Source organism: Notolepis coatsorum (genome assembly GCF_963971535.1).
Source record: "Notolepis coatsorum genome assembly, chromosome: 19".
Taxonomy (NCBI): Eukaryota; Metazoa; Chordata; class Actinopteri; order Aulopiformes; family Paralepididae; genus Notolepis; species Notolepis coatsorum.
In genome coordinates this window covers 71,084,580-71,156,668 of record NC_140183.1, presented here as the reverse complement: position 1 = coordinate 71,156,668, position 72,089 = coordinate 71,084,580, and the positions used below count along the sequence as shown (strand labels likewise).

Here is a 72,089-nt window from a genome sequence, read left to right as displayed (position 1 = left end):
TGAGCGCGAACAATCTGCAGACCAAAGAGAACGCTTCCACGCGCAACTCCAAGCGCAAGCCCTTAGTGAGCGCGAACACTCTGCGATCAAGCGAGAGCGCTTCCAGGCGCAGCAACGGAGTGACGACGACCGCATACGCCTAGAGACTAGACGTCTCCAGACGGAAGAGAATATGGAAAGAGACCGCGCCGAAGCCCAGCGCGCCGCCGCCGATGCACAGCGCGGAGCCGCCAATGCACAGCGCGACGCAGCCCAAGCACAGCGCGAAGCAGAGCGCGACCTCGCTCACATCAAGCGCGAAGCCGAGCGTGACCGATTACAAGCGCAGATAATGGAGCAACTGATTGCCAGGGTAACCCCCCCTCCCTCCGCACGGAGCTCCAGGGCCTCGTCAAGACAAGGGTCTAGGGCACCCTCCCCTACCCGATCAAGTGACCCTGAGCCCGGCCAACAGAGAGAGCCTATACCCCTCTCCGAACCCCTTCCCCGACCGGTCCATGCGAGACCCAGCAACAGGGAAGAACCGGCCTACGCCGCTGAGAGACTAAATAGAAGATTACAGGATCTAGATGACCTGGCAGAGGAAGAAGAAGAGGGAGAGGAGGAAAGTCAAGCCCAACAGCAGCATCGTACTCCACAGGACCAGGAGGTCCAGTACAGCCCAGACTTTACCTACAGACCCCCGACTCAATTCACGGGTGAGCTTGACGCACGACCAGCCCCGAGGAACAGCACCTGGGTACACGGGCCTTGGTACCCGACAGGTACCAGCCCACCACGACACGTAAGAGGAGACTTGCCTAGGAGGCCTCTCCGCCAACGCTCACCGATGTGCCAGCCATCCATGGCATCGTACCTTGGCACACCGACGTTCCCGGACTTCACACACGAGAACAGAGCACAGTACACAGAGCTACGAATGTGCTTAGAGACAATGATGTCCGATGTACCAGATGAACCGTACAAGTATGCTATCCTACTCAAGCACCTGAAGGTGCCCAGAGCGCACAATATAGCGCTGGCATATTCCACCTCTACTACCCCATACGCCGCGGCTCTAGCAGCCCTCGACCAACGTTATGGACGCATATGGGACTACGTAATACAAGAGATAAGGAATATTGACCGTCTACCCCCAGCCACAGACAATCGCTCATTAGATGACCTCTCTATCAAGGTACAATCCCTGGTAGGGATGCTGGGGGCACAAAAGGAAAAGGGTATGCACGAACTGTACGCGAACTCTAATGTTGAGAGGATATTAGAGAAGCTTCCGCCCGCCCGACAAGAGCGCTTCAGGCGGCAAAGAGACCACCGTGATCCTAACGGTCCCGAGCCATCCCTCCTAGACCAAGCCGACTTCCTGGCGAGAGAAGTCAACAGCCTACGATTGGATACGTTCGTGCGGAGCGCGCCAAGCTCCAGAGAGGGACCTAGGAGAGCAAACGATGGCCGCAGGCTGGTGACCGTCATGCACCAAGCCGAATCAGTACCGAGCAACAAGAACCACAGTACCCCCTCGATGAAAGAGAAGTGGAAGATTGTATGCCCGTACTGCGAAAAGGAACACTGGCTGTCACACTGTGACACGTTCAAGAAGATGACCGCCGACGAGGTGAGTCAATGGATAAAGTCCAACCGCCGCTGTTACCGATGTGAGCGCAGTCACATGGCAGCCGAGTGCCGCTTAAAGAAGAGGTGTAGTCGGTGTAACGGAGCCCACTTGGACGTTTTACATGACAGTAACAGAAGAAAGCCTGCACCCTCAAGCAGCACAAAGGCAAGTGTTATGTACATTGACCCCGCCAGCAGCGGGGGCGCCCGGGTGCTCTTGAAGGTGGTCCGCGTAACATTGAGTTACGAAGACAAGGTCATGGACACCTACGCCGTCCTTGACGACGGGTCAGAGAAGACCCTTCTCCTCGCGTCCGCTGCGGCCCAGCTGGGGCTGCGGGGGAGCGAAGAAACGATGACGATTCGGACAATAAGAAGAGACCTGAAGACGATCAAGGGCGAGAACGTCTCCTTCACTATCGCAGCAAGCGGGCAGCCAGAGAGACGGTATAGGATCACTAACGCTTTCACCAGCCAAGACATAGGCCTGTCGCAGTACACCTACCCCATCGCCAAGCTGATGGATAAATATGTGCACCTGCGTCAACTACCTATACCGCTCATAGACGATGCCACCCCGACCCTGCTGATAGGATCCGACCATGCACACCTCATCGTCCCGATGGACCGGGTCCACACTGGGCCCAGAGGCTGTCCAGCAGCAGTCGAGACCCGCCTAGGATGGACACTACAAGGCCCCCTCTCTAGGTCTCCCAACCGAACAGCAGCCACTCGCTGCCTCCACTCCAGAGTGACAGAAGAAGACACCACCCTCCTACAGCACGTCGAGAGGCTATGGACACTAGAGACAATGCCCTTTAAGAACGAAAAGAAACACATTCGTTCCAAGGAAGACATTTATGCCATAGCCCTCCTCGAGCAGGGGACAAAGAGAGTCAAAGTCAACGGAGTGATGAGATACGCAACTCCACTCCTGAGGCGAGAGGGTATGCCTACCTTCCACGCCCCCAAAAGAAGCGACGGAGCGGTATCTATCGAACACAGAGCGGCGCCTAGCCAGAGACCCCGCTCAAGCTACTGTGTACCGCGCTGAGATTGACAAGCTAATCACAGCGGGACACATAAAGAAAATTGACATTAAAGAGGCCGATCAGACGACCGAATCATGGTACGTGCCGCACCACAAAGTCCACCACAACGGCAAGGATCGTATTGTGTTTAACTGCAGCTACCAGATCGGATCACAAAATCTGAATAAAGAGCTCTTGCCCGGCCCAACACTCGGCCCCTCTCTACTAGGCGTGTTGCTACGTTTCCGCCAGGACAAGGTGGCCATCAGCGGCGACATCAAAGGGATGTTCCTGCAGGTGCGACTAGTGGAAGAGGACAAGCCCCTGCTGCGGTTCTTATGGAGAGAGAGGATCGAGGATGAGCAACCATCCATCTATCAATGGGAAGTCCTCCCTTTCGGAACCACATGCAGCCCATGCTGTGCTACGTTCACACTGCAAAAACACGTCGCAGAGGACCCAGCAGCTGATGAAGAGGTCCGACAAAGTGTAGGAAATAGTTTCTACGTGGACAACTGTCTGCAAAGCGTCTCGACGCCAGAAGAAGCCGAGGCCCTCCTACTCAAGCTCCGCGCCTCCCTGATCAAAGGCGGCTTTGATCTCCGGCAGTGGGACAGCAGCGACCCTCAAGTATTGCGCAGCCTCTCCCCAGAGGACAAGGCAGCAAGCAGCGAGACCTGGATGGCGACCATCCCAGGAGAAGCCCAAGAAATGACATTAGGACTAGTCTGGCGCTTCAAAACAGACTCGCTCCATTATAAACACACACCCCTGACCAAGGAGCAGGGAAGGTCGACTTCACTACCGACCACAAGACGGAGTGTATACAGAACACTCGCCAGACAATATGACCCGTTGGGATGTATTCTACCTTACACCACCAGGGCAAAGATGATTGTGCGAGCGCTATGGGACAAGGACCAGGGCTGGGACGACCCCCTCCACAGCATTTTTTTTTTAATTTAATGAACCTGTATGTGCAATTTCCTGCAATATAGAGCCTTCAATCTTGACCAATAAAGCTGATCTTTTCACTATAAAACTCAGTTAACCATAACATAGTTATGGTTAGATTTATATATTGGGGGCGGATATATCATATTTTTCATATGATCAAAAAGTGGTGGAGCAAGAGCATACCTTTGCTCCCCCAAGTTCAATAGTGGGAGAGCAGAGATCAAGTTCAAGTTCAAGTTCAAGTTCAAGTTCTTTAATAGTTGTCATACAGAAGTACAGAATACTTTCATACAAAATGCTTCTTACTGTTACGCTCCAGAGACTGTGCTAGACAAGATAGTATCAAATAACATAATAACATAATATAGCATGAATTTAGAAGAAGAAAATGAGGTCACAGTGTTCGGTATAGACATATGTACAATGTTCTGAGTTACCATATAATATACAATACACAATACTATGCAGTGTACTAATGTACAGTACTATCTAGTGCAAAGCAGAAATGGGATGAGGTACAATTTTAGGTACAATTTACAGTAAGGTGTACGAGTTGTAGTGCAATCCTTCATCCATAAATATAAAGTGTGGGGAGTGGGTGCTACAGTGTGTTTGTTTAAAGTGGGTGTGTGCTATAAAGTGTGTGGAGTGGGTGCTACAGTGTGTTTGTTTAAAGTGGGTGTGTGCGTGTGGATGTGTGTGCTATGTGCGTTTGGTGGTTGTTGTTGTGTAGTGTTCATTCATTGTTCGTTTAGCAGCCTGATGGCCTGGGGATAGAAGCTACTTCTGAGTCTTTCTGTGCTCGCCTTGAGACTCCTGTATCGCTTGCCTGACCGCAGCAGTTCGAAGAGGCAGTTGTTCGGGTGACTGGAGTCTTTAATGATTCTCTTAGCCTTGCCCTTGCAACGCTTGTAGTAAATGTTCTGGAGGGTGGGGAGCCCCCCTCCAATTGTGCGTTCGGCTGAACGTGTCACTCTTTGTAGTCTGCTTTGGTCTTTTGCAGTGCTATTCCCAAACCAGGAGGTGATGTTGCCGGTCAAGATGCTCTCTATTGTACATGAGTAGAAGTTCTTAAGGATCTTCTGGCTGACTTGGAACTTCCTTAGGCGCCTGAGGAAGTAGAGGCGTTGTCGTGCCTTCTTCACCACACTGTTAATGTGTGTGGTCCATGTCAAGTCCTCGGATATGTAGGCTCCGAGGTACTTGAAGCTGTTGACTCTCTCAACCGGTGCCCCGTCGATGCTGAGGGGGCTGTAGTCCTTGACCCCCGACCTCCTGAAGTCCACAATCATCTCCTTTGTTTTGCTGACGTTCAGGGAGAGGCTGTTTTCCTGGCACCATCTCGCCAGGACCTTGACCTCTTCCAGGTAGGCCCTCTCGTCGTTGGCAGAGATCAGGCCCACCACCACTGTGTCGTCAGCAAATTTGACGATTGTATTGCTACTCCGCTGAGCCACACAGTCGTGTGTGTACAGGGAGTAGAGGAGGGGACTCAGAACACAGCCCTGGGGGGCCCCTATGTTGAGGGTGATGGATGAGGAGGTGCAGTTGCCTGCTCTCACCACCTGGGGTCTGCCAGTCAGGAAGTCCAAGACCCACTGGCAGAGGTCATAGCCCAAGCCCAGGTCCCTGAGCTTGGCTATGAGTATGGAGGGGACTATGGTATTGAATGCCGAGCTGTAGTCGATGAATAGCATTCTCACATAGTTCCCCTGCCTCTTGTCCAGAGATGCTCCGAATGCTCTTATGGCCAGGCGTCTATGATTCACTGATACAAAGTAAAATAGTGCAGCCACCCCTTGCCTGCGAAAAAAAAAAAAAAAAAAAAAAGGGGGGGGGGGGCACCTATCTGGGCTAAGCCCCGGATCTCCTACTATCCTAAATCCGCCCCTGATGTCAACGCTACAGGCCTCCTTGGAATTAATTACTTAATTTAATCATAATTAAAATAAATATGACAATATTTGTACGATAAGAAATTACGCATTTGATGTCGGAAAAATAAATAATATGGATTCATCTGATCACAGGGCAGCTGGATTAACCATATCTGAACCAGCTATTTTGGACAAATGTATAATTACTTTAATTACTCAGATATTCAAACACAATTATGCAATTATTGTGAAATGATTGAAAATAATTATTATTTAATGCCTTCTGTGGAATTTGTATTTCTTATTTGTTACATATCTGTTTTAATGGTATACAATGGGCCAGACCTTTGTTTGATATAAACCTGCATTCCTTCGAATATATCATTAATCAATTAAACTTATATTGAAATACACTATATAGCCTATACACCAACACTGAAATGACAGTGGATAAATAAATAAATAAGAACTAAAGCTAATCGGTGGAAATAGACTGCATTAATATTCCATAACAACAAGTCTTGTGTGCGCCAGTATGGCCTACGTGTCTGATGAGTGAAAGGTATAGGCTTGATATATTCAGGTTACTTGTTTCATTGGGATTTGGTGGATGCTGTTGTATATGTGTGCTCTGCCCTACGTGCAGTGTAGGTACAGTCTGTATGTATGCGGACTGTGCCTGTGCTGTGCGTGGGGCAGAGCATGTGTGTGGTGTCTACTAGATCCTAATGAAACAAGTCATTAATGGAATAGTGAGCCTATACTGCGTTCATTCATTACGCCATAGGCTATATATATATAATATATATATTATGTAAACAAGACAAACGTCTTTCTCTGGTCTGCATCCCCTTAACAATTGTGTGTATTGAGCCATACTGTATTGTACCCATTCTGCAATCTGTTAAATAAAGTTTTCATTCATTCATTCATATACAGTACTGCGCGCGCGTGTGTGTGTGTGTGTGCGCGCGCTGCGGCAGGTGTACCACGAGCTGTACTATATTTGATGCCAATACATTAATCTAATCTAATTTTGATGCGTCGCAAGACTCGCAAAGCGCTTCCGCCATTCCATTTTCACGCGGCTGCGTCATTAAGTTGCCTTATAAGGAGCTCTGGAGGCGTTGTTTTGAATGCAAATGACCTAGACAGGAACGCGCTTTCGTGTTTACCCTTAGGAGTCTAACCTCAAGAGCTCCTCCTCCTGAGAATTTTACCTTTTTTTTTTTTACATAATATAAAATTACAGATTAATACCTTCAAAGTAAGCCATCAATTGTAAAATTCGAGCCGATAGTTTTCAATCAATGTCCTATCAAACATTCTGGTACAGTCACATGCAATGTGATGTCAATGTCAATGTCACTAGACCAATTCACACCATGAAACAAAGGCCCAGCAGGGAACAATTATGGCTGAATGGGGGTATTGTTATGGTTTGTAACAGACCCCAATCGCACAACACAAGACAGGTATGAGAGTAAGCCAAAACAGGGCATTTATTTCTTACATAACAAAAAGCGGCACAGTCCCTTTAAGGGAAAACACAAAAACACTAGAGTCAAGGAAATATGGAAAAGCAGCACTGTGCCTTTAAGAGGCGAACAGGCTAAGGGACTAAGGCTAAGGGCCAGGGCTAAGGACCAGGGCTAAGTGTCAGGGCCAGGACCAGGGGCACTGGAGAGGGGGACAGGGACAGAGGCCCGGAGAAGCGGGCTGGAGACAGGGACAGAGAACAGGGTTAAGGCCTTGGACAGGGCGAGGGCCAGAGCTGCTTACAGGGATGAGGACAGGGTTCCGACGGCGGAGGCCTGGCACGGGGACAGGGGCCCGACGGCGGAGGCCTGGCACGGGAACAGGGGCCCGACGGCGGAGGCCTGGCACGGGGACCAGGGGCCCGACGGCGGAGGCCTGGCACGGGGACAGGGGCCCGACGGCGGAGGCCTGGCACGGGGATCCTCCTCCTCCTCTTCGGATGCTGCAGACGGGCAGCGCAGAACAAAGGGGGTCCCAGGGGACCGGGATGGGAACACGCCGTCCTCCCGTGGAATACTAGGGAGCGACGACGAGCCTCACCCCAGGAACGAGGATCACGAAGAGACGCCTTCCTCCCGTGGAATCGGGAGCGATGGCGTGCCGCCTTGACGTCTGGAGTGGGAACACTGGAAAACCTCCCGTAGAGAATTAGAGAGCGAAGACGGTGTCCCACTCCAGGCAAACGGCGACAGGTGGTGATGGCTGGGCCGTCGTCTCACGCCGGAGACGCGGCAGGTGATGGTGACGTACAGAATGGTAACGTCCAGAACTCCATGAACACTGAACACAGATACAGATACAGAGTCCAGAACACAGAATCCAGAACACAGAACGACCCGACAAGGACTGGAGGGGAGTCTGCAACCTATGTACTCTCCCGAGGTGATTGCAAACTCCCAACAGGTGCGTGAAGGTAGAGGATCAAGGATGTCCAAGGGTGGGGGCTGGTGAAGAGTAGAGGAGAGTAAATCATCGCAAGGGTGGGGGCTGTTGAGGAGAGTAGACAGGGAAAACACAGGAAAAAGGTCCAGGGACAGGCGAATCCTCACAGGTATAGTGTGACTGATCAATACAGGCAGGCCTACAGCAACACACACTTTGATTTGATGCCATGCATACACACACTAGATAGACAGAGGTTTAGATATTAAGAAAGAAAGAAAGAAAGAAAGAAAGAAAGAAAGAAAGAAAGAAAGAAAGAAAGAAAGAAAGAAAGAAAGAAAGAAAGAAAGAAAGAAAGAAAGAAAGAAAGAAAGAAAGAAAGAAAGAAAGAAAGAAAGAAAGAAAGAAAGAAAGAAAGAAAGAAAGAAAGAAAGAAAGAGAAAGAGAAAGAAAGAAAGAAAGTATAAAAATGTATAAAAAAATAATAGGTGTCTTCTCATGGTTGTATCTGCCTGTTCTGTATCACACTAAGTGATATGCGAAAAAGCAGTTCCTGTCTGGAATGAGACAGAGGGCCACACCACATTCACAGCACTTCCAGGGGGTCTTCATCTTACAATGGACACAAAACAGGCGGCCAGCCATGGCCTTCTGGGATTTATCTGCCTGTTGCGTGATCGCCACAGGTGAATGGTTCCTTGGTAGGCGGTCCACTGGTGCCGTGGGTAGATTGTCCACTGGCACCTGTACAACTGTGAGGCCACACAGCTCAGCTACCAGCTCCTGCTGGAAGACCAGGTGGGTCATCGGCTGCACCTGCTGCTCCCTGCAGAGCTCCTTGTGAAGAAGGTAGGAGTTAGTGGCGGCAATGTCCAGATAGTGGTAGAGCAAAGTCCGGTACCAGCGCATGGTCTTGTGGTGTGCAGAGTAGTACTGGATGAGTTGGTCAGACAGATCAACGCCTCCCATGTACTTGTTGTACTCCAGGACAGGTGTTGGGCATGCAATGTTCTCAATGGACCAGGTCTCACTGCGCTTATCAGTTTTTCCAGAGAATGACTCATGGATTGTGGAGCAAACAGAGACTTCACGTGTGTCCATCCACTTCACAAAGACCAGTGGGCCATCACGTAGCCACCTGATGGTGCCCCTAGCATCCTTCTTTTTGAGAGCATTCAACTCTGTGCGGGGGCATTCTTTTCTGTCAACTCTGTACGTTCCACATGCTCCGACACCCAGGCTATGCAGATCCCTGAAAAGCTTTGGACTTGTATAAAAGTTATCGACATACAAATGATATCCCTTGCCCATGGGTACTTGCTTGAGGTGTGCTGGCTTTATCAGGGACATGACAGAGTCATATGCCAGTCCAATGCCTGATTTGAACTTTGACTTCCCGGCGTAAACAGAAAAGTCCAAAGTGTAGCCATTGCTACTGTCAGCCAAAACAAAAAGTTTGAAGCCCCACTTTGTTGGCTTGGCTTTCATGTACTGCTTCATAAAAGTATGGGCCTTATTTGCAACCATCCTCTCATCAATGGAAATGTTTTGCCTGGGGTGGTAGAGCGCTTTGCATGCAGACCTGATGGTCTCCATAAGGGGCTTCAGTCTGAACAGGCGGTCATAGTCTGCTGTCCCCTTCTTTCTGTCATTCACAACATCCTTGTTCGGATCACTCATGTGGACGTTCCAAGATATCGTTCGGAACCTGTCCCTTGCCATGACAGTGGGTGGAAATGGTATGCTGAAAATGGTGTTCTTTTTCCAGTACTCTTGTAAGGCAGTCAGTTTCAGCAGTGCCATGTAGAAAATCATTCCGAATTTTTTTTACAACTCATTGGTGTTGATGTCAGTCCATTTATATTTTTTGCCACTTGCCTTGCTCTTTGCAGCTTTTTTGTTTGTGTTCCTGACAAGTGTTTCCACTTGTCAGGATAGGTCCAGTGGTGTATACTTGCAGCTTGGGTTCAGTTTATGTCCAGGTTCTCTTGCTGGTGTGAACCGTATAGGCTGTGGAGCTGTGTCGTGGTCCTCAGAATGAAAAGTCCTGACACCATTGTTTATGAACAAGATAGTCAAATGGCTTTGTCATGTTTTCATTATGACAGATCACTCTGTAAGTGTTTTCCAATGCAAAAAAAGTCAGATATTGGTATGTAATTTCATCTTTCCTTGTGACAATATTGTCACTTACTGTAACTGAGAAGCCGTACAGAAGACTGTACAAGAAATTCCTTCTGTAATGTACTGATTTCTTTTGATTTCTCTGTTTGATTGTTTTGTTTGTCTTTGGCCATGTAAACGTATGTTTCCCATGTCAATAAAGCCCATTTGAATTGAGAGAGAGAGAGAGAGAGAGAGAGAGAGAGAGAGAGAGAGAGAGAGACGACATCATCTTGAATGAACTGCGAGAGATAATTCATAACTCGTATACACACACACGCACTCTGTCTCTGCCATACAGTAGTTAATGTTTTAGCGCGACGTGGGTATATACACGGGTGAGGATGAAAAGCATGTTAGACTACTTTTAATTCATAAGTTAACGTTCCGTCGGGTCCGCGTGTATTCTCGAGAATGATAATAATAATAATAATGCAGGACCTCTTCAGATTATATTATCAACGACAGACAGCGACAATGTGAGAAACACAATCCCTCCCCCTCTCGCTCTGAAGATTATGTATATTAGATCACTCAGTGATTTAACACCTATGCGCTGTTTGTGTGTGCGCGCGTGCATGTACGTGATGCGTTGTAGTTCCGTGAATACAGGGATAATTTAGAACTATACAATTTAGCAAGAATTAAACATATTTACAAGTCGTATTACATTTAGCAAGTAAGGAGACATACATATAGATTACATCTCAAAGCACTCAAAATTGTAATTTTTCTATTTTTATCGATTTCTAAAAAGATGTAAGTTTTGAGCATTTGGGAGACATTCTAAATTCTTTTGTTATCCGCAGACGGGTGCAAACAAGCCCCTCGACTCGAAATAGTTAAGACATGGTGTCATTCCCCAAGCAGATGTCACACTTGCAACCGTTTGAGCCACTTAAGACATAATTACCAGCACGTTGGGGACTCAGAGTGAACTTGTCATTGATTCTGTCTCAGTCGGTTCCAAGATAAGTCTTCCAAGAGAACTCTTTGGAACATTTTGGGGAATGAGACCCATTGTTGTGATCAAGGTAAATGGTCTAATAAGGCACACACTACAGAACATTAACATTCCATGGACTTTCTTTTCTGTGAAGAACCCAGATGGGGTTATTTGGTGTTATTTCATGTCTGACTGAGAGAGGCTGTTTAACAGGTAAAGTGCCAGACAGCACAGCAAAACACAGGGATTTAATTTGGTGTCCCCTTCTTCAGGCCACCTTTTGTCCCTTATTTGGTAGTGGAAAAGTTGGCAACCAGCTGTATATGGATTTGTAAAAGACAGTTCTTGGCATTTATAGCTATGGTGATTAACTGCACCGGGAAAGGAACAGAGAAGAGCCAGAAATAGAGGTGGTAGTGACCGCACTGCAACATGAAGGACTTTTCAACAGCTTTAGGAAATACTAATAGAGGATTTCTTGAGTAGGCTGTGGATGTTTTGGTTGTTTTATTTTCATTTGTTTTGTTAATTGGGAAGTATTTTTGTGGAAGAAGTACATTATGGGTTCCAGACTTCAAGCGGTCATCGACTGCAAAGCATTTGCAACCGAGTATTAAAAGTGACCATTTTATTTGTCCAATTACTTACAGTATGGTGCCTTAAAAAGGGGGGTGCACATTAACTGTTGTAATTCCAACACTGTTCACCTGATTTGGATGTAAATACCCTCAAATTAACGCTGAAAGTCTGCACTTAAAGCACATCTTGAAAGTCTTAAATTTCATTTGCATATAGTGACTATGGGACTCTCCCCCCCCCCCTATTTTCCCTGCCCTATTTTTTGTCCTGATTGTAAAGCGACCTTGGGTTCTATGAAAGGCGCTATATAAATTTGATCTATTATTATTTTTTTTTATGGGATGATATTTGGACAAATGTTACATTAGCCTCCCGCAACCCTAATCATCAGCAAATACATTTAAATTATATTCATAGGACTTATCTCACCTATAGGAAGCTGTTTGCTGTGGGACTGGTGACCGACCACCGACACTTATATGCATTTTTTTGGGATTGCCCACCAGTAGCTTGTTTTTGGAAATCCATAACGACTAAACTTTCAAACATATGTAACCTAACAATCCCACTTACGGCAGCAACACTACTTCTGAACGATATATCATTACTACCACCATCCATACAACAAAAGAGAATCATTCTGGCAGGCGTTACTGCAGCCAAGAAGCTCAAGTTTCTCAAGTTTCAAGTTTCTTTAATAGTTGTCATACAGAAGTACAGAATACTTTTGTACAAAATGCTTCTTACTGTTGCGCTCCAGAGACTGTGCAAGACAAGATAAGTATGAAATAAAAACATAGTAAAATTAGAAGTAAAAAAAAGAGGTCACAGTGTTCAGTTTAGACATATGTACAATGTTCGATGCAGAATAGACGTAGTTACCATACAATATACAATACTGTGCAGTGTACTAATATACAATACTATATAGTGCAAGGCAGAAATGGAGAAATGGGACAAGGTGCAATTTAGGTACAATTCACAGTAGGTGTACGAGTTGTAGTGCAAATCCTTTATCAATAAATATAAAGTGTAAGTGTGTTTGTGTGATCTAAAGTGTGGAGAGTGGGTGCTGCAGTGTGTTGTTTGTTTGAGTGAGTGTGTGCGTGTGGGTGTGTGTGCTGTGTGCATTTGATGGTTGTTGCATAGTGATTATTGTTCGTTTAGCGATTATTGTTCGTTTAGCAGCCTGATGGCCTGGGGATAGAAGCTTCTTCTGAGTCTTTCTGTGCTCGCCTTAAGACTCCGGTATCGCTTGCCTGACCGCAGCAGTTCAAAGAGGCAGTTGTTCGGGTGGCTCGAGTCCTTAATAATTCTCTTAGCCTTCCCCTTGCACCGCTTGATGTAAATGTTCTGGAGGGTGGGAAGCCCCCCTCCAATTGTGCGTTCGGCTGAACGTGTCACTCTTTGTAGTCTGCTACGGTCTTGTGCAGTGCTATTCCCTGATAGCCATGAGGTGGAAAGAACCTGATAAACTCACAATGATTAATTGGTCACTACTGGATGCCCAGGTGGCCAGCATATTCGGGCCGATTCCGGCTACGGGTCGGCACACTCGGCTTAGTCCCGGCTCTGGCCCGGTAATGGTTGCTGGGCAAGAGCCGACTCCGGCTCGCCAAAGGTGAGCCGGCTCTGGCCCGGTAATGGTTGATTATTATGATTATTATTGTTATTGTATACGCATGGAAAAAAGACATTTCCAGACTCTGACACTGCCAAAATGTTTAGTAGCCTTATATTTGGTTCATGGTGCCTCAAAATGTTTTTGGTTTGATTTATGTAATAAACATATACGTAGGTAATAAATATGTCATGTTCACTAATATGCAAATGTGCAAATCCAAAACTGCATAGTGCACTTTAAAAATAATTAGATTAGTATCTTTGTGGCGCTCCAGTAGCACACCACATAGCGCGCTGAGTGGCGAAGCGGTCGCCCCGGGTTTGTTTCCCAGTTTCTCCCTCTCTCCTCTGTCGGTCCTGCGTGGTCAAGAAAAGCTGTCGGTCCTGCGCGACCAGAAAAAAGCGAATAAAGATAATAAAAAAAAAAGGATTAGTATCTTTGTGAGGTTACTGATTTATTATTTACAATGAAAAGATACAGAGATAATTTGTTAAAGCTGGATTTTCTACAGAAGAGGTATTATTTAGAACATTATTTCATATTCTTTTGTTATTTATTGTTGTCCAGTAAGTCTTGAAAAGAGAGCTATTATTTTGTTAAAGGTAGTTTTTTAAGTTATTCTTGTGCCATTGAGATTTGTCAGAGATTGTAGGCATAAACAAAGCATGTTGATTGAGTAACTGTGTTATATAAAATAATATAAATAATAATTTTCTATCCATACAGAGGAGGCATACTTTAAATATAGTATAACAATAAGGCATATTTGAGTAAACTTTGAGTATGTATCTCGTGGCTGGGGCCAGCATGTCCTCTTTTTTGGAAATCAAAATATGGTCACCCTATAATACAGTAGGTCTAAAGAATACAATTTAATTCAACTGACTGATCCAAACAGGTGAACACTGTGTATATAGTTTCAGGTGAAATGCATCCTGCCATAGCTCATTATTAATAAAAAAAAAAACAGGCCAACATTATGGGAAATGCGCTCTCTTCTTGTCCGACTCTGGAGAAGACGGTAAGTGCATTTCCCATAATGCTGGTATGTTCCTTTAAAGGCAAAATATGAGAAAGCCTGACATTGATTTACAAATACACTTTCACTCCAAGTTATAAAATTATTTGTGTGATTAGAGAATGACCAAAAGCTAATAGTCATGCATTACCCATCATTTTGATTCTAGGGTTTATTGTAACCATATTTATTGTAATGCATAATACAAATGCACCTCCTCATCCATCACTCAACACAGGTGCCCTTCCAGGGTTGTGTTCTGAGCCCCCTCCTCTACTCGCTTTACACACACTGTGTGGCAAAGCACAACAGCAACTATAATCAAGTTTGCTGACGACACAGTTGTGGTGGGCCTGATCTCTGCAAACGACGAGAGGGCCTACCTGGGAGAGGTAGAGAAGCTGGCGCTGTGGTGCCGGGAGAACAGCCTCTCCCTGAATGTCAGCAAAACTAAAGAGATTGTGGATTTTAAGAGGTTGGGGGCTAGGGACTACAGCCCCCTCAGCATCGACGGGGAACAGTCGAGAACAGTTTTAAGTACTGTACCTCGGAGTCCACATATCAGCCGAACGCACAATTAGAGGTCTCCAGGACATTTATACCAAGCGTTGCAGGGCCAAGACTATAATAAAGATTCTATAGTCAAACTGCCTCTTTGCACTGCTGCGGTCAGGCAAGTGCTACCGCAGTCTCATGGCTAGTACAGAGAGACTCAGAAGGTGCTTCTATCCCCAGGCCATCAGGATGCTCAATGACTCTATGTATCATCAACCCATCCATCTATGTTACGACCAGAGCGGAGGAAAGTAGAACCCAATATGCGGATAGACCGGAGAGCACCGAAACTGCAGAATGATATGACTCAATACAAAGACAGCAAGGCAAGGGAGACGACAGGAGACACGACGGGCAGGGGAACACGGAGGTAACTGGAGGAAATGACGCCACGACGAGGAGAGGAAGACACACACTTAAATACCAGACTAATCATGATTGGCAACAGCTGGCCAGGCCAGTCTAAAAACAAACATTTAACCACTAGACATAAGCATAATTACCAAACACAACCAGACAGGGGAAACATCACACCAGGGAAGGGAACGTCAACACACATAATGAAATCACATTAAACAAACAATTGATTACATTATTTACATATATCAGAACAGGCAAGATGGCCGCCTGCACCATCTGATGGTACCCACTAGAGGGCGCCATGAGACTGGAGGGAGGTAGGACTCCAAAGTGTCTTCTCCCATCACAGCCCAACAGAGGGCTGAGTATGGGATCGTTACAGTACCCCCCCCCCGAACGGGCGGCTTCCAGACGCTCGATAATGTCCAGCAATGGGCGAGGCAGGAGGCCGAGACCCCGGACTGAGGCGAGGGCGAGGACCCGGAGAACTGGGGCCAGGAGCCCGAGAAGAGAACCCAGAAGGGGCATAGCAGCCAGGGGGGCTGAAAATGGGTGCAGAGGCCCGGAGGGGAGGGCTGGAGCTGTGAACAGAGGCCCGACAAGGGGGGGTGGGGATGGGTGCAGAGACCCGGAGAGGAGGGCTGGAGCTGGGAACAGAGGCCCGACGAGGGGGGGTGGGGACAGGGACAGAGGACCGGAGAGGGGAGGGGGGGAGAGAAACAGGGAGCCGGTCTGGGGACCTGGAGCCAAGGGGCAAGGGTAAGGACCCCGGAGCACTGGACGAGGGACCCTCCAACCGCCGGACCAGGGACCGGACCAGGAGAGCCGGCATGGACGTGCGACGGCGACGACCCCCGGAATAGGATCCAGCGCAGACCACGGCAAAGACCACAGCGAAGACCACGGCGAGGACCACGGCGTGGACCAGGGCGCCGATCACGGCGTAGGGCTGGACCAGAGGGGAAGCCAGGACCAGTCGAGGAGCCGGGACCAGACGGGGCGCCAAGACCAGTCGAGGAGGAGCTAGGATCAGTTGAGGTGTCGGAACCCGGCATTGCAGCCGGACCAGGTGTAGAGGCTGAGCTGGGCGTTGAAGCCAGACCAGCTGTGGAGGCCTTGTCAGCAATACTAGCCTCGCTAGACCTCCGAGCCTTGCTAGCTCTCGGACGTCTGCGAGCTGTGGGAGCTAGGCTAACTGTGGGGCCTGGACTCACTGTAGGGGCAATGCTAGCTGGGGAGACCTGGTTAGCTTCAGGAGCTAGGCTAACAGTGAGTCTTATGCTAGCTGGTTGAACCTGGCTAGCTGCAGATCCTAAGCTAGCAGTGGGGACTGTGCTAGCTGGGGAGGCCTGGCTAGCTGCAGGAACATGAGTAAGAGGCAGATCAGAGGGTGGAACACGATACCTGCGGCCTTGTCGGCCAACACCCTCATCTCTGCCTCCTGCTCCGGGTACTGGTCCACTACGGACTGAATTGTCTGAAACAAAAATACCCATTTAGCTGGGGAATACTTCGTCATATCCCCTTCCATTAATTTAAGAATAACCTTCATCGTCCCCCTCAATCTTTCCACTGGGTTCTGTGATGGTGGCATCATTCTGTTACGACCAGAGGGGAAGAAAGTAGAACCCAATATGCGGATAGACCGGAGAGCACCAAAACTGCAGAATGATATGACTCAATACAAAGACAACAAGGCCAGGGAGACGACAGGAGACACGACGGGCAGGGCAACACAGAGGTAACTGGAGGAAATGACGCCACGACGAGGAGAGGAAGACACACACTTAAATACCAGACTAATTATGATTGGCAACAGCTGGCCAGGCCAGTCTAAAAACAAACATGTAACCACTACATTTACATACGACATTGGTTGTGTGTGAATTGTCTTGTCGCTGGTATAGTTTCTCTCTACCTAGAAAATCTGCGTTGTTTTTTACGTGAGTAAAAATGAACTGGTTTGGTTGTGATGAGAAATTGTGTGTTCATGTAATGTTAGATAACGTGGTTGAGCTCACAACTAGTTGGGTTAATAACCCTGCAAAGCTATGCTTAGTGACATATGATCGAGGGGTGAGTCCTTCTCTCAGCCTGTGATGACAATAAACAGGTAGCGTGTTCACATATTAACAGGGCGGTACCTGTTCAACCTAGTCGTATCAAGGGTAAGGTGGGGAGGGGTGATCCCCCCGGTTTCCCTGGGGCTTCCCCTTCTCCTCTCAAACATGTTTTTGTTTACAATATATTGTTTCACTATGTTTGTGGGGATACGGTGTAATCCCTCAGCTTCTGCTGGGGTTGTGCTCCTGCTTGGGGGAAAAAATTCCTAGGGAAAAGATTTTTTGGTCACTATCATGTGGACTTAGTACTTTATCGAGGACTTGTGTCTTCTCTCGTTATGAAAAACGGCGTTCCTCTTACGGTAGTGAGAGTGTACTTTTGCCTTTTTTGTTGTGATGGAGGGTTGTGTCATTAAGATCCACAACTGGGTTAGGTGTTGGCCTACAGAAGTCACATGTGTAAGCTCTGGTACCGGGGCTCTTAAAGGGGCCCTCTCTGGGTCTGTGTTTTTCTTCATTTGTAAAATTCAGATGGCAGGTTCGCACATGAGTCTATGTGAAGCTGTTAAACGCTTAATGTAGCATGCTATGACTGGTGTCATGGCTCTGCTTTGTCATTACATCGTATCAGGGGTGAGGGGTCATAAAGGGGTGAACTGGTCAAACCTTCCTCCCCTTTTTCTGATTGGTCAGGGGTTAAAACTTAAAACCCCCTGTCCTTCTGGCTTCCTGTCACGTTGCTGGATCAGCGCGTTACAGGGTAGGGGGGGGGGGGGGTGGGTGGGGAAGGGAGTTTCCTGGTCCCACGCCATATTGGGCGGTGGACCACGGAAATTCCCCCGCCATAGAGTATGTCACTGGGCGCGTTTCTATTGGTAAGACTTCCGTGGGTTATTCAGGCTCCATGTTATGGACCTCTGTTACAGGGAGTTTCAGAGCCTCCTGTGAGTTCAGACCCTCCCTCCCAGTGAGGGAGCCTCCTCAGAGTTTCAGAGCCTCCTCCTCAGATTGTCAAGGTGAGTAGAACTTAAAAAGAAGTTCTGCTCTGTTGTATGTGTATTGAGCTTGGTGGGTGATGCAACGCAGTAGAGACGCTTTGTTCTTCTGCTCTGCTCCCTACTGGTAGTGTGTATATTGGGTCAGAGCCTCCTCCTCAGGGTGTTTCAGAGTCTTCTCCTCAGGGAGTTCAGAGCCTCCTCTGTGAGTTCAGAGTCTCCCTCTCAGTGAGGGAGCCTCCTCAGAGTTTCAGAGCCTCCTCCTCGGAGAGTCCTAGTCCAATTGTTACATAGCTCAATGTTGCAATATGTCTTTTCAATCTATTGCTCACGTGGGAAGTCTCTCTGGGGGTTCCCCGTCCCCTCCTTTATGGAGCAGGTTGACGGGGTAGTGTTTAGGGAGTTCCCTGACTCCTCGCCGGTAATGGTCTGTTGAGTCATGGTTTTCCCCTCGTCATAGGGTATGTCGCTCCCCGTCCCCTCTTTTATGGAGCATGGTTGACGGGGTGTTGTTTTCCCTCAGCCGCGTCGTATGGGACCCATGTCCGTATTTTTTTCTGTGAAAAAAGCGGCTTCTTGTCGTTCTCCCAGGCGGCTTGGAGGAACGGTATCTGGTGTCTTGTTAGACTATCCCAGGGGTCAGCAACCTTTAGTATCAAAAGAGCCACTTTTCCCCCGTCCCACAAAATAAAATGCTCAGGGAGCCGCACAACCTATTTACCCTTAAAATGAAGATAACAAAGTGTATAACGTTTTATATATCCCTAAGCATACCCCACATTTAGCATAAAATGCCTGACAATTGCATACCCAAAGTAATTTGCGATTTATTATACTTTATACTTATAGCACACAGTTTGTTGCATTAATGGGATTATAAAAGCAACAAAAAGAAAAAATTTGACTTTTGAATTGCTGTTTTTACCTGTTATAACAAAGGAAAACCTCAAACTCTTATGAAGAGGAGAAAAAATACTGGCTGTGTAGACCTATTTTTTAATAAAACACAGAAGAGGAGACAAAACACTGGTGTCTGTAGACCGACTTTGAAATAAAACCCTGAACTATTCAGGTATATTTGAGTCCTTCCCTTATTTGTGGAACATTTATCAAATAAAAAGTAGTCCACTTTGAAAAAAGACTTCCATGTGTAGACCTACTTTGAAATAAAACACAGAAAAGGAGAAAAAACACTGACATCTGTAGACCTACTTTGAAATAAAACCCTGAACTATGCAGCTCTATTAGAGTCCTTCCCTTATTTGTGGAAAATCTATCAAATTAAAAGTACATTTTTCGTTGTTCGCAAATTTTGCACCACATATCAGGCATACAGGCAAGCCTTTTGTTGACTAAATATCTTAGTTGATGAAATATTTTTTCATTTCAGTGTCACAGTATGACATCGATCTCCAAAATAAGAGAAAAAAAAAGTAAAAAAAAAAAAAAAAAAAAAAATTGGGCCAGGGAGCCGCAGCTGATTGGCTAAAGAGCCGCATGCGGCCTCGAGGCCGCAGGTTGCCGACCCCTGGACTATCCATTGATGTGTTTTGGGTCTCAACGTGTACATAGTGCTGGCCCTGGGTGCTTCTGATAGGAACCACGCATGGGCTTGCGCGCCTTGGTTGCTCATCATTGAAACGGCATTTTTATGGGGCAACTGGGATGGAGTTTGTCTATTCCGAGCGCCAGTTTACTAGGTTTGTCTCGACGAATTCTCGTTCATATCGGGGGATGTTAACGGAATAGATCAAAGCATAGGTAGAGGGGTCTCACGCCCTTGGGGTGGGCCACCGAGCGCGGTACGAAAGGGACCGTCTGGGTGGCGCCCTCTATAATGTTTTGGATCGACACGCATACCTACCCCCCTCCTAGGGTTGGGGATGTCGGCGTGATTAGGGCACGGGACTGATTCTGGTCGCGCCGGTCCAGGTCAGTTAACCCGTTGTCCGCCGGGGATGCAGATCTGCTGTTCTGGTACCCTGAGGGACTTTTTTCGGGGGGGGGGAAATGCCGGGTCGGCCCGGGTGTTGCAGGGTTTGACGTTATGGAGATGTTCGTGGTTGTGTTACTACGTATTACCCCTCACTGTTGCTTGGTCCATGTTGTGTTGTACCTTGCGCTGCGCTAAGGGGGCCTGGTCCTTCTCCATTCTTTTCGCCCCTCTCTTCTCCTGCTTAAGCATGACTGGGAGGGGGCTGTTGAGGTGATTCTTATGGAACTCCTCTGGCATCCCTGTGTACATCCCGGTCCGCCGGGCCTGGTCCGAAATTGTTTCGTCGACCCGTAGGCCTGGGATAACCCCTTTTTGAAAACTTAAACACTTGTACTGCGGTATAGCCAGTGTATACCCGCAGTTGTGTTTTGGAGTTTTTTCTTGAGGGGTTATAGGAACAACCACCTCATGTTTGAACCAAGGGGGTGGTTGGTTCCCTGGTGTGTTGGTAGTGGAGTCAACTCTCGGGGTAGGCCGCTTGAGTGTGCCCCCGCACGTTTCATGATGTCTGCCAATCGTGTCAGCCTTCTCTGCCTCGGCCCCTCTAGAGAGTTAGGGTTTTTTGTGGAGGCTGTGGAGGCATACGCCCCTTCCGCTGGGGTGCTGTTTTCAGCAGACCCCTTTGGCGCCTGTCTAGTCCGCAGTGCTCCAGGCTCAGGTCGAGTGCCTGTTGCCTGGATTGAGGGATCGACCTCTTTTGGGAGTCGTCTCCCCGGTGTGCTGCCTGCTCCCGCTGTGGGTGTAGCCTCTTGAGTGCTTCGAGCTTACAGCCATGCCAACCTGAACGCGCCCGATCTCGTTCGATTTCGGAGGCTGTATAGGTTCAGGCCTGGGTTGTACTTGGATGGATGACTGCCTGAGTATACCAGGTTCAGTGAGCTAGGCGGTGTGCTATAGGGGGGATGGGCCTGCTCTTGGATGGGCCCTGTCCGAATACGCTGGCGATGTGGGGGGCGGTGTCACTAGTGACCGCCTGGTGAGGTCTAGATGCTGTGGCGTCATTGGCCTCTCCAGGCCCCCTTTTTCCGGGGGGGGTCCCTTCTGGGTCTGGGTCCTCCTTCGCGCTGCGCTGCTACGGCCTTGCCACGGGGTTGGGCTTGATCTTGACCCCACGTGATATTAGGGGTGGTAACGGGGATTTGTTCCTTTCCGTTCGTTCCCTAGTGGCATGCGGGTTGTGCGTTTGTGTAGTTGTGGGTACGCCCCACGGTCTGCTCACCCTGTGCGTTGAGTTGCTGAGTCTTCACGCAGTTGGATCCGACTCCCTCCGTCCTCTGCTAGGAAGGTTCAGGGGGCTTGGGTCCTCCCCAGTTCTGATGGTTGTGGGGGGCCTCAGCGGTTACATTTGTCGAGCTCAGCTCTGCTCAGCTCCTGTGTTGCACTATGACGCTGAGCAGAGCTATGCGATATATAACGTACGGTTATGTATATAACCATAGTTATATGAGCATAGTGACGCTCAGCGTCAGGACTCACTGAGGACCCCGTGATCTTGCCTTGTGGTGAAAGAATGGGAAGGAGCTGATGGTATGGCCACACCCCTGCTTATGTAGGCAGCGGATGGGGGTGTGGCCAGACAGATGATGGTATGTAAAGGTACATGTGAGAATTTATTTCAGTTCAATACTGGATATGAAGAGTATTGCACTACGACGCTGACCGTCACTATGCTCATATAACTATGGTTATATACATAACCGTACGTTAAGGTTAGAGTTTGGAATCAGGGCAGGCGTTCTATCGCCATGCTCTAAGACAAACTCTAACCTTAACCAACTTCGAAAGAGCGCCTAAGCTTAACCAGTGTAGAAACTTGCGGTCCCACGATTGGCGCACATGTCACATGACCAGAAACGCGCGTGGCCAATCAGAGACACGGAAACAAACATTTGTTGTCGAAAGTATAGAGGCGTCCAGGTTGGCATGGCCGTAAGCCCCAAGAGGCCACCCCCCACAATACTGTGGGGCCAGATGGCGCACCGGGGAGACAACCCCCAAGGGGGTTGATCCCTCAATCCAGGCAACAGGCCAGAACTCGACCTGTGCCTGGAGCACTGCGGACTAGACAGGCGCCTAAAGGGTCTACTGTAAGAACAGTACCCGGCGGAAGGGGTGTTCGGCATGCTGTGCACCATGTCCCTCCAGCGGGGTCGAGGTTCAAAGGAGAGGCCGACACAATTGGCAGACGTCATGAAAAATGCGGGGGCACACTCTCGAGCAGACGGGGTCAAGCCCGGCCTCAACCCGAGAGTCGACTCTTCTACCAACACACACAGGAGGCGGTTGTTCCCTTAACCCACCAAGAAACACCTAGAAACATAGTGTTTCAGTTTTCAAAGGGTTAACCCAGTAGGGATGTGCATCTCCTCACTGAGGCCGATGCGATGTGCATCTCGATACGGTGCCAACGATACGATACATTAACGATACATTTGAAGCACCGGGCGATGCGATGCGATATGATTCACCCCCTGTTGAGATACGATACGATTCGATACGATTTGATTCAACACGATTCGGGGCGATACGATGCGATTCAACACGATGCAAAATAATAATAATAATAATAATAATAATAAATAATACAATTTTATGGTATGACAGAGGATTTGGTTGTATTCCATGCAGCTTATATTATTATTAAAAATAAAATAATCTACTGTAAGACAATTTATATAAAAACTCTTGGGTGCCTAAGAAGACTTTTGCATAAACTGTCTTTTCTATCCACTTTAGCTAAAAACACACGAGAGAGAGAGGAGAGAGAGAGAGAGAGAGAGAGAGAGAGAGAGAGAGAGAGAGAGAGAGAGAGTTATCTTTGAACCCCTGTTGTCAAGCGTCTTCAATATACCCCCCCCCCTCCTCACTAATGTTACTGGTGTTGCAGAGTCACTTTAGTTAGACACTAGTTTAGCGTTAGCTGAACGGCTAACTGGCGTTAGCCAGAGGCTACTAGCGTTAGCATGTTGGGCAATTCTATTCATGTCTCCTCGACTTCCACTGTTTGTTGATAACTGTGACGCGGCTCTTGCCTTATGTAGTAGCAAAGCAATAGTATCTGCTGTGTGTGTCCAGTCACAGTGCACTGCTGACAAGTGGATGAGAGGAAATTATATCAATGCATCGGTTTTGACCGGTGCAAAGACGCTACAACAAGATGCATCGCGAGTTCAGCCTGACATTTTGCCGACGCGGACTTATTCCACCGGTGCACTTGCATCGTGAACGTGTATGCCGGCGCACCGATGCAAATCGATGAATTGTCACATCACTATAACCCAGGCCAACAGGTCGACGGGAACGAGTCCGGACCTGGGCCTGGCGGACCGGGACCTACACAGGGATAGATAGATAGATAGATAGATAGATAGATAGATAGATAGATAGATAGATAGATAGATAGATAGATAGATGGATAGATGGATAGATGGATAGATGGATAGATGGATAGATGGATAGATGGATAGATGGATAGATGGATAGATAGATAGATAGATAGATAGATAGATAGATAGATAGATAGATAGATAGGTACTTTATTGATCCCATTGGGGAAATTCCAGTGACATACACATACAGCTCATCGTCTCATTAACAACATCATATCACAATCATAAAATGTTTACAGTAACAAAGGCACAACATAAATTCAAACAGGCATGTACATTTGTTGACACATGTCGACTACAGAATGCCTGAGACACCATATGCGATTGTCGGCTGCAGCAACACCGGGGTGTCGTTGCGCCAGGCGGGAGGGAGGGAGGATAGATTGTCCAGCAACGGGAGGGGCGGGGAGCTGGGGGATAGGACTTTGGTGATGAGACAGTCTTAGGTTCCCCCCCTCCAGCACGCGTACTAGTCGGCTGCCGTCATAGGCGCCAGGCGTACACGCGGGAGGGGGGATTGGGTAGGGATTGGGGTGGGGCAGCCACTTGCCACTCTTAGCTCCCAGAGGGCCTTCGACTCCAGCAGCTCCCTGGTTCGACCTTGGTCCAGGAATTAGTTTTGGCTGAACTGACTGGCAACAATTTCTCCCAGCCACGTCACTTTAAATTTGATTTGAGTAGAGTGAAATATAACTATTTTTTTTGTGTTTTATTTTTTTATTATTTTTTAAACATAACATAAAATTAGATATACAAGCATTAATTAACAGTACACCTCCAATGAAATCACCATTTAAATAAATGTAGTATACGAGATATACACCTATTACTTGCTATCTAATACCCTACATACATATGCTCTTGCTCGCTCCCCCCCCCCGGACCCCCACTTGGATAATCCATCCATTATCATTCGCTCCTAACCAGGCACTACAATTCATATGCTAGCTTTTATTCTCTCCACCACTTCTAACCACATTGCAATTTTGGTTTCACTGACACCTAAAATTCTTGCTGTAGATATTTCTAGATAAATCACATCGAGATATGTTAGAACCCAAACCTTCCGACACAAAATTTATTTCCAGGTGTGGTATATCCCTCCTCCAGACTAAGTCTAGGGGGAGGATTCCATACGAGGACGTTAGTAATTGATGATAAAAATCTGATACAAAACCTCTTGATGTCTCTCTTTCATAGAAGAATTTGTGATATCTGCATGTGGTGTTCAATTGGTATCCTTAATGGGACTCCATGAGCCTTCAAACATACCAATAACTGTGCGTAAAAATTATGTGTGGAACTGGTGAGATAAAAAATTGTATGTATGTCTTTATATCTACAAAAACCCTGTTTGTTGAAAACATCTCCTAATGTGTGTATGCCCTGCTTTTCCCATTTAGGGTATCTTATAGGTCGTTTTCCAATCAGGAGTGCATTGTTATTGAATAGGGGAGTATGACTATGCCATTTATGTGGGTTAGAATATTTTTTTTGTGTTTCACGCCATATCCGGATCGCATGAGTAATAATGGGGCCAAATTTCAATTTGCATTGCTTAATTGATAATTTGATGTATACTATGTCCTGCAGTCTATGTGGTGCTACTATATTTACTTCTAAGTTTCTCCAGGATACAGATGCTTGGGAATCAAACCAGTGGTCTTAAAGTGTACGCCTTAAAATAGTGGTAAAAATCTGGAAATGCCATACCTCCGTCGGCTTTGTTTCTCTGTGCGGTGGATCTTTTTATACGTGGAGGTTTGTTATTCCAAATAAATTTATATGCGGTAGAGTGTAATCTTTTCCAGTAACCATCTGGAGGGGGTAACGGTAGCATTGAGCTAATGAAGTTGATTCTAGGTAGGACATCCATCTTAACTATTGATACCCGTGCCTGTACTGAGTTTTTAAGTTTGGACCACCTGTCAAAGTCGTATTTGATCTTATCTTGGATTTTTATGTAGTTGTACTTCACCGTTTGGCTTATAGTAGGGAATACTTCAACTCCTAAACATCTGAAGTGTTTGACCATTGGTATTTCTTCTGGAAGGAGTATATTTTTTGCAGGGGCATTAAGTGGAAGGAAAGCCGACTTTGGCCAATTTATCCTAAATCCCGATAGATTGCCAAAGTCATCAATCAATTTGAGAAGATGAGGCATTGAGGTGTTAGGGTTTTGCATGAACAGTATTACGTTGTCCGCATATAAACTAATTTGATGTTGTGTGCCCCTGATTGCGATTGGTTCTATGGATTGGGATTAGGGATGGGTACCGAATTCGGTACTTTTGAGGTACCGAACCGAAACACGTCGGTACTACCGAGTATCGAATCAAGTGAGAAACCGAAAAAAAAATAAAAAAAAATAAAAAAAAATAAAAAAAATTAAGTTTTATTAATCTATTTTTTTTTTTTTACTTTTTTCTTTTCATGTCAATGTTCACACGCACAATAATGCTTACCTAGGATTTGACTTGATTCAACAACAAAGCAGTCGGAGCAATGACAAGCCGAAAACTGTCGAAATTATAGTTATTTGAAGTTTGGATTTTTTTTTTACGACTGAGGTAGGTAAATTAAATTACTTGAGACTAAAGTACCGAAAAAAGGTACCGTTGGGTACCGGTATCGATTCACAGGTACCGGTACCGGTACCGGTATCGGTTCAAATGTGAAAGGTACCCATCCCTAATTGGGATTGTCTTATATATTGTGCTAAAGGCTCTAATGATAAAGCGAATAGTCCGGGGCTAAGAGGGCAACCCTGTCTAGAAGAGTGTGATACCGGAAAGATTTCGGAGGTGATTATACCTGTTGTAATCATGGCCGATGGGTCTTTGTATAATACTTTAATCATATCAATGAATCCTTTTCCTAACCCCATCCTTTCTAATACTGCCCATAGATAAGACGATTCCAACCTATCAAAAGCTTTCATCGCATCCAGGGACAGCATCGCCTTAGGTGTGGTGTCATCCTTGCTGGCATCTAGCACATGTAATAACCGTCTTATATTATCCGTGATCAAGCGGCCTCTTATGAAATATAACTCTATTGATTTGAGTGGAGTGAGTTTTAACAACTCCGTCCAAATGACTGAATGCATTAGTCCAAGTGTCCAAGTGTTTTAATCAGTTCATTTTGGTAGGTCCTGTGCATGGTAAACAATTCCAAAATCTTCTTATTGCAGTCCAAAAGCTTCGATAATCCAAAAATGACCACGTCTTCAAGTTGGTAGCCCGATTATGATGTCCCAAGAGGCAGAGAGGGTTAGCCTTATTCTGCTTCTTGACGAAAATATGCAATCCACTGATTAGATCCATTTCGAGTTGATTTGAGTATAGTCCGGAAACCGGCACGAAGCAAAGAGCATAGCAGCGTCAGGCTTCATGGAGCAGTAGAGGCGGCGGTAGGAACGGCCTTGAGGAGCCTGGGGAGAGGAGAGAAATGCGACTGTCTCTGGGAAAGGCTGATATGGAAGGGTTGACAGCAACCACCTTGACAGCCCCCTCCCATCCCTGCCCAGCAGGGGGAGGGAGGAGTGAAACAATGGAGAAGGACCAGGCCCCCTAACACAGCGCAAGGTACAACTAAGCTCTGGTCAGTGTGACCAAACTATTCTTCCGACTATACGTTCGACGGTGCAGTCCGGCTGTCGAACGTCTTCTTCTTGGATCAACGTGCCTTAATCACTATACTGGGAAGCTAAACTTTCGCATACGACGTTACTTTCCCACCCCGTGGCAGGAGTCGTATTTCGCGTGTCCTTGGGATGATGAGCTCTTCGTCCACACGTCTGCTTGCTTCTCTGGAAATTGACAAAGAGAGCGTCCTGTGTATCTAGCTCCTCCTTCATACCAGCCTCTTCCTCACCTGTCTTGGCCAGCCCAACGTCGCACCAGCTCCCCCTGGCGACAGTCCAGCGCCATGTCCCACTACTGAATGTCAATATTAGAGTATCAAGAATCAAAACAGGTCATCCAGTTACATAGCGTTATCACAAAAACAGTTAGAGCACAATGAATACAGTTAGACACATTGAATTACGGTTGGACATATTCAGTGTCGATGTGTTTATTTAATCTTATATAATTGGCATTACATTTTGCTCTAAGTGGTATTTAAAAGATCTTAAAGTCTTAAATGTAACTTGTTGAACCCTGCACATACCCTGATAATACATGTAAGGTACTAAACTCCAACCCGCACATCAGACCAAAACAAAACATAAAAAAAATCAAATGTCAATGTCCAAATAAACATAAATAAATAAACATTTATTTATTATATATCTCACATACATACAAAAACTCTAAATAGTTTTGCACACATTCATTTAGTTTCAGTTATTGAAAGTAAACAAGTTTGTATATGGCCACCGTCATCAGGGACATTGAATCCTTGTGTTGTGTTAATTACAGCTCAATGAAATGATTCAGTGTTCCCGATGACATCACTGGTGGCCATATCCAAATAAATGTACTCTCAATAACTGTCAAACTAAATGAATGTGTGCAAAACCATTTAGAGTTTTTGCATGCGTGGGAGATTATGTGCAAAATAAATCAGCCTGTTTTATCAATCAGTCAACAAAGTTCAGGAACAAAGACGGTGATGCATCTGAGCCAAGTAGTCAAGACACTAGTCAGTTGAATCAGAAAGTGATTATTGTTCAATCAGTTTCTTATTCCTCCGCGTGGCTCTTTCCTCTGCCCCCATACCCCCTTGACCCCCCCCCCCCCCCCCCCCAGCACCTCCTGTCTCCGTCTTCCCCATAGAACCATATAGAAGGTATTTCCACATCCTCAGCGTCCTGCTCTTCCTTGGGTGCTGACGCCGGTGTGATGCCCCTGGCCCTGCAGTTTTCAGGTCAGCGCAATTTGCTGCGCGTATGCGAGTCTTCTAATGGTTTCTGTGCAGGTGTTGCAGGGGAAACGAACACACGATTTGACACACTGTATACGCCGAGGCTACACCGGGGCTGCCCAGAATACGTCTAATAGACAGAATGTAGCCTTCAGACTAGATCTGTTTTGGCACTCTAAAGGGTTCCAGGGAGAGAGAGTATTCTATTTGATGTATGTTCATTATATTTGAACTATGATTTTGAGATAACTTGCTTGTGACAAGAAGTATGGCAACAGACAGCATGGTGACAGCTTCCCCTTGTTATTCTAAGATGAAACATGAAGTTATTTCTGTATTTGTCATACAGTATACTTCAACCAAGTGAAAAACAATATTTAGAACATTGGGGTAATTTGGAATTTTCTGAATATGGGCTCATTTAGTGAGTGGGAACCCCTGAGCTAATGTATAGTAAAGCATTACATCACGCGCAGGAGTGGGTTATGAGAATTAGACCATGCCTAGGGGTGGTAGTTAGGCCCGAGGCGCAGCCGAGGGTTGTTAGACCCCCCTAGGCATGGTCTAATTCTCATAACCCACGACTGCGCGTGGTGTAATGGCTTTTATACAATGGCATGCAAATTTCTTGATTCTGATTGGCTGAAACAGTCAAGTTAGACGTGGTTATTTCTCATAACCCACACTCGTGATCCCAGAACCCGCCCACAACCGAATTACAATCACTCCGCCAGTTCGACTTTTTAGGAAAAACCAAGATGGTGGACAATAGGGGTGTAACGGTATGCGGATACGTACTGTACCGCCTCAATGTGGTCCTCCGGTACAGTACGCGCTGTGCACCGAACGATTGCAACGGTACGGAACCTTGTTTTGCGGAACTTAAATCCCCCCGGACCTAATATAACGTGCACAACTAACCGGGTGTTGTTTGTTCATCCCACGCAGTGCGCAGCTACACCGAACGAGAGCTGTAATTCAGCATAGCATATTAGCCTTAGTATGGCGAGTCAATACTAACTGACAAGCCAGAGCTATGTCATTGTTCAACTTTATTGCGAACTTTATCACGCATTTGAAACAGCATCACCCGAATGTGAATATCACTGGTACACGGAGGAAACAGATCCTAGTGCAAACCCAGCTCCCTGTGGCATTCAAGCCAGAGTCGGCGCCAGAACCCATTTAACGGGGGGGCATATGGTAATTTCGGAGGGGCATACATTCCCTAAATAAAATATAGGCTTCACGAATTTCCCAAGGCAGGTGTTCTATCGCCATGCTCTAAGACAAACTCTAACCTTAACCAACTTCAAAAGAGCGCCTAAGCTTAACCAGTGTAAAAACTTGCGGTCCCACAATTGGGCGTACATGTCACATGACCTGGCCAATCAGAGACGCGGAAACACGAACGCGTTGGAGAAAGGCTTCCCTGGAGAGGCCAACGACGCCGCAGCATCGAGACCCCACCAGGCGGTCACTAGTGACACCACCCCCCACATCGCCAGCATATTCTGACAGGGTCCATCCAAGAGCAGGCCCTTCCCCCCTACTGCACGCCGCCCCGAAGCACTCAAGAGGCTACACCCATAGCGGGAGCAGGCAGCGCACTGGGGAGACGACCCCCAAAAGAGGTCGATCCCTCAATCCAGGCAACAGGCCACTCGACCTGAGCCTGGAGCACTGCGGACTAGACAGGCGCCAAAGGGGTCTGCTGAAACAGCACCCCGGCGGAAGGGGCGTATGCTGGCATGTTGTGCACCATGTCGCAGCCTCCACAAAAACCCCTCGACTCTCTAGAGGGGCCGAGGCAGAGAAGGCTGACATGATTGGCAGACGTCATGAAAGGTGTGGGGGCACACTCACAGGTAGACAGGGCCAAACCCGGCCTACCCCGAGAGTTGACTCCGCTACCAACACACCAGGGAACCAACCACCCCCTTGGTTCTAACATGAGGCGGTTGTTCCTATAACCCCCCAAGAAAAAACTCCAAAACACAACTGCGGGTATACACTGAAAAAAAGGGGTTAACCCAGGCCAACGGGTAGACGAAAACAATTTCAAACCCGGGCCCGGCGGACCGGGATGTACACAGGGATGCCAGAGGAGTTCTACAAGAACCACCTCAACAACCCCCTCCCAGCCCTGCCTAAGCAGGAGAAGAGAGGGGCGAAAAAGAATGGAGAAGGACCAGGCACCCTCAGCACAGCGCAAGGTACAACACAACATGGACCAAGCAACAGTGAGGGGTAACACGTAGTAACATAACCACGAACATCTCCATAACGTCAAACCCTGCAACACCCGGGCCGACCCGGCATTTTTCCCCCTGAAAAAAGCACAAGTCCCTCAGGGTACCAGAACAGCAGATCTGCGCCCCGGCGACCAGAATCAGTCCCGTGCCCTAATCACGCCGCCATCTCCAGTCCCAGGAGGGGGGTAGGTACGCGTGTCGATCCAAAACATTATAGAGGGCGCCACCCAGACGGTCCCTTTCGTACCGCGCCCGGTGGCCCACCCCAAGGGCGTGAGACCCCTCTACCAATGCTTTGATCTATTCTGTTAACATCCCCCAGATATGAACGAGAATTCGTCGAGACAAGCCTAGTACACTGGCGCTCGGAAGAGACAAACTCCATCCCAGTTGCCCCATAAAAACGCTGTTTCAATGATGAGCAACCAAGGCGCGCAAGCCCATGCGTGGTTCCTATCAGAAGCAACCAGGGCCAGCACTATGTACACGTCGAGACCCAAAACATATCAATGGACATTCTAACAAGAACCCAGATACCGTTCCTCCAAGCCGCCTGGGAGAACGACAAGAAGCCGCTTTTTTCACCAGAAAAAATACGGACATGGGTCCCATACGACGCGGCTGAGGGAAAACAACACCCCGTCAACCATGCTCCATAAAAGAGGAAACGGGGAGCGACGTACTCTATGACAGGGGGAAACCCATGACTCAACAGACCATTACAGGTGAGGAGTCAGGGAACTCCCTAAACAATACCCCGTCAACCTGCTCCATAAAGGAGGGGACGGGGAACCCCCAGAGAGACTTCCCACGTGAGCAATAAATTGAAAAGACATATTGCAACATTGAGCTATGTAACAATTGGACTAGGACTCTCCGAGGAGGAGGCTCTGAAACTCTGAGGAGGCTCCCTCACTGAGAGGGAGGCTCTGAACTCACCAAGGAGGCTCTGAAACTCCCTGAGGAGGAGGCTCTGAAACTCCGTGAGGAGGAGGCTCTGACCCAATACACACACTACTAGTAGGGAGCAGAGCAGAAGAACAAATCGTCTCTACTGCGTTGCATCACCCACCAAGCTCAATACACATACAACAGAGCAGAACTTCTTTTTAAGTTCTACTCACCTTGACAATCTGAGGAGGAGGCTCTGAAACTCTGAGGAGGCTCCCTCGCTGAGAGGGAGGGTCTGAACTCACAGGAGGCTCTGAAACTCCCTGAGGAGGCTCTGAAACTCCCTGTAACAGAGGTCCATAACATGGAGCCTGAATAACTCACGGAAGTCTAACCAATAGAAACGCGCCCAGTGAAGTACTCTATGGCGGGGGGAATTCCGTGGCCCACCGCCCAATATGGCGTGGGACCAGGAAACTCCCCCCCCCCCCCTCCCTACCCTGTGACGCGCTGATCCAGCAACGTGACAGGAAGCCCGAAGGACAGGAGGTTTTGACCCCTGACCAATCAGAAAAAGGGGAGGAAGGTTTTACCAGTTCACCCCCTCATGACCCCTCACCCCTGATACAATGCAATGACAAATCAGAGCCATGACACCAGTCATAGCGTGCTACATGAAGCGTTAACAGCTTCACATTGACTCATGTGCGAACCTGCCATCTGAATTTTTCAAAGGAAGAAAAACACAGACCAAGAGAGGGCCCCTTTAAGGGCCCCGGTACAAGAGCTTACACATGTGACTTCTGTAGGCCAACACCTAACCCAGTTGTGGATCTTAATGACACACACACCCCTCCATCACAACAAAAAAGGCAAAAGTACACTCTCACTACCGTAAGAGGAACGCCGTTTTTCATAACGAGAGAAGACACAAGTCCTCGATTAAGTACTGGCCACAGGCCTTGCTAAGTCCACATGACAGCGACCAAACAATCTTTTCTAGAAAAAAATTGCTTCTCTAAGCAGGAGCACAACCCCAGCAGAAGCTGAGGGGTTACACCGTATCCCCACAAACATAGTGAAACAATATATTGTAAACAAAATCATGTTTGAGGGGAGGGGGGGGCCCAGGGGAAAACCGGGGGGACCACCCCTCACCACCTTACCCCTGATACGACTCGGTTGAACAGGTACAGCCCTGTTAATATGTGAACACGCCACCTGTTTATTGTCATCACAGGCTGAGAGAAGGACTCACCCCTCGATCACATGCCACTATGCATAGCTTTGCAGGGTTATTAACCCAGCCAGTTGTGAGCTCAACTACGTTGCCTAACGTTACATGAACACACAATTTCTCATCATACAACAAAACCAGTTCATTTTTACTCACGTAAAAAACAACACCGATTTTCTAGGTAGAGAGAAAGCTATACCAGCGATCAAGACAATTCACACACAACACATGTCGCATCCCCAAATGTAGTGAAGCAACATACGTTTTTGGAAAAAAACATTGTTATTACAAAACATTCAGAAGGGAAGGAAGGAAGAGGCGTTAAGTGTCCAAAGGACCCTTACCTGCACCAATGAACGCAGGCTGAGAGGACCGCAACAGGCTGGTCTCCTTACGTTGACGAAGGCCCTCGCTGGCGCCCCCCTCCAACAGCCGATCATAGTGCAGGGTCGACTACATCCTCTGTCAAAGATGACGTCGTAGTCAGAGTGTTATGGCCTGCTATTCTCACGGCTAATGTTCAACGGTGTAGCGTAAGCTAACAGCCAACTCCAGGCTAACTGGTAGCATCAAGCTAACATTCCTAGCCTAGCGAGCGTACAGAGCTAGCGCAGCAGCTAACAGCTAACTGGCTAACAGGTAGCTCAACCCAGCTAGAACGCAAGCTAAGCAGCTATCACCGAAAACTGTACAACGAGAGAACACAATATAGGCCAACACTTCAGACAGCCGCCGTCTGTCCCTCTCCTCATCCTAAGAGAGAAGAGAAAAAGAAGTTAACACAGTCTTCAGAACGGTGATTAACAGATACAGCGGTGCCGGCACAATTCCCCATGGGCTGCAGCCGACTTGGGTGTAGAGAAATTCCGATAACGAAACACCAACCCCACGTCCCTTGCGCTGGGTAACTTTCATCTTGAAAGGTGGGGCCTCGCACGGTGACAGAGAGTATCCGTTCGTCCAGAGATCCGGGGGTTTGAACCGCAGATTCGGACACGGTCCCAGGCAAGTAGAGCTCCCGATGAGGAGCTCATGTAGCGTGGGCGTCAAACCAGAATCCTCTCCACGCCGTTAAGAGGCAGCAAAAAGGGTACCAGCCTGGGGCCGGCTTTCGTAAATCGTGTAGCTATTCCCCTCATAACAACACAACTGGCCCTCGCATATCAAAACCATCACTCACCCGGAGAGGCAGCTAGCTCTCACAACAGCCGATCGCCTCTCAAGCAAAGTCCAGCTGCAGTAGCGGAGGTAATACCTGTCCAACTGCAGCTTGGAGGAATGCAGGTGGGGATTAGGCCAGCGACGCGAGCCCCTAATACGAAAATGGCGGTGGAGGTCAGAATGATCATCATCTTCTAGACACCCCAGTGGCGAAGACATTATCGCTGTATTTCCTCGAAAATAGTGAGAAAACAAAGATATAATGTCAACGTAGCTCCTTCATCATATCTCCTCTTCAAAACTTCACCATCTCAAAGTGGTGTATACAGGCACTTGCCGTGGTGAAAACTAAGGAAGGAGCTGTTAGTATGGCCACACCCCTGCTTATGTAGAGGAGCGGATGGGGGTGTGGCCCAGGCCACGTGAGCGGATCGGCGCGGGCGAGAAATCCGCTCTTCGCTCTTTAAAGCTTGGTCCGCTCCGCTAATCGCTCATGTTGACCCCGCCCCCAAGTCGCTCTCCGCTCGCTCACCTATGCTATGGTTGCTGCCATTAACGTTAGCATGTAAGCTAACGACAACAACAATGGCTTCAAAACTTTTTCTAATAGGATGTGAGTGACAAAGCCTGAACAGGATATCACAGGTTCACCCTTCTCATTGGTTGAAAATGGCCTTCATGTTTGTACATCGCCATCTGTTGCTTTGGCATTGTTCTACATGTATATTACATCAGTGTTAAACCACTGTGAGCGGCCTGGAGTGGATTGGAGCGGAGGAGAACTCTCGCTCCAGACGTCGCGCCGACCCATTTTAAAACCCACTCCTCGCTCACGTCAAAACCGCCCGCGCCGCTCACACGCCGCTCATGTGCACTGGTGTGGCCAGATGGATGTGTGTATATAGGTGCATGTGAAGATTTATTCAGTGCTTAGACTGATATGGAAGTGTATTCCAGTATGACGCAGAGCGGAGCTATACGATAATATAACTAGCCCCTTTCGTGACTGATGCCAGCCCTGCCCCTGTATTCAAGCATCACAGTCATGAAAGGGTCTCTGTATAAACAAGCACACGCTACAGTTGTCCACGACTTATCCTCCAAGGCATCTGCTATATAATCATCTTCAGATTTAGTTTAAGTGTTATTAGTAGGTTACAGCAGTAAGCATTAGTTTGCTCAGTAAATTATGGCCAATTCGTTTTATATTGTTTAATACAGTTAAATAAATAAATTAAAAGCAATTTTTTTTTGTATCCCCCCCCCCCCCCCCCCCCCCCCCCCCCCCCGTCATAACGACTAATTCAAAAACTATTCTGTCACGTGGAATGTGTTAGTTTCTTACACAATGTTGGATTATGTAATTGGTGGGTCTGGTCATGAGTCATTGTGGAACAAAATAAATATCACGCGAAGTCTGTTGTTAGATGCCATTCGTCAAAAGGACACTCATTTCACTGTTAATAAAATTTCCAATCAATCAATCAATCAATCAAACCAATAACAACCGCTCACTTCACTGTTAGACGGCATGCTTTGAAGCAACCTATTCAAAATATAAATCGAGGGAGATTATGTCTGTCACTGGCCATAGATGTGAGTCTTCCCTGCAATCCTATTGGACCCCAAATTTTGAAGACAGGCGAAATTATAGCCATGTTCTCGCAGGCTCATCTGCGCAAAAGCGCATTGCAGAAGGTTCTGAGAATTCTGTTCCAGCTAAGAGGCAAAACAACGACCCAGATACTCTTTTCACAAACTGCAACTATAACCGGGAATGTTACCATCAATGTAAATAAACCATAATCACCCTACAAAAACTACTGTATTTGTAAATCTGGTATGTCATAAATGTCTAGATGTAGCAGTACTGTCTATCTGTCTGTATGTCATGTATGTCATGTTATGAATGAATGAATGAATGAATGAATGAATGAATGAATGAATGAATGAATGAAAACTTTATTTAACAGATTGCAGAATGGGTACAATACAGTACGGCTCAATACATACAATTGTTAAGGGGATGCAGACCTGAGAAAGACGTTTGTCTTGTTTCCATCAGGGTCCCCCATTTTCAATTCATATAGACATATATGACATACATGACATACAGATAGTCAGTACTGCTACATCTATACATTTATGACATACCAGATTTGCAAATACAGTACTGTTTGTGATACAGAAGGAGTCAAGAAAAGGGAGTATATACATTTGACGTAGAAACTGTACATTGGAGGTTGGGTGGGGGGGGTTGGGTACATTGGGATATTGACAACCATACTGGGTAATTTACATTGGAGGTGGTTGGGGGGGGGGGGGGGGGGGCGGGGGGCATACTGTATAAACAAGTAACACTGTACATTGAGGGGGGGGGGGAGGAGACACTGTACAAACAAACACAATTGTACATTGAACTATTGACAAAACCATACTAGGTAAATTACTGTACATTGGAGGGGGTTGGAATGATTGGGTTAGGATATTTACAGGGGCCAGTGTTGAATTGCAGTCTCCCGTAGGTGTCCCTTGAGAGAGGTTTTGAAAGTGGGTAGTGATCCACATTCCTTTACAGCTTTGGGTAGGGCGTTTCACATGATGAATTGAAAATGGGGGACCCAGATGTAAACAAGACGAAAGTCTTTCTCTGGTCTGCATCCCCTTAACAATTGTGTGTATTGAGCTGTACTGTATTGTACCCATTCTGCAATCTGGTAATAAAATTTTCAATCAATCAATCAATCATTCTAATAACAACCGCTAACTTCATAATTCATCTGTATCGCAACCGAATCACGGATTTCGTCGAAGCATTATGTCGGGAAAAATGAAATGAAATAAACAAATGTGAATTAAAGAAGTTAAAACGAAGTTTAGCCTATTAATTTGTTTAAAAAGTCTATAGCCAATGACCTATTTTAAGAGACTGGCGAGGACTGCGAGGGGGAATTGAATTGCAACCGTGTACAAGCAAAACTTTGACTGTAAACGGCGTCTAACCTGACTGCATAAACGCAACGTCCATTATGCTTCAATTAATGTGTTTATTATATAGCAATAAGGTTGGATGAATTTGGCAATTGTATAAAGATGTAAGCACTGTCTATCTGTAATAACATTTTCAATCAATCAATCAATCCCATAACACATGCTCACAGATGGAATGCCTTGAAACAGCGCTGCTCACGGAGGCAACGTCTCTTTTTTGGAACTACTTTTTCTGCGGATGGTTGTCAATAAATCTTCAATTAATGTGTTTATTGTATAGCAATAAGGTTGGATGAATGTGCCAGTTGTATAAAAGCCATTACACCACGTGGTTGTGGGTTATGAGAATTAGACCTAGAAATGGTCTAATTCTCATAACCCACTCCTGCGCGTGATGTAATGCTTAAACATTTACATTTAGTCATTTAACTACCATTTATACATGAGAGGGACAGTGACAAACTATTGGGTAATTTTTATTAGAAAAGCCATCTGCATGCGATAACCATGGACCCATCTCAAATCGCACCCTCTTTTCTTGATCCTACAATCACAACTGTTGCCGTTTGTCAGAGGGACGCAACAGTTGTGATTGGAGGATCAAGAAGAAGGCGGAGCTTCAACACACATGACACACACACACAAAGCTTGCTTTGGCCCCCATTCCAGAACGTCAGTTAGAAATTGACGTATTCTTAGCCGTTAGATGTGAAATCAAGCATCTTCCATCTGAATGTCACACTCACTCTACAACAGACGAGGCACTTAATTCATCATGCTTGAATTAAACTACACACCCTTAACATTCTTTCACACACGTCAACATTAACCAAAAATAAACACGTGCGCACGCACACACACCTGCATATTACCTAAACCTCATCTTGTATAACCTACCGTATATAACTATAATTTCTTGTAATGTCTGAAAATGAGAATTTAATTATGGCAATAAAAAAAACACAATATGACAGATTTTTTGTAAATTTAATTACAAGATTACTCTACAATGTTCTTGATAATTAAAATGATTCCAATCTATTCACAAGTGACATAAAGCTCGACATTCACACAATTCTACTGGAAGCCCCAGTGCTGTTCTGTCTGGAGGTCTGAACATCACATCTCAGGGGCACATTTCATTAGCAAAAGACAAATCTTTCTCCAGATCTTTTCTGCTGAAGGACTCGCTCTTGTTCTATTAGTCTATTTTTGTCTCACTCTCTCCCCGGCTCCAAAACTCTTGATTGCCATCTCCATGGTAACAGGGAAAGCCCCACATGTCGTCAAGGGAACCAGAGTGAAAATGTGAGTTTTGGATGAAGTCCAAGACTGCTTTTTGCACAAAGCTGCTCATCTGTGTCTTTGTTTGTTTATTTATTAGCGTGTGTGTGTGCGTAGGTGAGTACAGTATGTCTCCTAGTCACACTATTTTGGGATCCAGCTGAGCCAGTAGTTGTTTCACGGCGTACGTCCAGTTCACTTGGCCATGTCCTGAGCCACAGCTTTCCCGATCTTATCCTTCAGACAGGCCATCTTCTGCCTGTCCGACTTCCGCTCCAGCCACTCATGGTATGGCACCTGGGAGAGAGTTGAAGAGGTTAAAGCCCAACCTCCAGGTTAAACCCTACTGATCAATTATGGGTAGTTTACATCATTGGTATATAATTTCATTATTTATTTTTTTCCATTTGACACCGGAAATGCCACTCTGAAAGAGTTAAAAAGGTCAACGCACGCCGACGTCACTACAGGTGCATATTAATGAGCCGAATCTAAAAGCTAGCACGGCCGTGACGTCACTTCAGGAAATGCCTTGCCCGTCCGGGTCATAGTACTAGTTCAATGGTGGCCCACTCGGTGCATCACAGTTAGCCTATATAGCTCCGCCGTCCCTGCTGCCTACAGTCGGGACCACTACACTGACGTTAGCCTATGGTTCTCTCCTCTGTGTGCCCCCGTCCTCGCGGGTGTCCTGCGGAGGAGCTTGTGGACGCGACAACAGCGGCGGCCGTTGTTAGCTCATAGCTATCGTGTGTACCACTAGCCTTTACGGGCTCGAGCACCCTACAGGCTGCCACCATTGTCGCCGTTGTCGCGTCCATGGGCCCCCCGGCAGGGTACCCGTGGGGACGGGGTGTACAGAGAGGAGAGAACCATTTTGGGTCGGCCGTTCATGCCGGCCAGCGAGCCGGATGTCGGGATATTTTGTTAGCACAATAGCTACCAAGCTAAGCTATGTTAGCTACTAACGTTATAAACACAATATGTGTACAACGACACAATGATTTACATTATTACAAATATGGTAACGTGGTTGTGGCTTTAGAGATGGGTGGCTATAATCACGGAGCAATAGTGTTAGGTGAAACAGATACATTTTCATTCGGCTAGTAGTAGCAAGCATATATCAGTGCCTGCCACTAGCTGTGTGTGACTCTCAGCGCCCCCTGGTGCCCTGCACCTGTTGTGACGATCATTTCGATTACACACGCACGTTATGAACCATTGATTAAAATATGCACGTGCGTGGTGATTGTGTTGGGCAGACAAAATGTTTGATAAAAACGCTAAAACTGGGTCAATTTCAATACTTTTTTTTTCCATTCTTCATGAAAGTCACTGTTGGCCTAGTCCACATTGTTTATTGAACAAAAATACAACGTGAAGGTTGACCTTTAAGAACAAAGATACGTACACGGATGTTCCTCCGACGAGCTCGTATTTTCTTTTATATACAGTAGTTACTCAAATCAAATCAAATGTATTTGTATAGCCCAAAATCACATCGAATTATTATAGTATTGCTATGGATGATAGATGAATGGAGAATAGAACAAGCGAATAATTGGTATGTGTATGTATATATACATACTAGGGCTGACCCCTATTAATCGATTAGTCGACTAATCGGTCGAAAGGAGCCGTAGTCGACTGGCCAACCTCTTAGTCGAATATAATAAAAATATATATATATTTTTATCATTCTTTCCAAAATAAAAGAGGCCTAGAAGCGTGGCTAATGCTAATGGCATGCATACCAGAGGCTAACTGCCTACGAAAACAGGCACAGAGGCACTGAAAGAGGATTTCACCCATCTAATGAACACACTAGACCAATTGCATGCTTTTGCAGACGACAAGAAGCCTTCATTCGACTCCTTCAGTTCAGACATTAAGCACCCCCCACAGCCCAAATGGAATGAAATTTTTTTTTAAATAAAAATGTAAAAAATATATATTATACTTTTTTATTTATTTTTTGTCGACCAATAGTCGACTAACGGCAAATTTTGGCCAATCCTAGTCGACCATCCAAATCCTTAGTCGGGGACAGCCCTAATACATACACATGTAATAAAACAACTATACATATACACATACTCCTGGTCAGTGATCACATGGACATGGTAAAGACTGTGGATTAGCAAACAGTCTAAGACGGATGCCGACTTGTCTTAAGACATAAGGCAGTTAAGAAAGAGGGCTCCGGTCTCAGGTAGACTCGGTGGCCTGGTTTATTTGGCCTGCAACCCCCCGCAGAGCCGAGTGAGGCCTCGCAAAAAGCCGCCGCCATTGGCTAAGGAGATTTGTCCTAGATGTCGGGCAGAGCTCGGATTGGCCTAGATGAGATAGTGCTTCTGGCTGCCGGCTGATCTATTTATACACCGCAGACTGTAACGGGACCCACCTGGCTCCATGCTCCACTTTACTACAGCGTGAGGTGCCACAGCCCGGCCAGGCTGCATGATGCAGCGGCGCTGCTCGTCTGACTCTGACTCCACTACACAGCATCGCTTTCCACTTGGCCTGGTGTTCCATAATCACTAGACTTAGCTCAGCTCTATTCTATTTTCAATCTTATGTACCCCAGTTGCTATTGCATGTACATATTTGTGTTTCATTACACGTATATGTACATACTTACCAGCTGTTTCAACTGTTTTATAGCAACACTACAATCACCGACATCCAAGAAGGGAGACCCCCCCCCCCTTGAACGGCCCTTCTAAGGTTTCTCCCCTCCACATTGCCTGTGGTGCTTTTTTCCTATTGCTAGGTTTTTAGTGAGTTTTTCCTTACCTTCGCATGGGATATGTCTGGGAGTGTTACATTTATTTATTTTACATTTTATTTTGGATTTCATGGTGTTTTTTGTTTTGTTCTTGATTTATCGTGATGTTTCTTCTTGACTCGCTTAACACTTTCTGCGCCAAACCCGAGTATAGTCGGGTTTCGCCGCCAGCGGTTGAGCACCAAACCAGAGTATACTCGGGTTTTGATCCTTTGATATTTTTCCTTTGATCCCCGTTCTAAACACTCAGCCGGAGCTCCCTAGGTCTCCCTGGCACATCTGCCTACGTTGGAATTGCAACGACGATCGAATCTCGCCAGGTAGCAGTATTGCCTACCTTTTGAACTCGGATAGTTTAGTTTAGACAGTGTCTGTCCTGATTCCTGTCTGTTCTGACTCCCTCTGATGGGGAGGAGTTCTTGCAGAGCAATCGCTCTGAGATTTTCTCGCCTCAAACCTACCGTTTCCCGTATACACGAGTAGGGATGGGAATCAGACAAATCAGACCGTTGGGAACCGGTTCCTAATTGGCCGATGCCTGGAACCGTGTGGCTCCTGTGACTTTCGATTCCCTTATCGCTGCCTACAGTTACGTTACGTTAGCATGTAGCCATGGCAGACTCCATTTGATTCCTTAAGGGCTCGAAATTGCCTGGGTTTTGGTATTATGCTCCCGAAATGCTCCCGCTGTTTGGCTACTTCTATGTGCAGTGAAAACTACTTGAATGCTTTAGAACAGTCATTGATTTAGTTTAGGGTGAGCTAAAATTAGCCGCGGAGCTATCGCTAGCTAACGTGAGCTAACGCTATTTAATCAAGCTCACAAAGAGAGATAAACAGCTGACAGCGGATAGTACAGGTACAAATACAATAAAACAGCGGGTGGGGACTGTTGTGTAAACCTTGTACTCTTTAGTTCACATATAATAAGAGCCGGATTGTTTGTTTACTAAGTCTCTACTAGTCTACTCTGAGTCCGTCAGACAGGAAGTACCATGGTGCAACATACAAATGTGTCTGTGTAGCAACACAAGCCAATACTTTAAAGGACAGGGGCCCGGGGAGGGAGCTCTCTCTCTCTGTGTGTGTGTGTGTGTGTGTGTGTGTGTGTGTGTGTGTGTGTGTGTGTGAGAGAGAGTGTGTGAGTGAGAGACAGAAGTCAGAGGAATAACAACCTGTTATTCAATAGATTAAATTCGTTTAAGAATAAAAAAATAAATACATTTTAAGAGAATCTCAAATACATTATTTTATTTAAGTGTAGGCTATAGTTAATGTTTTATTTTTTACAGTGTTTGTATTTTTCTGACATGGGGGCTCAACAATAAATGACAATCAGAAATGTCAAGTTGCATGTTGTTATTCTAACCAGCTTAGACCCCGACGCTCTGCATCTTCTGGCCGCCTCAGACCTACTCCTATCCGAGCTCCGGGAGGGTCATCAAAGAGAAGTCGCCTATTCTCAGTCCTTGCCCCACAATGGTGGAATGAACTACCCACCCCAGTTAGGACAGCCGAATCACGTCCAATCTTTCGCCGTCGACTAAAGACGCACTTCTTCAACCATTATCTGAATAAAAAAAAAATATATCTAACCCTAACTAACCGTACTGTCATGCACTTGTCCTAATAAACTAACCTACACTGTAGCACTCAACACTTTGATGAACATTGTTGCTCAGCTGATAGAGTTGTGCCCTTCCTGATGGCTTGTCGTACAGAACTTGTAAGTCGCTTTGGATAAAAGCGTCAGCTAAATGACTAAATGTAGTTCTGTTGCATTTCCAATTTATTTATTTAAATTATAAATTGATCAGGTATCGATAAGGGAATCGATAAAGAATCGAATCGATAAGCAGAATCGATAATGGAATCGTATCGATAAAATCCTATCAATTCCCATCCCTATACACGAGTAATCGCGATCGCCGATGGGATCACTGGGATTATTCTTTTTGGAGTACCTTCTGGCTAAGGTAAGGTATATTTACAGAACCTGAAACATGTTTCTGCATGCGATCTATGAAAAAATACTGGATTATTTTGGAAAGGGGCGATGTTTAGCATGTAATAGCGCACAAACTACAGTATGTAGAAATTAACTCGTTAGTCAGTGATGGACTACGAACAATGAGCCATCGTCTCCATAGCTATAATACAGAACACACGATGGGTCTGCAAAACATCGCTAAAATGGTCAATAACGCTGGCGCCATTGAGTAAAGATGGGAAAAGAGCGTGGCGCTCAATGAGTTAAAGAAGACGTGTCCGCCCCATGGGGACATTAACGTGTGTTGTCGGGCCTTACAAATACATTTGATTTGATTAGTGTGGCGTGTTCGGACTTGAAAAGGCAGAATGGACGAGGCAGAATATGTAGTGCTGTCAAACAGCAACCGCTCTGCGAAAGAGCCCCACTTGGTGTTTTATGTTTTGTTTTGGTCTGATGTGCGGGTTGGAGTTTAGTACCTTATGTATTATCGGGGTACGTGCAGGGTTCAACAAGTTACATTTAAGACTTGTTAAGACCTAACCCTAACCCTTTTAAATACCACTTAGAGCTAAATGTAATACCAATTGTACGACCACCATACTAGCAAAATAACTGACTGGCGGCTGCAATTTAAATTCTTGCGCGTTCCATACAAGCTCTCGCCAGATGCACTAAGCTCCCGGTAGCCCCACAAAAAACTACTTGAATACTAAAACATTTCATATATTTAATGTTATTTCATCTCCTGACAGCCCCCCCCCCCCCCCCAATTGAATACCTGTGCAAATGAATTGTAAGACTTTTTAATACCTTTTAAGGCCTTAAATTGAGAATTAGGAATGGAATACGTTTTTTTTTTTTTTTTTACTTTTGACCAGTCAGCTGGTTCTTTTAGCGTTTATCGCTTTTTCTGGTCAAGTATGACCGACAGAAACAGGTTGAATGGGGTATAGATCGGGGGAAAGACACTCCGAGAAAATACGGCGAGTCCGGGAGTCGAACTCGTGTACCCCAGATCCGTGACGCGCACGGTTGTCCCCGACGCCGAAATAGCGTCCGAGGTGAGCTACTGGAGCTCCCCGGAATGTAATACTTTTTAATACACACATGTATTATTCTGTGAATTTGACAGAGCCTGATGTGTGGCCAGGAATAGCAACCTCTCTCTCATCCCCACTCAACTCCAACCAACACATCAGACACAAACCAAACGTGTAAAAGAAAGTGCAATACCAAAGTGGGACTCTTTTGCCTAGAGGTCGCTGTTTGACACTGTTTTTATTTTTTATTTGAGGCTTAATTTGATAAGAATATAGGACAAGCATGTATAAGCATCACGCTTCAGCCTGTACCTTTTCAGTCACTGCCAGAATCAAAGACCGTTGACAGTCTGGTATGATTGTGCATAATGTATAGTGTGTGATGACTGAATAAAACTACTACTAATACTATAAAACTACCACATGAATTCAATGGGTTCCTTTTTCCTCCTTTCCCGCAGGCGCCTCCAGCCTCTCCATACCGTACCTCAACGGTGATGAAACCAGCCAACTGGAGGTGTCGTCTCATCATGGCAAGCCGCCCCAGAAGGTCTTTACTCTTGTAGCAAAAATGAGGATATTCCCAGGCTAAGAACGCTAGTCTGAAAACAGGACAGTGAAAGAAAACACATCTTAGTATAATTTAAAAAGTTACAGATGCATAACTGTACAGGGTTCCTGCAGGTTTCAATAAGATACATTTAAAAGGTGATGCAAGTGGTATTTATTTGTTACACAGAATAGCTCTACATTCCGACAGCCATCACTGATATATAGTGTTTGGTCAGTAACATGGATCTCCAAGTCCCTCTGCTCTGCAGTAAACACAACATTTATTTTCTGGTATTCCATTTCCACTTTATCCAATCAGAAGAGAGAACTCCACATTTGCAAAAAAGATCTGACAAAAATAAGAAATTTGTTTTAAGAAAATGTGTCATTGAAACAAGTAACATAATCTACCAGTGCAATAAGCAAATTTGGCTTGGCAAGATTTCTTGAAATACTGAGATCACCTTTAAGACTTTTTAAAGACCTTTTTAAGACAACTTACTATGAAAAAAGTAAATCCATACGAAATGTTGGGGGGGGGGGGGGGACAGACCCGGAGATTTCCCCCAAACATAGAAGTAACTTCCTGATCAAATCTATTTTATATTTAAGACCTTAAGACTTTTTAAGGCCTAAAATTCTGATTGTAAATGTAAGTCTTTTTAAGACCTGGCGGGAACCTTGTACTTCTGAGCAAGAAAAGCTGATGAGAATGAGAAGAAATGACACCGTCCTGCAACACAGCGTCCACCACGGGTCTGAGATCCTCAACAGTTTCCATATGAAAAGCAGATAGATGTTCCAAGTGGAACATAAGCCGAGACTGAGCTGCTACAACTGAGTTCCTACAACTAAGTTCCTACAACTGAGTTCCTACAATCAATCAATCAATCAAATGTATTTGTATAGCACATTTAAACATGACACTTGTCAACCAAAGTGCTTCACAGTGAGTCGCATAGCTAAAAAAGAAAAGAAAGTGCTCCTAAAGTCAGAAAATATAAGCAACCAACGGACAGACAAAAAAACAGAACTACACGTCAAAACAAACAAGGCAAGAGTCAGAGTGAGTCAAGGAAGGCTAGGGAGTATAGATGAGTTTTGCGATGGAGGGGGCAGATTTGATGGACATGGGGATGCTGTTCCAGAGGTCAGGGGCTGCGACAGCAAAAGCACACCCCCCCCCCTTTTTTTTTTATCTACTTTTTCTCCTCCTTTTTTCTGTGATTTTTCTCCCATCCCAATTTACCTCTCGTGCCAATTCTCCTTCCCCTGTCCTGATTGTTGCTCGCATGTGCCCCCCACTGGCCGGTCGTAGGGAGGATAGAAGCCCATCACATGTCCCCTCCGATACATGTGGAGGCAGCCAGTCACATCTTTTCCCCTGCCAGCGCGGACTCTCATTGGCGAGGAGTAACGTGTGGGAGGCTCACACTGCCCCCGCCATTTTCCTGTCTTTGCTGTGCAGGCAGCTTATTGCTTAATAACAGCGGAGCAGTGCTGCCGTTGCTTCCGCGTTTTCCCTGATTGGCTGCGACACGCCCCGCGGCAGGCGCGGCAACCGCAGAGCGGAGCTTGCGGCATTATGTAACCGCCCTAATCCGCCATGATTTTCATTCGGCGCTCAGCTCACCTGGCAACGCAGCGGTCCTGCGGTCCGTTGTTGACAAGTTCGAATCCCATCAAATTTTTTTTTTAACATGATTTTTTTTTTTAACATGTATTCTTTCGCCGGTTAAGGTTAGGCATGGTTAAGGTTAAGGTTAGGCATTGTTTCGGAGTTGGTTAAGGTTAGAACGGTTAAGTTTAGGCGCTGTTAAGGAGCTGGTTAAGGTTAGAGTTTGTCTTAGAGAATGGCAATATTCTTTCTATGGTTAAGGTTAAGGTTAGGCATGGTTAAGGTTAAGGTTAGGCATTGTTTCGGAGTTGGTTAAGGTTAGAACGGTTAAGTTTAGGCGCTGTTAAGGAGCTTAGAGAATGGCAATAGACAGCCTATTTCCGCACTGCCGCTCTCCCGCGGTCACATGGTCAAATTGTCACATTCTTGCACTGCTCCGCTGTTAAAAAGTAACACGCGTGCAGGCACCCTGATCGACCTGTAGGAGTCATTGTTTACAACAACCAGACTACCACCCATCGACTCTCCTCCCGCTGACTCTGCCAAATGAGTCAGTATGACGGCCGGCCCAAGCCGGAGGCAACGCTGACAGCCAGATTCGATACCGGTGTCTCTTGCGTTGGTGACGAGCGCAATGTCCGCTGCGCCACCCAGCCACCCCCCCTAGACCTGAAATTGGACCTACGGGTGGTTAGGAGACCCTTATCCGCCGATCTGAGTTCCTACAACAGAGTTCCTACAACCGAGTTCCTACCAAGATTTTACAGAGATATTTTCACTATTAAGCATTCGGGGGCGACAGTGGCTCAGGAGGTAGAGGGGTCGCCCTCAAGTTAACATTCTAAAGACAGAGATCAATGCAATATACAGACAAAAATCGGAAATGCAAATACGCAGCACAAGACAACAGCAGTATTTCCAAGGTTCTAAACCTAGTCACCTATTAGCCATGCGATTAAGAATTAATGCAAAATTTGCAGATATAACTGCCATTAGAAAACAACAAGTACTTGTAACAGACCCCAAAATAATAAACGATACATTCAAAGAATTCTACTCCGACTTGTATAATTCAGAAACGACCTTTGATCAAAACAAATTAGACGCATATCTTAATCAAATTATTCTCCCTAAACTTTCGGAGGACTACGCTAAACAGTTAGAAGCACCGATCACATTAGAAGAACTCAAGAAGGCCATATCCGGAATGAAAAACGGTAAGGCTCCGGGAAAAGACGGTATCCCATCAGAAATGTACCTTTCTTGTTGGGACATATTTGGACCCTTATTACTAAATATGATCTTATACTCAGTCAAGGAGGGGAGCTTCCATAAACACCACAATATCGCACTCATTTCAGTCCTTCTCAAAAAAGACAAGGACCCCACTGAGTGCGGTAGTTACAGACCTTTAAGCCTCCTCGGAACCGATGTCAAACTGTACTCTAAGATATTAGCCATCAGATTGCAAAAGCATATGACGTCTTTAGTTCATCCGGACCAAACTGGCTTCATAAGAGGTCGCCTGATCAATGATAACATAAGGCGAATACTGCACATACTAGATGCAGACAAAGAGGACACCACACCTAAGGCGATGCTATCCCTGGATGCTATGAAAGCATTTGACAGGCTGGAATGGTCGTTTCTATGGGCAGTATTAGAAAGGATGGGGTTAGGAAAAGGATTCATTGATATGATTAAAGTACTATACAAGGACCCATCGGCCATGATTACAACAGGCACATTCATCTCCGAAATCTTTCCGGTATCACGCTCAGCCAGACAGGGTTGCCCTCTTAGTCCCGGACTATTCGATCTATCATTAGAGCCTTTAGCACAATATATAAGACAATCCCAATACATAGAACCAATCGTAATCAAGGGCACACAACATAAAATTAGTTTATATGCGGACGACGTAATATTGTTCATGCAAAACCCCAACACCACATTGCCGCATCTACTCAAGTTGATAGAGAACTTTGGTGATTTATCGGGATTTAAAATAAATTGGCCGAAGTCGGCTTTCCTTCCTCTTAACATCCGAGCAAAAAAAGACACAACCCTCCCAGGTGCGATACCCATGGTTAAACATTTTAGATGCTTGGGGGTGGAAATATTTCCCACCATAAGGCAAACGGTGAAGCACAATTACACAAAAATACAGAACAAAATCAAAGACGACCTGGACAGGTGGGCAAAACTTAAAAACTCAGTACAGGCAAGGGTATCAATAGTTAAGATGGATGTATTACCAAGAATCAACTTCATCAGCTCAATGCTACCGTTACCTCCTCCAGAGGGCTACTGGAAAAGATTACAATCCTCCACATACAAATTTATTTGGAATAACAAACCACCTCGCATAAAAAGATCCACCGCACAGAGAAATAAAGCAGACGGTGGCATGGCAGTTCCAGATTTTTTACAATCTTTTAAGGCTTTCACATTAAGACCATTGACAATATGGTTTGATCCCCAGGCTTTGGTATCTTGGAGAGAATTGGAAGAAAACATAGTAGCCCCACAGAGACTGAAGGACATAGCACACACTAAACTTTCAATCAAGCACTGTGAGCGGGAATTTGGCCCCATAATTACCCATGCAATCAGAACATGGCGAGAAACACAAAAAAAAATTCCTAACCCTCAAAAATGGCATAATCACACTCCCATATTCAATAACAATGCACTCTTAATGGGAAAACGTCCTATAAGATTCCCTATATGGGAAGAGCAAGGCATACACTCATTAGGGGATATTTTTAATAACCAGGGCTTCTGTAGTTATGGAGAAATATGCACAAAGTTTAACCTCACCGAGTCCACATGGCTTTTTTACATACAGTTACGCCTATGTTTGAGGTCTCACGGTGTTCCATTACACATACCAGTTGAACACCACAGATACCACAATTTTTTCTATGAAAGAGAAACATTGGGAGGTTTTGTATCAGGTTTTTATTATCAATTACTAACGTCCTCGTATGAAACCCTTCAACTAGACACTGTCTGGAGGAGGGATATTCCAGACCTGGAAAGTGACTTTGATTGGCAAGAAGCATGGGCAAATGTCCGTCTTACATCAAGGAACCCGGACCATCAACAAATCAATCTTAACTATATTCACAGGACATACTTGACTCCTATAAGACTGAACAGAATGGGCCTGAAACAAGACTCAAAATGCACCCAATGTACAAATGGAGACGAAGGGACATTTATGCACATGTATTGGGACTGCCCACCAGTTAAGGCATTCTGGAAAGATGTGACCCATCAATTATCAAAACTCGTATCTTGGAATATACCAGTACACCCCTCTGTATTGCTTTTAAATGATGTTTTTGAGTTTGCAGTAAATCCACAGCTAAAGAGATTGGTCTTATCGGGTATCACAGTAGCTAAAAAACTGATCGCATCACGCTGGTTTCAACCGGAAAAAATTTGCCGGAAAGTTTGGTCTCTTACATATCTCGATGTGATATATCAAGAAATATCTACAGCAAGAATTCTGGGTCTCAACGAATCCAAAATGTCAATGTGGGTAGAAGTGGTGGAGAGAATAAAAGCTAGCTTATAATGGTAGTGTCTGTTAGGAGTGAGGGATAATGGAGGTACTATCCAAGGAGGGGTCCGGGAGGGGGGGGGTTCGAGCTGGAGCATGTGTGTAGGGTTTTAGAAAATAGGTATTAGGGGTATGTTCTATATAAACATTTATATAATTGTAATTTCGCTGGATATACACTGTATACGGTTAAAATGTTATTATAGACTTTTTTTTTTATCTTGTTTCTGTACTTGCATGTAATTTTAACCACCTTGACTGTTAGTTTCATTATGCATTATGTGTTGAGTACTGACTTTTAATAATTTTTGTTTTGCAATAATAAAAAAAAAAAAAAAAAAAGTTCCCGGTTCGATTCCGGCTCCTACCGGCCAGTGTGTCATTAAGTGTCCTTGAGCAAGCCTTAACTGCTCCCGATAAGCAGGTTGGCACCTTGCATGGTTGCCTCCGCTGTTGGTGTGTGACTGTGTGAGTGAATGGGTGAATGTGAGGCATAAGTTGTTGAGCGCTTTGATTAAGAGCACTAAATCAATCCATTTACCATTCTTCAGAGGTGTGCTTCTATCCCCATGCTCAATGACTCTATGTAACAACCCAACATCTACACTCATTGCACACACATCCACACACTCACTTTTAAACAAACACTCACCTTATTAACACTCACTTTAGACACTTTAACACTACATTATATGTATCTATTTATTAAAGAGATTTGCACCACATTCATACCTCATTTGCACCTTACCTTAAAGTTTTGTACCTCATTGTCTGCATTTGTACCTCACTGTAGTTAGATTGTATTTAGGTTGTACTCAGGGATTAAAGCAAAAAAAATCTCCCGACTGAACTTTTTTCAGGCCAAGTCATATTCTTATTTTAACCTCCACTATATATTTTTATTTAATAGCGTTAGCGTTTTAAGGGGACTAGATCATTTTGAACATCTTTTCTATTGCCAGTTTGCTTTTACGTAATATCAATGCTGTTTTCAATTCATTAAATGAAACTGATTGCAAGGGTTGACTGACTTCGTCATACAAATAAACAAATCTACATACTGTAACCTTTCAGTATTGTGTATAGTTCAAATTATGTATTGTCTATAGTTCAAATTCAGTATTGTGTATAGTTCTAATTCAGTATTGTGTATAGTTCAAATTCAGTATTGTGTATAGTTCAAATGATGTATTGTCTATAGTTCAAATTATGTAATAGTTCAAATTATGCAGGGCTCGAAATTAACATTTTTACTTGGTAGCACTGGTTTGAAGTTGGGAGCACCAGCAAACATTTAGGAGCACCCACCTAAATGTAAGGAGCACCAACAATATATATGTAATATATTTTTTGTATTGATAAAAAAACGACAATATAACAGTACTGTAATGCAGTAAAACAGTGAAAGTAGCCTTAGGTCGCTTTCACATATAGTTTTGGTGGACTCGGTGCGGTTCTGGGGGTGAAGTTGCAACATTGTTGCATTCTTCATTTGGTTCGCCTGCGTTCACATAGAAATCTGTGAGGCGGACCGAGACCTTCTGAACAATGTCACGCGGTCGAAAAGGGCGCTCGGCTATTGGACAGTGGAAACGTGTGTGTGGCTGCGGCCCGTGTGTGCGTGCGCGTGTGTGTGTGTCTGTGTGTGGACTGTCTGCAAGCCCTCCAGATCAGCGGAGCGAGTTTTGACATGGCATTGATCCATTGTTCTATTGAAGCACATTACCACCATCCTCTCGCTAAACAACTTGTAGACCACTGTGTTTTTATGAGAGCCCACAAGTAGCTGTTTTATTAATAATATAATAAGCCGCGTTTTTTCTTCCTTCTTCCCAAGATGCACAGATATATAGATATATAGATAGATAAAGAGATAGATGCAGTGTGCTTGTTTTGCAGTGAATGAATGCTGCGAGCAGTGGTAATAATAATCACTTCCTATATTTGGTTCGCGTTTGGTCCGCTGAAGCCGAACCGAGACCTACGTTTTCAGCCGGACCAGAGTTCGCCTGTTTGGTCCGCGAACCGAGTTCGACACGCATTCACACAAACCCGAAAAACCGGACTATCGAATTCTGGTCCGAAAGTCCGGACCAAACAGCCCCTGTGTGAAAGCGACCTTAAACTATAGTATAGTGTAGACCTAGTAGTGTAGCCTATAGTGTAACTAGGCATGTGCCGGTATGACATTTTGAGGGTACGATAACCTTGGGCAAAAATACCACGGTTTCACGGTATTCTGTACATCAAAAAATCCCCCATTGAACAAAACGTATTACAGTGCACAATAAGCTTTTCTGTAAGTGTTATTTATGAATGTGTGAAGACTGTCTGTATTACACACAGAGGGAACTGTCTGACCACTTTAAAACTAAGTACAGAATATAAAATACTTCCAAATAAACTTTCATGATTATGAATATGTAGGCTACATGTCAAAAGGGCATTTTGCTAATGTAATCTACTTGCAAAGATGTGTTATAATATAGCCTAGTACTATTCTTACTATATTAAACTTTGGATTCATCTTTTGTGGTGGCTCAACATTATTCACACACGGAACTATGTGTTGGGGATAATGGTTCCGCACGGACCATATTGTTGTTACATTGCTGTCGGCAAACTCGCTCAGTGTCAACAGAGTGTTGACGTTGAGTTGACGTTAGCTGCTAGCTGGCTACCCGAATCCACAACAGCCAGGCAGCCAACCGTACAAAATACAGTCTCAGCCAATCACATCGATTTGTACATTTAATTAGCTCCACTCCATTGCGAATTAAAAAGGTAGCCAGCCAGCACAGCCCGTATTAGCAAGCTACAGTTGCTAGGTAGCTAACGTTAGCCACCCGAAGATCGGTAGCTAGCTAACGTTAGCCACAGCTTCAAAAACGAATTTCAATTATGTTATGAGCTATCAGCTAGCCAGCTAGATAACGTTAGACAACGCCTTGTGTAGTAAACTAAAGTGAATAGTTTACTGGGCCATTGTTTAATGCTTCAGTGGTGTTAAAAGAGGACCTGCACGCTTGCTATCTTCGGTGCAAATGATACGGGTCTGTGACAAGACGGGTCTGTGAGGGGGAGGGCACTGCGAGCAGCGTGGTCAAAATGCCCTTTTTCATGATATTTGACGCCTCTGATTGGCTAAATGTTGTTTCAATCTGTATGCATCAACAAATCATATTATACCAGGTAGCCAATTCTGTCAGACTCCAAATCAAATTGACAAAAAAATTAAATAAAAACTGAAATCCGTCTGGAGACGGAACACTTTAATGCATGTGTACTTTAGATTTTATATTGTATTGTATATTCCTCTTTTACTTACTTTTTTACTGTATGAAGCACACTCACAGGGGCTCATACAGAACCAAGCATGTCACCGTAAAGTACATGTATTTTATTGTGACAAATAATAAACAAACTTGAAACCTGAACTTGCTATGCTGGCTCGATGTTGAACCTTATCTTGCCACTGGTATAAAACCTACCCTCCCTGCCCGACTCACCGCCGTGCCCCTGAAGGTAAGGGCTGGTCTCCCCCTCCTCCAGGAAGATGAGGGGCCGTCAGCGCCAACAGGTCCAAAGGCTGGTTCTCACTGTCCACAACAAGCTCACCATCTGATGGGGTAATAACATACGTCGGTTATTAACACAGCTTTCTGACAAGCCGGTCCAATACTCTTAAATATTTATACTTTAGCCAAATGTAGATTAAATGCAGAAGAAAGTATTATTACAGTATTGAAAAACAACAAAAAATACAGAAAACATGAGGCTAAATGCCCTCAAGACCAACACTATGCATTTTTAAAACACGTCATGAAATGACATCATCACTTAAGAACAATATGGCAAGTCTACACAACACACTGACAGACAAGTTCATATAAATACATGATCAGTCATCTGTGAAGTGCATTGAAAGGTACATAAAGAGATTAACTTTATAACAGGGTTTAAATGTAAGGCTTTTTAAGACCTTTTAAATACCACTTAGAGCTAAATGTAATACCAATTTCACGACCATAGTAGCAAAAAATAATAATAACACATAGCGACACTGAACTGGTGGCTGCACTTGGTATGATGGTCTGAGAAAGGAGCGGCGACAGCCCACTCAGAAATATAATTCTGCTTTTAAAAGGTGCATTAAGTGGTATTTTTCTGGGTTGTTAAAATAAGTGTACATGTTCGAATAATAGCTCTACACTTGTAACAGTCACAAATGTGCCTATTGTATTTCTGTATTATTTAGTTGCAGTGCCATGTTTGGTCACTAAGTGGCGCTCCATTGGTCAGTAACATGAGTCTCCAAGTATCTGCAGTAAACAAAAAATACATTTTCAGGTATCCCATTCCCACTTCATCCAATCAGGAGAGAGCACTCCACACTGCAAAAGTGGTAAAAAACAATAAATAAAAACTAGTTTTAAACAAATGTGTCCTTGAAACGGGTAAAATAGTCTACCAGTGGAGTAAGCAAATCTGGTAGTACAAATATCTAGGGTTCTCTCTAGATATGTATACATGTTACTGACCAAACACTCTATATCGGTGATGGCTGTTGGAATGTAGAGCGATTTAACACAGATTTTAACAAAGAAATACCACTTACAGCACCTTTAACCTCTTAAGCCCTAGTCATATTTTCAGAAAATACCCAAGTATTCCCAGTGTCAGAAATATTGGGTCTGTTACTATGCTTGAGTAAATTGAAAAGGAACCAAAAGGAAAATATTAATTATTATTATTTTTATTTATTTGTCATCTTTGACGGTGAATAACACCATGCTACACTGACCAGATGTGAAAAAACTGAGCTCATTCAGCACCTATTTGAGATCAAGTATACAAGAAATCTAAGCAAATGAATAAAGGGCAGATGATTTACAGGGTTTTTTGTAGATACAGTACTGAATTTTGCCATCCGGACACATGCCATTTTAAATATGAATATAGGGCCTATAAATGACCTTATTATGGCCATGTCATACATCTATGGATCAGGCCACATCTCTTTCCAATGGCAGAGTTAAATCTGGATTTAGTACCACCAGGCGCCCAGTACAGGGCAGCAAAGACCATGAATGAAATCTACTGTAAGTACAGTTACTTTTTTATATAATGTCCAATAGCTCCGCCATTTCTCATCAGATTGAGACACGTTTTTTCCTAGACGTTCACAGAAGGGTAAAGAAACAAACTACATTCTATTTTATGGCAATAACGTTCAGGTTCCTTTTTTTAAGAATATTTTCAACAGCTTTGACAAAGGCTGGTGTGAGCTGGGTAGTGTAGTTATATGAAATTTCGATGTCCATTGAAAGCCCTGGGTCTCCTCTCTCTTAGGACTACAACGCTTTTATGATACGTTATTTCCTTGCGTCTAATTCATCCGGTTTACACCAGGATGCGCAGAGATATTTATAAACTCATATTTCACTAATAACACTTAAAATCATTGGTAAATAAACATAGTGCTGAAAATATACACTTTGATTGCTGTTTTGACAGGGTTAGGGTCTTTACTCTTGGCTACATCGCAACATTAATTAATACGGACTGTATTGATCTATTTATGACGTGATATTAATTTCGGGCTTAAGGGGTTAATGTGAATGTGTATGGCATTCATTTACATATTTCATCCCCATCTCCTTACCCATGGTCCACCCGTAGACAGTGTCGACCGCGGTCCGCAGGGACGCAGTCTCCTCTACCAGACGCTGTAGTGTCTCTCGGAGACTGCTCTGCAGGGGGGAGACGGAGGCACTGCGGGCCCCGGCGGTCAGGGAGGACGGAAGGGGCGCCGGGGACCCGGAGTGCTCCAGCTGGAGGGTAGCGGCGATGTGGAGGAGCTTCAACCGATAGTTATCCAGGCGAGACACGTTGCCCTCGGCTGACGAGAGAGGGAGGAAGAGGGAGAGAGAGGATTAACGCAAGCCTGGACTCTTGTAGATGATGGGGCCGGTCCAGCTAAAAAAATACGAGTGATTCAGTCCTATGCTGCCATCTGCTGAGCCAGATGATGAGTCTCTTCTAGCAGGCTGTAGCCACTAGCCAGACTTTTGAGATTTTTTTAAGCCAATGTTCTTGGTGCTTAGTTGGTGGTTGATATCATAATTTGTTTCAATTATTAGTACTTAGTAGAAAAGTACACAATAGTAAAAATCAGTAAGACAGTAAAAACACAAAGAAAAAATATATCGATTGAAGAAGTGTGTTTTTAGTCACCCGTGGAAAAATGGGGGCGGGATTCGGCTGTATATTCCAGCAGTTACAAATTGCATTTTTTCCAACTACCAATCAAACTCTTCAAACGTCCATCTAAACCTTCCCCACACTGATAAAGTCAAAACAATCACGGATCAGGGCTTTATAGCAGAAACGTGAGCAGTCACCCGATTAGCGTCCAGCAGACGACCGCGTTGTGCAAAATCATTTCACGGGCTGACCTACTAGCTCAGATGTTTTGTGGTCTCCGAATCGAAAGCAACAAAGGATAACCTACTTACCGACGTGAAGGACATACAGGAGAAGTGCTATGACCACGGGGGAGCGGGGGCTGTGTGTGTTTACCTGCGTCCGAGAGTCTGGTCATGTGTGCAGGTTGTGTAAGTGCGGTGAGATGACGGCGCTTGGCCTGCTGTAGGACACACAGAGACCACACCACGTCCGTCTGGAGGAACGGCTCCAGGGCTGAGAGAGAGTCCTGCAGGGCAGTGTGAACCTGCACACAGGGTGACACACAGTTCCTACCCATGAGGCCACGAATGGTGGTTATATCGAGACCCAAGCATCAGAACTAGCGCATGCTAGCTATTATGGGTGTAAAGGTACACGTATCCGTACCGAACCGTTTCAGTACTGGACCTTAGGTATTTTTTCGATTATTAATTTCAATATAGAATATTCGTCGACAGCCCTACAAGTACAATTAGTTACTGCATACTACATCACCCCCGAGTGGAACATGGAAAGCCAAACTTTCCCCCACTGTACCGAAAACCTGTACCGAACTGTGACTTCAAAACCGAGGTACATACCGAACTGTGGTTTTTGTGTACCGTTACACCCCTACTAGCTATCTACGCTGCCCTACGAAGGCTAAAAAATGGTAAATGGTGCTTGGGTTTTGGTTGGATTTTGTAGTTAAAATGTTTACACCCATTTCCTCTAGAACAGAACCAGATTGAACCAGGACATTTAGTGACAAGATAAAAGGTTATATTTCAGTCATACCTCAATTTCTACCAAAATTGGAGTTACGGCAGTTAGCCTTTGTAGGACAGTACTGTATGCAATAGGGATGCCCCGATCACGTTTTTTGCCACAGATACCGATCAACGATCTTCTATGAGCCATATCGGCCGATACACTGCCGATTCCGATTGTTTTTGGTTGTTAAAAAAAATCTAAATAATCTAACCTTACTGTCAGGCACTTGTCCTAAGATACTAACCTACACTGTAGGACCAAAATTGTAACCAACATTGTTACTCAACTGAGTTGTGCCCTTCCTGATGACTTGTCGTACAGAACTTGTAAGTCGCTTTGGATAAAAGAGTCAGCTAAATGACTAAATGTAATGTAAATACCCATTGTTCAATTAATAAACTGTATGCCTCACTGTGTGGAAGAGACTGGGATCATTCTTTTGTGCAAGGCAACATCAGGCTTGACTTAAAACATTACTTTCCTAACTTAGTGAAACTAAATGTAACAAATTAACAAATAGATATGTACTGAATTGTTATTTCTTATTATAAATAAAAAAATAAAAATAAAATAATTTTTTTTACCGATACCCGATCCAGCTATTTTAGTGAATATCAGCCGATACCGATTGCTGGCCGATCGATCGGGGCATCCCTAGTATGCAAGAAACTTAATTAAATTAAAGTACATTTAAAAGTGCACTATGCAGTTTGGGGAAAGGCCTGCAATTCGTTTACACAACATCTTTACTATAGGCCTACGTGTAATTCTTTGAAGTATTCTATCCTATGTCATCATAAATCAAAGCAAAATTATTTTGAAGTAGAGTGAAACAAATGTAAGCCTAGAGGATCCTCGTTTGAATAGTAAATGTTCGTTTTTGCCTGCTGTGCCATCATAAACACAGTAGCTGTACAGTAGCTGTATTAACATGGACCCTAATATTCCACTAATAATCAGAATAATAGCCCAATGTAATCACCTCAATCGGAAGAGACTGGCCTGATCTCGCTGAATGTCTTTATTGGAATATTAGCATTAGCTAAAAGGACCGTTGAATGTCTTTATTGGAATAATAGCGTTAGCTAAAAGGACCGCTGAATGTCTTTATTGGAATATTAGCGTTAGCTAAAAGGACCGTTGAATGTCTTTATTGGAATATTAGAGTTAGCTAAAAGGACTGTTGAATGTCTTTATTGGAATATTAGAGTTAGCTAAAAGGACTGTTGAATGTCTTTATTGGAATATTAGAGTTAGCTAAAAGGACCGTTGAATGTCTTTATTGGAATATTAGCGTTAGCTAAAAGGACCGTTGAATGTCTTTATTGGAATATTAGCGTTAGTTAAAAGGACCGCTGAATGCCTTTATTGGAATATTAGTGTTAGCTAAAAGGACCGCTGAATGCCTCGATGGTCGGTCCGTGTAGTGAATGTCCAACGTGTTCTTCTATCCAAGTTATCCAAGTGAAGATGTCGGACACAAGGACCATGGTGGGAGGCTGCTGGTCCCTGGCTAGCATGGCTTTTTATTACAGCTGGGGATGAGCAAGGCTGGAAGCCTTGAGACAACAAATGTTGACAGCGATGCACAGAACTATCAAAATTAACTCGCATGTGCTGCTGGGCACAGTATTTGACTCTCTGTTGTTTCTTAATAAGCAGCAGACTAGGTGGCGAGTGTAACAGGGTCTAGGTGTAGTCAGGTCTTTCTGGGCTTGTTGCCCAAACAAGTGATATTCTGATTACATTCTTTGGGTCACGTAAACGCGGTTCAGTTTATTTACCGTCCATGTAAACGATTGATTTGAAATCCCCAGTCTAAAGGATTCGGGTTGAGGAAATATTGTCCATGTAATCACAGCTAATGAAACCGTTCATTTTCACATAGCTTTATAGCTTCAAACGGTGTCCCAGGAGTTTGTATATTCAGTTATGGAAGTACACCATCGATTTCAGATTTCTCTTCCAAAACTAAAATATTGTACAGTTAACTCCAAAAAGGAGATGTGATCTTGAGTAATAAATCACACACAACTTTCAAAGTAAGTTTACCTTGCTGTAGAACTCCTCCCCTTTGTTGACCTGGTAGCCCAGTCTGGCTAACGTCATGAGCATGTTACTCAGCTGATGAATACTGTACCTCTGACAGTTGGCTATGTAGTGCTAGAGAGAGAGAGAGAGAGAGAGAGAGAGAGAGAGAGAGAGAGAGAGAGAGAGAGAGAGAGAGAGAGAGAGAGAAAAAAGAGTGAGAGCGAGTGAAAGAAAGAAAGAAAGAAAGAAAGAAAGAAAGAAAGAAAGAAAGAAAGAAAGAAAGAAAGAAAGAAAGAAAGAAAGAAAGAAAGAAAGAAAGAAAGAAAGAAAGAAAGAAAGAAAGAAAGAAAGAAAGAAAGAAAGAAAGAAAGAAAGAAAGAAAGAAAGAAAGAAAGAAAGAAAGAAAGGGCTGGGTATCCAACCTCTTTACTTTTTGAGTCCTGTGTCATTTACGATCACACACTTTGCTACTAAATAATCATCCTTGCCTATATTACTACCTACTATGCCAATATGTCTCTACTACTATGCACTATAAGACTGTAACACCCAAGTTCAACACCGTTTGACGAACATTGTTACTTAGCTGAAAGAGTTGCACCCTTCCTGCTGACCTGTTGTACAGAACTTTGGATAAAAGTGTCAGCTACATGACTGAATGTAAATGTATCGGAAGGGGATCTCTCCAGTCAGCCTACTTCTCAACAGCCATGTCCTCATTTCTGCTGACCTGCCAAGCGTCTGTGACGCCTCGTTCAATACTGCCTTCGTTGATTTTGGCTAACGGCTAATTCTGCGACAGCAAAACATTATTGATAACACTCCACACTCCGCCACGTGTGCTAGTATTCACACAGCCCTGTCGTCGATGTCAGTGTCCCCTCAACCCTACACAGAAGCGTTTGAGAGGTTCTTGGCTTATTTTGTTGAATTGAAAAAGAGGTTAATGCATAAAAAACCTGTTTACACTCAGCAAAGTAAGGTATAGAAGAAAATTTATTGTTTTGGTATACGGGATGAAATCCCAAGTATCTGTATTGGCACCGGTATAGAATTTATTTTTCAAATGATACCCAGCCCTAGAGAGGAATATGAATAACTACGAGGGAAACCAGCCCTAGAGAGGTATGTGAATAAATACGAGGGAAACCAGCCCTAGAGAGGAATATGAATAACTACGAGGGAAACCAGCCCTAGAGAGGAATGTGAATAAATACGAGGGAAACCAGCCCTAGAGAGGAATATGAATAACTACGAGGGAAACCAGCCCTAGAGAGGAATGTGAATAACTACGAGGGAAACCAGCCCTATAGAGGAATGTGAATAACTACGAGGGAAACCAGCCCTAGAGAGGAATATGAATAAATACGAGGGAAACCAGCCCTAGAGAGGAATATGAATAACTACGAGGGAAACCAGCCCTAGAGAGGAATATAAATAACTACGAGGGAAACCAGCCCTAGAGAGGAATGTGAATAACTACGAGGAAAACCAGCCCTAGGGAGGAATATGAATAACTACGAGGGAAACCAGCCCTAGAGAGGAATATGAATAACTACGAGGGAAACCAGCCCTAGAGAGGAATGTGAATAACTACGAGGGAAACCAGCCCTAGAGGAATATGAATAAATACGAGGGAAACCAGCCCTAGAGAGGAATGTGAATAACTACGAGGGAAACCAGCCCTAGAGAGGAATGTGAATAACTACGAGGGAAACCAGCCCTAGAGAGGAATGTGAATAACTACGAGGGAAACCAGCCCTAGAGAGGAATATGAATAAATACGAGGGAAACCAGCCCTAGAGAGGAATATGAATAACTACGAGGGAAACCAGCCCTAGAGAGGAATGTGAATAACTACGAGGGAAACCAGCCCTATAGAGGAATGTGAATAACTACGAGGGAAACCAGCCCTAGAGAGGAATATGAATAAATACGAGGGAAACCAGCCCTAGAGGAATATGAATAACTACGAGGGAAACCAGCCCTAGAGAGGAATATAAATAACTACGAGGGAAACCAGCCCTAGAGAGGAATGTGAATAACTACGAGGAAAACCAGCCCTAGAGAGGAATATGAATAACTACGAGGGAAACCAGCCCTAGAGAGGAATATGAATAACTACGAGGGAAACCAGCCCTAGAGAGGAATGTGAATAACTACGAGGGAAACCAGCCCTAGAGGAATATGAATAAATACGAGGGAAACCAGCCCTAGAGAGGAATGTGAATAACTACGAGGGAAACCAGCCCTAGAGAGGAATGTGAATAACTACGAGGGAAACCAGCCCTAGAGAGGAATGTGAATAAATACGAGGGAAACCAGCCCTAGAGAGGAATATGAATAACTACGAGGGAAACCAGCCCTAGAGAGGAATATGAATAACTACGAGGAAAACCAGCCCTAGAGAGGAATATGAATAACTACGAGGGAAACCAGCCCTAGAGGAATGTGAATAACTACGAGGGAAACCAGCCCTAGAGAGGAATATGAATAACTACGAGGGAAACCAGCCCTAGAGAGGAATGTGAATAACTACGAGGGAAACCAGCCCTAGAGAGGAATATGAATAAATACGAGGGAAACCAGCCCTAGAGAGGAATGTGAATAACTACGAGGGAAACCAGCCCTAGAGAGGAATGTGAATAACTACGAGGGAAACCAGCCCTAGAGAGGAATGTGAATAACTACGAGGGAAACCAGCCCTAGAGAGGAATGTGAATAGGTAAGAAAGAAAGCATACAAATGATGAAATATGGTCATCTCAATGTTGAAAATTAATTGGGACAGGGATGGCATTGGTCCCAGTGCGAGACTGACCTCAGTGAAGGCCTCAAACAGCGGGAGGTGAAGCCACTTGAGGAAGCCCAGGGATTTAGCACAGCGTGTGACATCGACTGGACTGAGCTCGGGTACTCTGGGTAATAACTCCGAGGCCATTCGCTGAAGCACCAGAGGATTGTGGAAATTCAACTTCCCTGGAAGGAAACAAAGATGAAAAAGATTAATTTGACGGTACGAGGCGGATTGATTGATTGAAAATTGTATTAACAGATTGCAGAATGGGTACAATACAGTACAGCTCAATACACACAATTATTTTTATTTTTTTTTATTATCTTTTTTCCCCCTCCTTTTTCCGATTTTTCTCCCATCCCACTGTTAGTCGTTATGCCAATTCCCAACCCCCTTCCTGGTTGTTGCGCACTCCCCCCTACTGTTGGTCCGGGAGGCCGGAGACTGTCACATGCTTTCCTCCGACGCATGTGCAGCCAGCCGGCAGCCAGCCTGGCAGCGCAGATTCTCACCGGGAGAGTGTAACGTGTGGAAGGTCACACTACCTCCCTCCAGATCCTACCCTCGCTGTGCAGGCGCCCCGACCGAACTGTAGGGGTCGCTGTCCACAACGCCCAGGACCCACCCATCAGCTTTCCCACCCCTAACACTGCCAATTGTGTTAGTATGAACGACCAGCCAAGCTGATAGCAACGCCGAGAGCTGGATTCGAACCCAGCGTCTCCAGCGTTGATGGCGAGCGCCTTGCCCACTACACCACCTAGCCGCCAATACACACAATTGTTAAGGGGATGCAGACCAGAGAAAGACTTTCGTCTTGTTTACATCAGGGTCCCCCATTTTCAATTCATCATAACATATATGACATACAGATAAGACAGTACTGCTTTCATGTTACTAGGTGGTGTAGGGGTTAACGCTGTCGCCTCACAACAAGAAGGTCCTGGGTTTCGATTCACGCTTGGGGGCCAGGTTGCCAGGTACCCAGGCAGGGTATCTCCCGGGCCTTTCTGTGTGGAGTTTGCATCTTATCTTATCTCAACTCTGTTGGATTGGTCCCCTGTGTGTGGCACACCATGTGTGTTTGCTGCATGACAAAAACTTAGTTTCCATGCATTGAATTTCTCTCCCAATTGGCTCCGTGTCCACACTCTGGGATAAGTAAATAATATCCTTGACTTCAGGAAGAACAGTGCAGACCCCCCCCCCGCCCCCTTTGCATCAACGGCGAGGATGTGGAGAGAGTCAGCTCCTTCAAGTTGCTCGGAAGCCCCATATCTGCTGACTCTCCTGGACCGCATATTTTGTATATTGTTATTTTGTATATTGTTGTTATTTTGTAGTATTTTACGTTTCTCTTTCATTACTTGTGTGATTTTATATTTGCTTCCACTACTGCACTTTAAGTTTTTGAGTCCCAAATCTTGTATGCAAATATAATGACAATAAAGTATAATCTAATCTAATATCCAAATCACTAAACGCAGATGTTGGGGTGACAGCAACACTGGAGTCAGTCGGACACAACACTTGAACACGGCGAGCGGAGTCGAGAGGCAGCAGTGTGGGGACATTGCAGTTTTGGCTTGAAGACAATGACGAAGGAAAGAAATACAGGGTCTGCAACGGTTGCTTCACACCTAATGGAATTGGAAACACTTCAATATGAGTGCATATCTGCGCCACCACCAGCCAGCAATATCACTGTCTGGAAGCAGGACAGTCCAACAGGTAAGAACACGGTCAGTGAAAACACAGCAGTCTCTTGCTAATGCCTTCCAACAAGCCTATCCTACTGGTTCAGAAAAACACACAAAAATAGCAAGTGCATTGGAGACGTTCATTGCAAAAGACTTTCAGCCCTTTTCCGTGGTTGGAGATGTGGGCTTTCGTCACCTAACGGAAACACTCAATCCGCGTTACAGTGTCCTCTTTTTTCAGCACCAAAGTCATTCCCAACTTCTCTGAAACAACGCGCAAAGGCATTGAAGACGAATTGGCAAAAACACAAGAGCCTTGGATAGTTGTGACCTCTCGGGCAACAGAGAGTTACCTCACTGTGACGGTCCACTATATGTCGGATTGGGAGATGAAGAGTGCAGTAATTCAAATGCCTCGCCCTTATGAAAGTCATACAAGCGCTCACTTGGCAGAGGAGTTGACAGATGCAGTGACTGAGTGGGAGTTGGAGACACTCACAGTAACCACAGATAACGCAGCAAATATTGTGACATAAATATAAATATAATTTTTTTTTAGATATACGTAAACACATTTATTTTATATTTGCCAATAAGCAAAATATAAATAATATTTGGGAATAAATAAATATTAGCATTTATTTTCTCCTTACTCACAAAATGCCTACCGAAAAACCGTGACCCAAACACAGAGGTGTATTGTTTGTTGCATCCCTAGGAATCATTATCCTAGCACTTTGAACTGCAACTTCTGTATGAAAAGTGCTATACAAATAAAGTTATTATTATTATCATTACCATAGGCATAGGCCATATCCAGCAGCAGGGGAGTGGTGAGGTCAGCAGCGGGCTTCTGGAGAAGGTGATAGGACAGAGCTCTGAGCAGAGGGACAGACCGACGCTTCTGATGGGCCACAGAGACACACACCCTGCCAATGTCTTCAGCAGAGAAGGCCTCTGCCAGCTCCAACGCCTGAGAGCGAGAGAGAGAGAGAGAGAGAGAGAGAGAGAGAGAGAGAGAGAGAGAATGCATAGTTATGCTTAGTAGTTTCAGATTGAATGTTCGGACTAAGGGCTGCCCTGTCTTGGTGATTTAGTCCGGAAATATCTGAGTCTTAAAAGGTGCTATATGAAATTTGTATGTAGAGTAATAATTTAAAGAAATATAGATATATACACATCCACAGAGCGTTTAGAAATGTGTGGAATAAAAGTATTGCCCCCCCATAAAAAGAAACTATTGATTAATTAATTTGTAATTTAGAAAATGTTGTGGGTCCAAAATGAATATTGTTTATATGTATCCCCTCCCTACTTCCCATTTCCCCACATGGAATACACCTGATTGGATACCTTAAAGTCTACTATGAGTTTTTTTTTATGCTGAATTAGTTATTAGTCATTACTACGTAATAATATGTATGATCTATGTTATGGCATGACAAATTCTTTAAAGTATGTATTGGCATTTTATATGTACTACTATGTTTAAAGAGGTCCCTCTGCATTATTGCATCCATATGTGAAAAGACATGCAATGTAAAGAATTTTGTCCATTAACCCTTTCTCCGCCGGAAACGGCTTACGACGTGTTTCAAGTTCATGCAAATTCTGCCAGATCACGGCGTACAACGTTATTCTGATCATATTTCATATTTTCGCCATAGTATTCATATTTCCATCACGAAGGCTGGTCTGATGCTGTCTGAGCCAGCACAACTCTGAAACGCTTCAATACTGCCACCTGGTGGCTGATCGGCGAGTTGCAACCGGAAGTGGATCTCTTGTGATCCCGGTGCATCTCCCTATTCCGTCCGGCCACTCGTAAATCGTCGCGGGACTCAATACACACACCGTGTATATGGATTGTTGCCATAACTCAATAAACAACATGATTTGGGCGTGTATTCGTATTATCGCCTCGATCCCCATCACATAACTGGGATCTGTTTGCTCCAGTATCATCGCCCAACGCTAAGAGGAGGATGCCGTGAGTTTCAGCGTGAGTGTTTATCATTATCGATACAAACTGCTCTGATCAATATATCACCCATACTAGATGAAGCATTTAACGACTATCACGGAATTATAAACTACCCCCCCTCCCTCCGTTCACCCGCGCATGATCAGTCATAACGTTTAGGACCATGTACAGTTGAAATACTTAATATAGCGTCGATCGGTATCAAACTGCATTTGATGATCTAATATATGCATTTGTGCCTATATCTCACGTTCTGGGAAATACTGCAGAAAACGATAAAAACATATTTATACTCTAAACGGTATTTTCGTATGAATGTGTGAATGAAAAAGTAAAACGTTCCTACATCCTGAACGATAGATAATCGATGTTGAATGGGCCATAGTAATGTCAATTTAGCAATACAATTTAAAAAGTTATAGCCCTGCAAAGAAGGTGAACATCTCCATAGACTTACAGTGCTGGCAGAGATCAAACAGTGATGGATATAAGCGTGGCAGAGAATGTGTTAAAATCAACTATTCTATGACTATTTGGTCGTCAGCCGTAAACCTACCGAGTGGATTTGAACCTGGGACCATAGGATCCACAGGTGGCCACAATAATCAGCTGAGGTGATGGTTGACTGTCTGCGACCGACTCATTCGTACTTTTAGTTTACATGTGCATTGTTATCGCCGCCCCAGAAAAGATTTCAGTCTATACCAATTCTCCTGAAAACGCATTTCTCAAGACCTTTCACTACACTGGGCATGCGTGTGCCTCAGTGTGTAGTACTTGTTGAGTTCCGACATTGCCTGTGTATTAAACAGTCAAAAGGGAAGATTAATTTAGCACACATGAAGTAGTCTACTGTAAACTGTGTAAAAGAAAATGAAAAAATATAAGAGTTGGACCTTTGCAGGCCAAAGTCAGAAGGGTCAACAGGCTGACAATTATCAAAGGACTGGCTGGTCATGGATCATCAAAGGAGTGAAAGGACATACAATACTGCCCAAGAAAGACCCTGGGAATAACGTTATGAGCGTTAGTGGGCGTTTGTTCTGTGTGGTGAAACGAATATATGGTCAATTATAAGTCCCATCGTTGTGGGCATATCAAAGGTCGTGTTTACTTGGCTCCATTGTCACGTCAGAAGATGCAACAATATCGATGCGCTGCACATGGCATTGTTTGTTAATTGTTTTGGGAATGAGAGTGGTGCCTGTCCACGGTGCCACACAAACCCCTGAGTTTTGCTGTACCGTGGACGTGAGTTTCAGTTTTACAAGTGTTGCTACTAATGATGAGTAAATCACGAAAAATCGATACGTAGTAGTATCGCGATACGTTGCGTGGCGATACTGTATCGATACAGGGACGCCAAGTATCGATATTTAATTATTCATACAAAATTTAAAAAAAAAATTGTATAAGGAAGTTGCATTGTTCATTTCAATACCTGTAATAGTACAGTAGTCCACACACACACATATGCATTCAGTTAAGTTGGAATATGACTAATACAAACAGTTCAGTTTGTCAGGTACATGCAACACAGATTACAGTGTTTACATCTGTCTGCTTGAGAAAATACCATGTTCTGCAATAAAAATTATTGAAGTGAGATGAACAGACTGAACTTTATTTTATTAGATAAAACATGTTGACAGTTTTACTTTGCAGTTGAAAAAAGGTAATAAATTAAATTTTAAAAAAATTATTAAAAAAGATATCGCAATATTCGCAATATATAGAGTATCGTGATACTATCGTATCGCGGCTCAAGTATCGTATCACGAGGTCTCTGGCGATTCCCACCCCTAGTGTGCACGCGTGTGCATGCTTCTGCTCACAGAGCCGGTTGCTCGCCGTGAAACCCCGTCCCATGAGCAACGCACCCCTGGTCGTCTGGTAACGTTAGATAGATTTGTGTAGTCCCATTGACAGAGAGAATTAGAATGTGAACTGGGCAGATTGTGCGCACGGCAGACCACTTGGAACCAAGTATGGTAAAAGAAAAACACAGCTAACCGGTTTTCATAATAACCATTATGCACATCCCTAATATTTGTACATGGGGTTGACTTAGGATAGAATCTCTACATCATACCAGGGTGGGCTGTACACACACTTGCATTGTGATATTATATTTATTCTTTTTTTTTTTATTATCTTTTTCCCCCTCCTTCTTTTTCCGATTTTTCTCCCATCCCACTGTTAGTCGTTATGCCAATTCACAACCCCCTTCCTGGTTGTTGCGCACTTTCCCCTACTGTTGGTCCGAGAGGCCGGAGACTGTCACATGCTTTCCTCCGACGCATGTGCAGCCAGCCGGCAGCCAGCCTGGCCGCGCAGATTCTCACTGGGAGAGTGTAACGTGTGGGAGGCTGCACTACCTCTCACCAGATCCTACCTTCGCTGAGCAGGCGCCCCGACCGAACTGTAGGGGTCGCTGTCCACAACGCCCAGGCTCCCCTCCCCCTAACTCAGCCAAACGAGTTAGTATAGCGATCAGCCCGAGCCAAGGCAATGCTGACTCTCCGGGAGTCGAGACCGCAGCCTCTTGCATTGGTGACGAGCACAATCTCCGCTACGCCACCTGACCGCCTATTATATTTATTCTTATATGTTTTTATTTCTATTACCCTGCCTGTACCTCCCCTCCCCATCTCCTGTTTTTTGTTTGTTTGTTTAACCTTTATTTACCCAGGGTAGGTTCGCTGAGCTGATGCACTTTTTCAGGAACGCCCTGCTTCACATTCACACAGTTCCATTCACACCTGGGAGCTGCCCAACCACAGTCCGACACCATTGGCCGCTGAGCAACTCCACTGGAGCAGTTGGGGGTTAAGTGCCTTGCTCAAAGGCACTTCAGCGGTTGGTGTTAAGGGGATGGGAGAGAGTTATGAATTCACTTCCACCAGCCCAGATTTTTCCTGCCGGTCCCGGGGATCAAACCGGCGACCTTCCGGTCACAAACCCACTTCTCTAACCTTTAGGCAACTGCTGCCCCTGTGCCGCTATGACCGCAGAATTTTCCCCATGGGAATTAATATATAGGGGTGCACCGATGTATCGGTCGGGTATCGATATCGGCCGATAAGTGCCTTGTTGACTGCAGTCGGCCTATCGGCCGATAAGCTCGGATGTGCCGATGGCAGTAGCCGATAAATTCAGTCGCATCCTGCACAACGCCGGCCCCGCCCCAGTCCCCCACACACACACACACAAGCTACTGCATCAAAGTTACTACTAAATATTCAACATTCTCTTTTGAGACTCCGCTTCACTCTTATCATTTGGCACTAAAAGCTAAACATTGTCACCGATATGGCTGTCCGCAACATGTCATTAATTGTGTACGCGAGGTGGTCGCTCAGTGACGACGCTAACATGAGCTAGGTTAGCTAGCATTAGCTACCGGGAGATGCAAGACTAACGTTACTGGTGAAAATGTGATTTGCGTTGGAATAGTCCTTTGCCAACTTGCTGTACTTTGCTTGCAGGTCTGCAGCCATTATTGCTGGATTATGAATAGCCCCAACTTTAGCCAAGGTAACGTTATGGCTAAACCTTTAACAATAGTTAATGCTAGCTTTCGGTTAGCTGTTCAATGCTATTAATAACACAACTCCCCGTCAACACCCTCTCTCGGGAAGATGGCATTTAAGAAAGTATCTGCTGTTAAAATGACACAAACATTCGTTATATAGTTAGTGTTACACGTTCAATAACAAGCATATTATTTACCCGAAGATAGCAGTAAGCAAGGCATTACTCCGTTAGTCCGTTCATAGCTCAGTTCCATTCCGTTGCTCATTCCGTACCCAACTACCCATTCTGCAATCTGTTAATAAAGTTTTCAACCAGACAAATGTATAGAAAGGCTTTGTTTTATTATAACATTTGTTGCAGTAAAATCATTATGTCTCATTTGGTCATGCTGTGGAGCGCTGGTCGGCGGGCCGGGCAGCTAACGTAGCTACGTTAAGTTTGTTGTGCTCTCGCAAACAGAACAATGGCGGCATGCCCGAAAGTAGAAAATGAATAAACGCTTGCCGATTGGTGGTAAGAACAGCAGGAGGTGGGTGCTAGCGGTGTGGCGTAATTGGCCGAATCGACTGTCAATCAAAATGGTTATATTGCATTGGTTGAGAGAACAGTATCCATCTGCAGGCCGCCAGACGATACTGGGAGAGGGATAGTGCTACATGGCATGGTAGAATTAATACCATAAACATATTTCTTGATGTTTCCTTTTTTTAAGTAAGTAAAGAGGCCTACAAATACAAACATACACATACAAATATACAGTAGTTTCATTAAAAAATATATATATATTACAAAAAAAATATATTAAAAAAAGAAAATATTAAAAAGAATTACAAATACTATACAAATAATACACAAATATCGGTATCGGTATCGGCCGATTGTGTTACTTGAACAATCGGTATCGGTATCGGTGGCCAATTTTCATATCGGTGCACCCCTATTAATATACATCCATCTTCTCTTTAAAAAGACTGGTCTGGTCCTTTAATGTGTAAAGTGGCAACATGTGCCATCAGGGGTCGTTACCTTGTCCTCTAGCCTGTCCATCAGCGTAGGCGACATATATTCTCCTTTGAATATCAGCGTGCTGACGGTTTTAGTATCGGAGATCTCGGTCCAGCGTAGTTCCAGCTGTTTCAACGCCGACGTCATTATCGTGACATCCTGCAGGCCTTTCAACCCTGACCCCCAGTCTACCAGGAAGGCAAGCTGCTTGTAGGACAGCCTGCGCATTCGCCACAGCACCTCCATCTGAACAGAGCTCAGCACGGGAGAGCTGGAGGGCAGGCCGAGGGTCCGGAGAGCCCGCAGGACAGTGACTAATGTGCCGTTCCACACGCAGGAAACCTGGGGGCGAGAAAACACACGCAAATTGTTATCTTTGCGGACATAACGTGTCGACACAAAACACAAGTGCCTATTGCTGTAAACACGCACCACAGTCAACATGGCTTCCCCTACCTGTCCAAGTATGGCGTCCATCATGTCCTGCAACCTGCCATCCATCATCAGCGTAGACGGGCATGTTTTAGACTTGTCCCCTTGGAACAATCGAGTCACTTTTATCAAGGCAATAGCGGCATGGTTGCCATTTCCACCGTGCTCTTCCCAGGCTGCCAGGATTTCCTCCGGAGTTGCTGCATTTTCCACCAGCTTATCCAGCTCCGTGTATTTAGGCACCCTGGGAACATCCGGCTGTACCGGAGTGAAACTGGCCTCACACAGCGGCCTCACTGAGGCCCGTGGCCAGGCCTGGGCCCACAGTGGCTCCTCCGCAGGGCCAACCACGGGGACAGGCAGGCGGGCAGCCCCAGCTGCAGCCTGTGGTGACCCCCTGGAGAGGAGACGGGCACATCTGCCTAGTAGGCGGCTGGTCATGGAGAGAGAGACAGGACAAGGGCCAAAGAGAAGGACAGGCTGGGGCCTGAAAGACAGCTTCTCACAATGTAGCAGTCAGACTCACCATCCCACAGACACCTGTGAGACAGAAGGAGATAAACGTTGGGCTGTACATGTATGCTGCTTCATATGAATGAATGAATGAATGAATGAATGAATGAATGAATGAATTTATATGGCGCTTTTCTAGACACTCAAAGCGCTCCCCACAATGTAGGGTGGAAATTGCCTCCTTGTCCACCACTGTGTAAAATCAAAATGTCTTGTGCAAGGGTCAAGTCAACCATCAATTGCATGGGCATACAATTGGCAATCACTGATTCTACCAAACCAGGATGGTTTCCTTCATCGTATTTAAGAGGCAAAAACATCTTCAGACATCAGTCTCAATTAACTTTCAACAACATGTTTTAACATCTCTCGTCTTGCTGGATGCTGCCCAAGAAGCAGAACGTAGCCTAACTCAAAATGCAGCTGCTTCAATGCATGATGAACAGCTATCTTGTTGGCTAACGAAAGCAGAAATATGAACACTGAAACGAGACCTCAAACTCTTCAGACCGGGGGCTTTGTGTGGATGTAACGTTAGATAATGGTGTGTAACACTACAGTATATAATTCTATGTTTCTACCATCAAGCAAATTCTGACCTTGTCGAGCAAGAGGAAGTTCCACCTCCTATGAAACGCCAGTGTCAGGGGACATGCGTCCTTCTATCTACTTCTAATATATCAGGCAGGGAAATGCATCGGATATTCCATTATTGTAGCATAATACCTTACCTTGACAAATTAAATAATTTGATGAATGGTATATATCGACATTCACATGGTGCTGTCAGCGACAGTCGCAAGAAAATGACGTAGACGGTGTCGTGAACAAAATAATGCAACATTCGATTATAACTCGGCGTAGGATTTTTCAACCACCAGTTCAAGCCTCGGCGTAATTTCAACATGGCCACCCACATCGTATAAACGTTAATGTTATTATTAGCTATTATTATTATTAGTAGTATAGAGTACGTTTGTAAGTATATCAGCTATATGTCGTTGTAAACGGTCTTTGTGTGTAAATTGG

General features: G+C 45.0%; 1 protein-coding gene across 1 annotated transcript; it reads right to left on the bottom strand.

The window, feature by feature from the left end:
* Window positions 1-37,960: 37,960 nt before the first annotated feature.
* On the bottom strand, window positions 37,961-71,877 carry tbrg4 (transforming growth factor beta regulator 4). Its single transcript, XM_084335663.1, has 11 exons — window positions 71,792-71,877; window positions 70,572-71,087; window positions 70,137-70,457; window positions 64,388-64,562; window positions 61,914-62,071; window positions 59,115-59,225; window positions 56,424-56,574; window positions 55,507-55,743; window positions 53,351-53,462; window positions 44,588-44,702; window positions 37,961-38,573 (listed from the first exon to the last, which is right to left on the bottom strand). Exons 2-11 carry the CDS (start codon window positions 70,986-70,988, stop codon window positions 38,472-38,474), a joined length of 1,899 nt encoding a protein of 632 aa, XP_084191789.1. The 5' UTR covers window positions 70,989-71,087; window positions 71,792-71,877; the 3' UTR covers window positions 37,961-38,471.
* Between the last annotated feature and the right edge of the window lie 212 nt (window positions 71,878-72,089).

Excerpts from the sequence above, each read along its gene's own strand:
- tbrg4 (XM_084335663.1), bottom strand. The coding sequence starts at position 70,988 with ATGACCAGCCGCCTACTAGGCAGATGTGCCCGTCTCCTCTCCAGGGGG. Across the intron at positions 53,463-55,506 it reads TGTCTACGGGTGGACCATGG|ATGGTGAGCTTGTTGTGGAC; the intron begins GTAAGGAGATGG and ends TTACCCCATCAG. Across the intron at positions 38,574-44,587 it reads CTGGTTTCATCACCGTTGAG|GTGCCATACCATGAGTGGCT; the intron begins GTACGGTATGGA and ends ACTCTCTCCCAG.